Source organism: Bubalus bubalis, chromosome 11, assembly GCF_019923935.1.
Source record: "Bubalus bubalis isolate 160015118507 breed Murrah chromosome 11, NDDB_SH_1, whole genome shotgun sequence".
Lineage (NCBI taxonomy): Eukaryota > Metazoa > Chordata > Mammalia > Artiodactyla > Bovidae > Bubalus > Bubalus bubalis.
The window spans coordinates 90,746,645-90,816,985 of NC_059167.1; the positions used below are offsets into that span (position 1 = coordinate 90,746,645).

The following is a 70,341-nucleotide window of genomic DNA, read 5'->3' on the forward strand; positions in this document are numbered from 1 at the left end:
AGCTCCCTAGTTTCACATTTCAGAGATTTTAATTTTGATATTCCTTTCTGGAAAATCTGGAAAAACAAGTAGGAATTTGCCAGAAAGGAATCATGAAAATTAAGGTCTCAGAAATGTGAAACAACCAGGGAGCTTTAGGAGTTGAGAAATAGCCGTATGACTACATGTTACTCCTCTGAGATGACCATTTGATATATTCTCTCCCCTCTCCATCTTACTTGGCCTTTCATTGAGGAACCATCACAGGATGGAACTCATCTTTCCACCGTCAAATCTATAAATCTATCTGCTTTAACACCCAACCTTTCTCTCCAGTTACAGCTGAAGAATCTCTTTTATCAAAACTCAGTTGCTCCACATTATTATGAACGGAGCCCATCACCTGCTCCAAACATTTTTTAAAAATACAGAATATGCCAGGTCAAGTTGTAATTTTATGCAGAACGTAATGGAGAGCTATTAAAAGGATTTTAAACATGAGAATTGAACATCACTAGATACATGTTTCAGATTGTTGGGAAGGTTCTGTGGTAAATTGGAGGAGACATAACTAGAGATCTACTCGGAAACATTTCTCCAGCGCTTGCCCTGTATCTCCTACCTCATTGCTTTCCTTCCGTCTGATAAATTTTTTTTTTAATTGGAGTATAGTTGATTTACAGTGTAGTTTCAGGTGTACAGCAAGGTGAATCAGTTATACAGTAAGTCCTCAACATATGAACCTTCAAGTTGCAAACTTTCAAAAATGTAAACATGCCTTCACATGTCCAGTTACAAAAGTTAGTTCATGTGTTTGGCGTACCTTGACGTGTGTGCATCTTGTACAAGTGGTGCTTTTGTGTACTGCACAGCACTGTGTATAGTACAGTAGTATAGTGTCTTTATTTCAAGCCCAGGATGTGCAGAAGCAAGCATAAAAGTAGTAAAAAGTAACTGGTACTTCTGTGAAGCGCCAAACGATAATGATGGAAAGAAAGAAAAGTGAAAATCATCGGGAGAGCAGAGGGAGGCAAAAAGATGGTAGACGTCGCTCATTCTTACAACATAAACTGTTCAACCACTGGCACAATTCTAAAGAACAAGGATGAGATCATGAAACATGAAGTCTGTGCTGATAATGTCAAAGAAATGTGGGGAAGTGATGGAGGAGATGGAGAAACAGGATCAGCATCAGTGTCAAGTCCTGCTCAGGTTAATGCTGATTCAAGAGAAAGCTAAAAGCCCTTATGAAGACTTGAAGAAGAAACAGAATTGGACTGTTGCCAGAATCAAGACTGGAGCCGACCTTCACAATGTAAAAGCAAGTGATGAGGCAGCAACTACAGGTATGGTAGCTGCCTGGAAATTTCCTGAAACACTTTGGGAAGTTATGGCTGAAGGTGCACACTTACCCAAGCAGATTTTTCATGTGGATGAGGCAGGACTGTACTGGAAGAGGGTGGCAGACCTAAGTTACATCAGTAAAGAGGGAAAGTTGCTGCCTGGCAATAAAGTAGGAAAGGATAGGCTCACTCTGGTGACAGTGCTTCCGGGCATATGAAGCTGAAGTCTGCCTTAGTTTATTACTCAGAGAACCCAAGAGCCGTTAAAACCGTAGCCAAGGGCCCTCTTCCTGTTACGTGGAAGAGTAATGCCAAAGCCTGGATCACATAGGCCATTTTCCAGGTGGCTTTAACACCATTTTATCCCCGACGTAGAGAAATGTTGCTTGGAGAAGGATGTCCCACTCATTCTTTTGCTACTCATCAGTGCTCCAGGCCACCTGCCATTTGTGGGTGACTTTCACCCCAATGTCAAAGTTGTGCATCTGCTACCGAACACGACATTGCTTATCCAGTCTATGGGCCAGGGGGTTACAGCAACTTTGAAGAAATATTTATGTCACATTTGTCATCAGGCAGTGAATCAGGAACAACTTTGAGACAGTTTTGGAAGGACTGTCACTTCTACAAGACATAAAAAACTGACTTCTTGGTGTGAGGTTACAGCTCTCACCATGAATGGTTTGAAAGTACCTTTGCTGGCTGTGTGTTCATGATTTCCATGGGTTTGAGAAGGTGGATGAGGAGTCCAAATATGTCTTCAGCAACTTGGTGGTCCCTCAGCAAGAGATTGGATCTAGATCTGCAAGGGGGCATCTTCATTGAACTTGCTGTGAAACACACGCTTGCTAATGAAGACCCATTAGTAATTGGGGTCCAGAGAAAAGAAGTAACTGAAGAACCCAAGAGATTGATGACACGGGAAATGGCAAGGAGATTTTCTTTATTTGAGGAGGTACTGTTTTTGAGGCATGGAACCTGAACGTAGAACGTAGAATGGTACCCAAAGTTCGCAGCAGCTGTTCAGAAATTAATCCATGCTACCGTGTCATCTATGGCGAGAGAAAAAGAGCTACTACCCAGACATCACTGGATTGTTTTTCCAGAGGGTGGATAGAATTGAATCCATCAAGGAACCAGGACCTGTGCCATCAGAGTCGGGCATGAGTGCGATTGCAGCTTGCCTTCTGACTCCAGTTGCTGACAATCCTTCAGCTCTACCATCTCCCACCTCCTCTCCCTCTGCCAGTCAGTAACTCTTCTTGCCTGTTCACTGATGCCAGCCCCTGTGTGCCAGCTGTTGTATTTTCAAAGTACTGCACTGTAAGATTAAAAATGTTTTCTTTATTTTTTGTGTTTGTTTTTAATGTATTTGTGTGAAAAGTAACATAAACCTATTCAGTACAGTACTGTATAGCTGATTTTGTTAGTTGGGTACTTAGACTAGATTGTTGGACTTACGAATGCATTCTCAGAATGGAACTCATTCATATGTAGGGGACATACTATACATATATCCACTCTGTTTTAGATCCTTTTCTTATATAGGCTATTATAGCTCATTGAATAGAGTTCCCTGTCCTATGCAGTAGGTTCTTATTATCAATTTTATATGCAGTAGGGTGTATAGGTCAATTGGATCGATGTTTTTTATAAACACACCTCAAATATTTTAATAGAATTCAGCTTTTCCTTAAATTGTCTTTCCATAGTCAAAACAACAAAAAAAGACCCAATGTTAAAATCACTTAATAAACTTACAAACTTGAAAAATTGACACTTCAGATAGGCAATAAACTTTGTATTATGAAAGCAATATATTCCAAGTTTCAAAGATCTGACAAATTCTGTACAATGTCTTTCATCAGTAGATGGAAACTTTCAAACTCCACAGTCTTCTGTCAGGTAGGACTGGGTGTCATTCACTGGTCTGAGGTCGAATCCATTTCAAGGCATGTCATGGTGGTACAGTAATGGTCGGATGATAAAACCTACAGTCAGGTCTGGTACACTGAGTGTTCAATCTACAGTGTTTCGGATGATAAAAGGGACATTCCATTTTCTTAAAAGCTGGGAAGTAATGGTGGAGCTGACTCCTGGAAGGTGGTGCTGGTGTTCTAACTGGTTTTGGAGGCAGTCCTGGGGTTACTTGGCTCATGTGAGTGAAGGGACTGTCTGGTTTAGTACGTTTTGTATCATATTTACAATTTGGATGAACAGACACTTCTCAGCAAATTTACAATCAGGAAAGGCTTTGCAAGGTGACCCAGTGATGGTAAGCATGCTTGTCCCCGTTTTTGCAGGCAGGCCAGTACTTGCAGTGCTCCAACAGCTTTTCTGGTTTCTCTGCCAGGCCCAGTTCACTCATCTCAGCGTTTGAAAAGCTACCATCTGGGTCCTCAAGCCTGCTCAGCAAGTGTAACTGCTGTGGGTGGAGGAGACCTGCAAGTGCCTCATATGAAGCTGCAGGGTGGTGTGTGGGTCTCATTCCTTAAAAGCACATGCCAACTTCTTGATCTGACATGTATCCTGGGGAGCGGGGGGGGGGGGGGGCGGTTAGGGTTAGGGTTGCTGGGAACACCATCCAGTGTCACTATAAACTCGGGACTTGAAGGTTTATCTGGTTGTACAAGATCTCATGTTTGCATAAGGTGTCCATACCCAAAGGGTATCTGCAGTCTTCATCCCCAACTCCTGCTTTGGTGCACTACTAGTTCCTCAGATAGCTTTGACTTCTTCAGAATAAATGGTCTTGCGTCTGCTTGTACCATGGATTCCAAGTCATAGTAATCTTGACTGATCTGCAGAGTCTCTGCCATCATGGGCTTAATTTGCAATAGGGATAACAACTGCCTCTGTTGTTCCTTGACTTTTGTATATATTATCTCCTTTTGCTTCCTCTTCTTTAATGGGAGAGCTTATTCTGGGGACTCTGCCTTGTCCCTGGACCATTTCTGCTAGCAATTCTTCTTGAGTTCAAGTTCTGGGAGCAACTCAAAGTGTCCGTTTCTGCAAGACTGTAGGATAGTTAGTTGTTTTTGTTACAGATTCTTGAGCTTCGGATAGAGCCTTCAAAATTAGATTCTTGTTAGCTTGTTTAGAAGGTGGAAGTGAAGGTCTCCGTTCAGGTTTTGCTGGCACTGACACATTGCTGGAGATGCTTCCAGTAGGGGACCCACAATCCTCATCTTCCTCCTCCTCTTCTCCATCGTGACTGAAATTTTTTACTTTAACAACTGAACTTACCCAGGCAACTTTCTCTTCTGAAAGTTTTCTTCCTCAATACTCATCTTTTCTGATTTGTTCCTGAGGAAGGGTCCGTAAGTCTCTTCTAAGCTGTTAAGCACTTCTGGTTCACACAAACGTCCTGTTTCATACACCTGGCTATTCTGACTATCAAGTTGCTTGGCAGCATGAATACTGTTTTTCTGCTGTTCAAATTGCAGCCTGTTTAAATGAGCACCACTATCTGCGTTCGACTTGCAGGTGGTCGATAAATTTCAATAGAAGGGCAAGAAGAACCGTATATAAGTGTTACTGTAGTTTTTTTTTCTGAGATAAGGGTTTCTCCTGCACAAAATTGAGGTCTTCATCAATGAGATCATCTGGTTCTGGTTTAATATCAATCACATCTTCAGAGGGTGCTAGCTCCCTCAAAGGTTTCACTGTTGACATTGGTCAGGTTGCAGCTCCGTTATCATAAATCTGTCTGACATTAGTGGCTTTCTGCTCCTGTGAACTTGTAGAAACTCTAGATTCTCTTTTTTCAGGTCTAGTGCTAGAAACTGCAAGAGGTGGCACTGCAGCTTCGTGCCTTCTCTCATCTCCTCGATTGAAACTGCTCTTGTTTGAAGGTATGTTACCATCAAAGAGGTTGGTATCAGAAGACTTCAGACTAGACCCCATGAAGCCATACGGTGAATCAAATTGTGTTGTTCCCTTGAAACAGGGACAGGTCTTCTGTCATTTGGTCCTCACTTTTCTTGTTGGTCACCATCACCATAATGTAATCAGGAAGTTCTTCATCTTAACTATTCATAACATTTCTATATAGGCAGGAAGTTTCATTTCAGAAGTACTATCAGACATTTGTTTCAAAAATAAAAAAATATTTAAAAATCCAGTTCAAGAAAAGCACAAATATAAGGTGAAAATCAATCAATGTAAGCTCCTAATTCTTGCAATTTCCCTTTAACGGCACTTGGGATCTTACGGCTGATCTCTGTGCTGATCTCCATGATTCCAGGGAGAGTGGCAGGCACTGTGCGGTGTCCCGCTTACTAGGAGCCAGATGCCAGCTCCCAGCCTGCAGCCAGACTGCTACCGCTGCTCCCGGCCTGGGTCAATTCTTATCAACATATAAATCACAACTCCCTCGAACCCCCATCTCCTCCGCAACAAACTACAAGGTGATCCTGCTGTTTCCAGTTCCCTTCCAGGTTTTGATTCTGAGTTTTAAAAGACCACTCTGGCTGTAGTATAAGAGACCAGACTATACAGCAGTGGTCTCCAAACTTTTTTTGCACCAGGGACCAGTTTCTTCAATATTTTCATGGACCAGGGAAAGGGGGATGGTTTGGGGATGATTCAAGTGTATTACATTTATTTATTGTGCCACTGCTGATCTGACAGGAGGCAGCACTCAGGTGGTAATGTGAACAATGGGGAGTGGCTGTAAATATAGATGAAGCTTTGCTGGCTAGCCTGCCGCTCACCTGCTGTGTGGCTGGTTCCTAACAGGCTGCAGACCAGTACTGGTCCATGGCCCTGGGGTCCCAAACCCTTGATCCCAAAAGGATCAGTGGTTAAATCAGGGTCACTCAGGGCTATTACTAGTTGATGATGGATTGGACTCAGATGATAGCAATGTAAGTGGTGTGGATGGGTAGGTATTTTTGCAAATCTAATAAAAAGTGGAGAAGTAAATGGCAGCCCACTCCAGTACTCTTGCCTGGAAAATCCCCTGGAAAGAGGAGCCTGGTGGGCTAGATGAGCCCAGAGTAGTTAGATAGCTTTACCAACGTCACACAACTACTAAGTAACAGCTAGGATTAACCCCAGGCAGACTGATTCTGAAGCCTCTTGACCTAACCAACAAATGAAAGAAGAGTGAGGAGGGATTGCACCTTCTATTTTAAAAATATTATAAACCTTTAAATATCTAAGTCTACCAGTGCACAAATGGACAGACCAATGGAACAGAAGGTAAAAGTACAGAAAAAAGTCCTAAATATATATGGGGATTTAGTGTTGAAAAGGGCTTCTCTTGTAGCTTAGTTGGTAAAGAGTCTGCCTACAGTGCAGGAGAACCGGGTTCGATTCCTAGTTGGGAAGATCCCCTGGAGAAGGAAATGGCAACCCACTCCAGTATCCTTGCCTGGAAAAACTCATGGACAGAGGAGCCTGGTGGGCTGCAGTCCATGGGGTCCCAAAGAGTCGGGCATGACTGAGCGACTAACACTTACTTAGTGTTGAAAAAGGTGATATTTCAAATTAGAAAAAGAAGATTCAATAAATGGTATTGACAACTGAGTTACCATTGGTGGCAAAGGATGAGTTAGTTAGCATCACAGACTCTCAAGGGCATGAATTTGAGCAAGCTCTGGCAGTGGAGGAAAGAGGAGCATGGGCTGCTACACTCTGTGGGATTGTAGAGTCGGACACGATTTAGCGACTGAACAACATCCATCTAGAAAATATAAAGGTATATCCATACTTTACCTAATAAATTTTAAGATGAAAAGTGAAGACTTCAAATATCATGTACAATATTACATATTATTGAATACATAAGATACAAGTAAATATGTAGAATGTTACATTGCAAAGTTTCTGAGAAATATTAGAGGTCCCTTGGAAAGTGAAGTCAGGTTCATATTGGTTCTTCTCATGGTACAGAGCTGGAGTCTTACCCAAGGGATCATCCATCACTTTACAACTGCGAAGTTCTAATCATGTGACACTGGAGCAATTGGATACCCAAAGGGGTGAGGTGAGGGGCCTCAAACTAAGTTTTGATACCTGACACAAAAGTCAACCCCAAATGGATCACAGACTTAAATGTAAACCTAGAGAACTTTCAGAAAAAGCACAAGAGAGAAGATTTCAGGATCTAGGGCTAAGAGTTCTTAGACTTGACTCCAAAAGCCTAAGAGGAAAAACCGGTAAGTTGGACTTCATCAAAATTAAGAATGTTTGCTCTGAAAAAACAAAACAAACATGTTAGGATGAAAGGACAAGCTATAAACTGGGGGAAAAAATATTTGCAAGCCCCATATAAAGGAATAGTATCTAGAATATATAAAGAATTCTCAAATTTCACCAGTAAAAAATCCAATTAGGAAATGGGCAAAAGACATGACCAGACATTTCAATGAAGAGGGTATACAGATGACAAATGAGCATATGAAAAGATACTTGACATAAAGTAGCCATTAAAGGAGTGGAAATTAAAACCACAATGAAATATCTACCTATCAGGTTGTCTAAAATAAAAAAATAGTAACTACACAAAATGCTGATGAGAGTGCAGAGAAACTGGATGATTCATATATTGCTAGTGGGAATGTAAAATGGTGCAGCTACTCTGGAAAACAATGTGGCAGTGTCTTTAAAAACAAAACATGTAACTGGCTTATGACCCTGCAATTACACTCCTAGGCACTTTTTCCAGAGATATGATAGTTTGTGTTCACACAAAAACGTGTATAGATATGTTTATAGTAGCTTTATTCGTGGTAGTCCCCAAATGGAAACAACTCAAATATCCTTCAGTAGGTAACTGACTACACAAAGTATGGTTTCATTTTATCCACAACTTTTTATTTTGCACAACTTTATTGAAATAAAAAGGAACATGGACACAAGAACTTGGATGTATCTCTAAAGGATTATGCTAAACGAAAACAGTAAAAAGATTAGGTACGGTATGATTCCATTTATACAACATTCTCAAAAGGAAAAAAAGTTACAGAAATGGAGGATTAGTAGTTGCCAAGGGAAGTGGGTGTAGCTATAAAAGGGCAAATGAGGGCTCCTGGAAGCATGGAAATGTTCTGTATCTTGACCATCAAGATCAACATTTCGGTTGTGATATTGTAATACAGTTCTACAAGATGTTACCACTGGAAGAAGCTGGGTAAAGAGTACACAGGACTTTGCTGTACTATTACAACGTACGAATCTACAGTTCATATGGGCTTCCCTGCCCCTCCTGCTTAACACCCTCCAGTGGTTTTCCACTGTTCTTAAAATATCAGATCCTGGATCCTATGATCTAGTCCGCCTCCCAGGATCACTAGGTTTCCTTCAGGCTTTCTGTGGTCCATCAACACTGGCATTCTTTCAGTTCCCACATCAGACCTACTCCTGTAATCCACTAGAGGGCTTTTGTAAACACTGTTCCCATCCGTACCGGGCGTCCCCCTCATTTTCTCTCCGATTTCCACTATTTAACTCATAATTACCCTTCAGACCTCAGATGAAGTCTCAGATCCTTAGGACGACCTTCCCCAACCTCTTTAAATCAAATTTTCCTGTAAGTTCTTGCCTTTTCCTCCATATCCACGGCCGCACTTTTGCATTTGATTGAATGATTACTTGATTAAATAGGTAGTTCTACAAGGAGAGGAACTGTATCTGTTAATCTCACTGCAAAGCTGCTAACTCCGCACCTAGAATGCTCAGTAAGAACAGTGGTTTTGAAGGATTGAATGAAAACGCCCAGCCTTGCGCGGAGGTCCCTGGGCCGCAGCGTCACACTAGTGCCGCGCGTGGTATGCGTCACTTCCTCCCGGAAGACACTTTCTCCGGGAACCACTCAGATTCCTGTCACTTCTCAGAATCCCTCTGTGGTGGCCATGGCTCTGCCACCCTTCTTCACCCCGGGTCGCCCCGGCCCGCCGCCCCCGCAGCCGCCGCCTCCCGCTCCCTTCGGCTGTCCGCCACCGCCACTACCCTCCCCGGCCTTCCCGCCGCCTCTTCCCCAGCGGCCTGGCTCCTTTCCGGGGGCCTCCGCCCCCTTCCTCCAGCCTCCGCTGGCTCTGCAGCCCCGGGCCCCTGGGGAAGTCTCCCGCGGGGGCGGTGGAGGTGGCGGCGGCGGCTCCTTCTACCCGGTGCCGCCACCGCCGCTGCCTCCGCCGCCGCCCCAGTGCCGGCCCTTCCTAGGGAACGACGCCGGTGAGCGCCCGCGGCCGCCGCCTCCAGGCCCGGGGCCGCCCTGGAGCCCGCGCTGGCCTGAGGCACCGCCGCCGTCCGACACGCTCGGGGACGCGGCCCTGCAGCGCCTGCGCGACCGGCAGTGGCTAGAGGCGGTGTTCGGAACCCCGCGGCGGGCCGGCGGCTCGGTGCCCCCGCGCGCGCCCGCCGGGCCCAGCCTGGGCGAGGTGCGCGCCCGGTTACGGGGGGCACTGCGCCTGTTGCGGCGGCTGCGCGACTTGGGCCAGGCCCTGCGCGAGGCCGAGGCCGACGGCGCGGCCTGGGCACAGCTGCATGCGCAGGCACAGCCGCTGCGCGCCGAGCTGGCTGAGCGACTAGAGCTGTTGACCCAGGCCGCCTACGTGGGCGAGGCGCGGCGTAGGCTGGAGAGGGTCCGGCGCCGCCGGCTGCGGCTTCGCGAGAGGGTCCGGGAACGCGAGGCCGAGCAGGAGGCGGAGGCCGCGCGGGCAGCAGAGCGCGAGCAGGAGATTGACCGCTGGAGGGTCCAGTGCGTGCAGGAGGTGGAGGAGAAGAAGCGGGTAAGAGCAGCGGACGCTCGCGGGGGCCGGGATAGTGGTGTTTGACACCTGAAGGGGCGTGAGGCTTTGCACTGTCATTTCCCAGCTTTAAGCCTCTTTTTCCTACTCCGTAAAATAAAAAGATAGTTTGCCTTTCCTACCACATATCTCCATTCTGGTTGCGTGTTAATGGTGTATAGTGTACACAATACAAATGCTCTAGGTGCGCTGCAAAGTCTCATGAATACCAAGTATAGGATTACGCAATGATCGTACGGGGATGACAGATCTGTTTCTTGCTCCATCCTTCTTTCCACTTAGTAACATTCAAGACGAACAAGCGTCTGGGCCTTGCGTCTTGTATTGCTCTAGGTGATTTCAAAAATAACAAAATAAAAAGAACTTGGGGCCGTTTCTCCAGGAACATATATACCCTGATTGGCTGATGGGCCAATAGTGATGATTTTCCCAGATTCCTTTGTTTACAAGTTCAACTGTATTCTCAAGTTCAACAATGGTATTTTTGAGCGCTTACTGTATACTAGACACTATGCTGCCTACTGGAGAAGGAAATGGCAACCCACTCCAGTGTTCTTGCCTGGAGAATCCCAGGGACAGGGGAGCCTCGTAGGCTACCGTCTATGGGGTCGCACAGAGTCCGACATGACTGAAACGACTTAGCAGCAGCAGCAGCATGCTGCCTAGAGTCCTTACTTGCAAATGCCAGATCTTGTAACAACCCTGAGAGGTAGGCAGTATTACCCTAATTTTGCAGATTAGGTAATTGAGGCATAGAGAGATTAACTTGCCAACAATCACACAACTGATTTGGGGGCAGTTTCACTCCAAAGCCTACTGACCTCAAGTTCTTAAGTAGAGGGCAAGGGTGAAACTGGAAATTGGTCAGATATTATAATTAAGGCATCCTCATTACTTTTGAGTCTTAAAGAGACTTCCCCTTTCTCTCCGCTCTCCACAACCAGCTAGTATTTCCTGCCTCCTCCTAGCTGCCACAGTCCTGAGTCTGATCCACCTCCCCTGTGAAGTGTACTGATGGCAAGCTTTGTCTTCCCACCTCCAGGAACATATCAGTGCTTTAAAGGAGAGGCAGTGCCTTAATCTAAGGGAATTTGAGCCAGTTCAACAGACATTTAATGAGGACCTACTGGGGCTACCCCACTACTCGGTGCTGGAGATATAGATGAATAGGACATAGAGCTTATCCTTGAGGGGCTTAGAGGACTATGGGGGATCGTGTCTGTATAGCATGGTGTGTGTTAGGATTTCACCTGGAGGTTGGGGGAAAGTATCAAGGAAGGCGTCCCAGATGATCCGGTGACATCTCAGCTGAGTCTTGTAGGAAATGTTTAAGCTAAGTCAAAGCAACATGTACAGTTCCAGAAACAAAAGAGTGAAACAGCATTGTGTATCTGTAATGGTGAAATTATAGTGCTCATTTGACAGATGGGAAAGAGAGCTTTAGTCAAAAGGATCCTCCCTACCACCCACTGCAAGGGTACTAGAGAGGGAGTCCTGTGAGTAGTGACTTGAGGAACCAGGGTTAGTCTACATGTGAACCAGTTTAAGAAGAGTAAGAGTGGATTTTCAGATATTGGAAAGGCTGTCCTATCAAAGACTTTAGAGCAGTGGGGCACAGGCTGTGCTTAGGTGAGAACACCATGGAGTCTGGGCCTTTCCAACCCCATTCCTTATCCTCTTGCTAGTCTGAATCTTTGCATCTAGGAGTCTGCATTTTTAATGATCGAGCCCCAGCTTTACAAGGTAAGTTGGATGCACATATTCATTGAACCGCACTTGAGAAACTCTGAGGAAGAAACAAAGACAAGGGCCCACGTGGACGCTGCGGAGGACATAATCCCTGGGCTGGAGCAGTGTAGAGGGGAGTTGTGCTCCGCTCAGGAAACTGGGATGTCGATCCAGTGGAGTCTTTCTTAACCCTGGGACTGCCCGATCCTCTGAGATCTCAAGCCCAGGCAGCTTTCCTCTGTTGTAAGGTTGTTCCTCTTTAGGTTCCATACTAGGTCTCATGGCTTCTCTTTCTCCTTCAGGAGCAGGAACTTAAAGCTGCTGCTGATGGTGTCTTATCTGAAGTGAGGAAAAAACAAGCAGACACCAAAAGAATGGTGGATATTCTTCGGGCCTTGGAGAAACTGAGGAAGCTTAGGAAAGAGGCTGCGGCAAGGAAAGGTAAGCATGAAGTTGCATTTCTTCTTTTTCTTTTCCTTGGCACCTCCCCCTCCCCAAAGCGTTTGATGGACAAAAAATGCTTGATACTTCATTATTTTCACCCACGAGGGTAACCTAAGCTTATCAACAGTACCTCAGAACTTTTGAAGCAGGAAGCCTGAGATGTTTAGCCCTGGGTATCCAAAATTGAAAAGGATGTGGAAACCCACTGCTATATGTTCCTCTTGACTCATCATTCCCACCCCAGGCATTCCTGGCTACACTTTTCTGACTGAGGTTGTCATGGCTGGTCAACTTTGCCCATATACCAAGGTGAAAGCTACTCTGTCTTTACTTGGTGCTTCAAAAGGTGTCAAAACTTATCATGCTCCTTCAAATACATTTCAAACCTGAAACATTGCTGTTTGAAAACGTATGAATGGTTAGACGGGGCAGGGAGTGCCCTGCAGATTGCATGGGTGTCCCTGACTCACCTGCAAGCCACTTTTGGACTTAGAAAACCTCAATAGTCTCCTCTGGACTCTAGAGGGAGCATTGGTTTTCTAGAAGTTCTCCAGTTTGTTTTCCGTTTGCTTGCCTGGATCTTTGCTCTTGCCAGTCTGCTTGTCTGGAGGGCCCTCAATTCCATCTTTCCCATTTAAGCTCTCACTGTCCTTCAGAAGTAAATACAGATGCAGCAGCATCTGTCCTTCCCTGATCTGGGCTGAGGTGACCTGCTGCTCCTTGTCATTTGCACCTGGCTGGGACAACACGCTGCCTTATTTAGTAGGCCATTGTCATTCACCAGGGATATTTGCACAAATTAGCAAGTACCACAGTAGCAAAAGATTTGTCCTGTGTGGTTTAAAAATATGATTGAAAACTACAACTCAGACCCTTAATAAAATTTCTCTGGGACACATGCATTCTGCCCACTCATTCACTAGTTAAGTGATTAGCTTCTGCATGCTGGCCTCCAGACTGGCTGATTCCGATTCAGGTCTCAGAATCAGATGACCCCATTCAAGAGTCAGAGTGGAGTTTGCATCTACTGTGTCTACCTCTTTCTTTTCCTGACAAAAATGTCTTCCATGAGGTATGTTTAATAAACTTTCATCAAGTGAATTCACCAGCATAATTTCTCACTGTTAGCCTTTCTCACTTTCCAAAAGAAGGGAGAAATTTTAGGAGAAATTATGATATAAAATAAGCAGATTCTTTGGAATTAATTGCCTTGAGTATGCGGAGAAGGCAATGGCAACCCACTCCAGTTACTTTTGCCTGGAAAATCCCATGGACGGAGGAGCCTGGTAGGCTGCAGTCCATGAGGTCGCTAGGAGTTGGACACGACTGAGCAACTTCACTTTCACTTTTCACTTTCGTGCATTGGAGAAGGAAATGGCACCCCACTCCAGTGTTCTTGCCTGGAGAATCCCAGGGACAGGGGAGCCTGGTGGGCTGCCATCTATGGGGTCGCACAGAGTCTGACACGACTGAAGCTACTTAGCAGCAGCAGCAGCAGCCTTGAGTATAAAACAAGTTCAGTTCAGTTCAGTCGCTCAGTCGTGTCTGACTCTGCAACCCCATGAATTGCAGCACGCCAGGCCTGCCATAAAACAAGTTAGTGTCTAGTAACTGGTTTTGTTGGATACTTTGAAAGAAGAAGTGCAACTTTCTAACTCCTCTCTTTAAGGCATGTGCTTCTCCAATTACGTACTGAGAAAACAAAGCTGGTTATGTAAGCAGGGGCAAGTTGTAAAGAGTCTTATGGACTAGGACTGGATATCGCACCTATGCTTAAATCTGAGTGGAACCACTGAAAAACTTTTAGCAGAGAGTAAAATGATGACAAAGATTAGTGCTGGCAAAGTAGAGGGAGGTTTGGGGCTTCTAGGAGGGAGGAGAAAAGAGAGACTGATAGGCTACTGTTGTCTGGGCATGGATAATATGGGAGTGTAAAATAAGGGTCAGATGGTGAGTTGGAGAAAAATATATGGATTTAAGAGATGTGAGTAGTGTGTGTGAAGTGCGTATATATACACGTAAGTAAATAACTTGAGGAGCTCATGTGGGAGCTGAAGGAAAAAATGACTTTCAGGTTCTAGCTTGATCTCTTAAATGAATGGTGGTACCATTCTAAATGAGCAGGAAAACAGGAGCAGGAACAGGCTCAGGGCTGATGAGTTTGGTTTAGGACCTGTTGAGTTTGAGGCTCCCTTGGGGCATTCTGGATAAGAGTTTATCAGCATGTAGCCATAAATTGGAATGACCTTAAGGAGATTGTGTGGTATGAGATGAGAGACAAAAACACAAAATCCTAGGAAATGTCAAAATCAAGCTGGGTAAGGAGGAGACTACAAAAGAGATCAAGAGAGATAGGAGGAAAGTGTAGACCTCCTGGGGCTTCCCAGGTGGTACTAGTAAAGAATCTGCCTGCCAGTGCAGGAGATGTAAGAGACACAGGTTCAATCCCTGGGTCAGGAAGACTCTCTGGAGGAGGGCATGGTAATTCACTCCAGTATCCTTGCCTGGAGAATCCCTTGGACAGAGGAGCCTGGCTACAGTCCATAGGGTCACAAAGAGTCAGACACAGCTGAAGCGACTTGGCATGCGCCCATGTAGACTCCCTACTTTCTTCTGAAAAGTTGCAAATGCTGAAAGAGATTGTGTAATAATGGGTAGGTTACTTGAACTTCTCTGTGCCTTGATTTTTCCTCACCTGTACGAAGGAAATAGTGATAGTACCTATCCTTGGAGTGTTGCAATGATTGAACTAGTAAACATACATAAAGCGTTTAAAACCATCCTGGCAAATGTTTAAGTGTTTCTTCCTATTATTATTACCATCACCATCAAGTAATATGAAAATTAAGGACCATCCCTAACAGATCATTAGTGACCTGTGTGGGGTGCATTTCAGTGGGGTGGTATGAGTAGAAGACAGACTAGCCAAGATCAGAGAGGAAATAGGAAATCAAAAACGCAAACAGTGACTCCAGCTCACTAAAAGTTTGCCTGTGAAGGGAAGCAGGAGGGATAGTTGATGGCTTGAGGTCCTATAGGAAGTAGGGAGATTCAGATCCCGGATGGAGGCATTCACATCAGTGGAGAAGGAGCCATTTTCCACTGGAATGAAAATGAAGAGGGCAAGGATGGGTAGTAAGGCAAATGAGCAAAGTCAGGGGAAAAAATGTTAAGGAATTTCCTTCCTGATGGCCTCTTTTTCTCTAGGGAAAATGCTAGATGGGTTGCTTAGAGTAGAGAAGGAAGGCTTTAGGAGAGCAGTTGCAGGTTTGAAATACTTGCTATGAGGAACGAATGGGAGCCAACCAGAGATGCATGGGAATCTGGCTATGGAGAGGTGCTGTTGTGGGCAGAGCTGACAAGCGTGCACACTGGCACCAGGTCACACAGTCACGGGAGTGCATTTGGCAGGTGAGCACAGAACACAGGGCTATTGGTACTTTGCTTTGTGGGTGACCACACATTTTGGAGAAATCTGATAGACTGGAGGGGTGTTTTTGTTTGTTTGGGTTTTGTTTTGTTTTGTCTGTTTTTAATTTCTTTTGGCTGCACTGCATGGCATGCAGGATCTTGGTTCCCCAACCAGGGATTAAACCCATGTCCCCTGCAGTGGAAATGTAGAGTCTTAACCACTGGACCACCAAGGAATTCTCAGATTGGAGGTTTTAGTGAAACTGATGGAGTCTCAGGTAAAAAGCCAGAGAAGAGAATAACTGGATTTAAGACTTCAGGGGTGGAATCTTTTTTCTAATTATGCCAAGGTCCGAAGAGTGGGTGAGGCCCTGAGACGTGGGTGGCCTCAAGGGAAATAAAGGGGAATAAAGGAGAAGGCATTGGTATCTGGGAGCTGCCCGAACTAGAGAAGTAATGGTAGACAGTGGAAGGATCTCATCTAACCCAGATCATGTCAGTGCAGGGGGTCTGGAAGAGGGTTGGTGGGGAGTGCCGTTTCAGAGGGTACGTGTCTGGGTAGTGAGAAGTGATCCATGAAAGGCTGAGGAATGTGAGTGTGGGTGGTGTGGCCCAGCAAACTAAGATGGGAGCAGGCCACACCTTCTCATGGGTCTGGAGGCACTTTGGAGCTGATGGATTAGCTGTATATTTTTGCTGTACTGGCAGATTTTAGTTTTTGTAGCAGAGATTGTATGATCCACAAGCCTAAAATATTCAGTGTCTGGCCCTTTATAGAAAAAGTTTGTCAATCCTTGGTCTAGGTAAAGAAATGAAACAAAACCATAAACTCATTACAGAGCAACAAAATGACAGTTTAAATTTCTCAGTACATATGAATTTTATGTGTATTTGGAAAATAATTATCAACTTAGTAGAAGATGGATTTGAGTTGTAGAGTTTCCATAGGTGGGAGTGAGTGGATGAAAACTTGTTCAAGCAAAGAAATCCTAACAAAATGATCTGAAGAACCGTTAGCCTTGGAGATGGAGATAGGAGAGCAAATTCCACAGCCATTTAGTTGCAGTAGTTGAGGGAGAAAAGAATCAGACCTCCAAATCAGGGTGACCAGCCATCCGCAGGACACAGTGCTAAAACTGGGCAAATGGAATAGTTGGTCGTGCTGCTCTCATTAACAGCCTGTGAGGTTATTGCGGTTGGTTAAGTGTATTTCTTTCTCACTGCTCAAGTGTGCACTCTCAGAAGTTCAGACTCAATCAGAGGGAAAATTATTTATTAATTGGGTCTAGGTGTCTGTGCTGTTTTTACTGTGAAGAAATAAAAGACAGTTCCTCCCTTTAGTAAAGGAACTGTCCAGCTGAAGGGTCAAAAACATTATAAGTAAACAAAATCAAAGGTTAAGTGGTGTGATACAGAAAGAGGAGTTAGTGAAACTCAGGGTAGGCTCAAATTAATTGAAGACTCAGAAAGGTCAAATTGAGCCTCGAAGATTGGTTGGAATTTGTAAACTCTAACCAAACTCATACTGGAAGTAGCACTTTGAGTCTGCTCCTTAGAACATGGATTTGGGGATAAGAAGAGGTTGTATCTAAACACCATTTGGATCTCGTTGCCCAGGGGTCTGTCCTCCAGCCTCAGCAGATGAGACTTTTGAGCATCACCTTCAGCGACTGAGAAAACTCATTAAAAAGCGCTCTGAACTCTATGAAGCTGAAGAGAGAGCCCTCCAAGTTATGTTAGAAGGAGAACAAGAGGAAGAGAGAAAAAGAGAATTAGAAAAGAAACAAAGGAAAGAAAAAGAGAAGTTTTTACTTCAGAAGCATGAAATTGAGTCCAAGTTATTTGGGGATCCAGGTAAGTTCCTCTGTAGCCAGTAGAGAAAAGAAAAATACTAGATTGACAGCTCTTTTGCTCATGGATGATCTCCACCTAAGCTAAGAGGTGTCGATGACAAGTGACACCTTTAGGATTTGAATTCTAAACTATATCCTGGAAATCAGGGATGAATGCGAGACACATTTGATCATATTGTATAATCATAGACTAAGTCGGTTTGCCTTGGGAAATACGCTCTGCACAGTAAGCATGACGTGGCATGGTGCCTTTTCTTTTTCAGATGAGTTCCCGCTCGCCCATCTCTTGCAGCCTTTCCGGCAGTATTACCTCCAAGCTGAGCACTCCCTGCCAGCACTCATCCAGATAAGGTCAGAGGGGCATTGTCCACATCTTCTTTCCCTTAGGTAGCAACAGGCAGTGCTTATGTTGTTGGGGTCTATTACTATATCTTTTTTTTTTTTAGTTCTTATGAATTTATGTAATGTTTCCAAGTTTGAAGGATGCCCCGTACATCTTGTTTAGTCCTCATCAACTCTTGAGAAGTACATGTCCCTGTTTTAACAGGTGAAGACACTGAAATTCAGGTTGTGACTTGCCCTCTGTGTTATCCCATGCTATAGCTGTTATGTTGACTTAAAACATTGACTTCCTTTTCCTAATTCTCTCTGAGGCTACACAGGCCAAGGAAAAGAAACCCTCCCTGTGTACTTACTTACCTGTGGAGACTGTTTAAGACCCAGACTGACTTGTGAGTTCAAAGCCAAGAGAGCTAGGAACAAGGAGTCTCACCTTAATCTGCAGTTACTAATGAGCTGGGTAGAGTTTTTAGCTCTGAGCCTTACTTTCCTTACCTGCAAGATGCAAATGGAGGCTTAGACTGTGGCCTTCAAATGTGAACAGCAGTACCCTCCCAGATGCAGTCTTTTGAGAACTCAGTTTGTATAACAGAATGAATGGATGGATGGGTTCCACAGGCAGCTTAAATCTGTTAGTGACTAAAAGCGCCTTGTTCTTTCTAGACTCCCCAAAGCATCTCCTTGGATCTAAGGGTCTTCAAAGCCCAGTATGAAAAACTGCTGAATCAAGTGATCTTTGAGGATCCTTCCAAAGGTCCAACAGTGCTGTTCAGCAGTGTTCTGGGAAAAGTGTATTTCTGGCTAATATACAAGTTTTAGCCTTTACATATATTACAGTTGATTCTCATTATTCATAGGAGCTGTATTCTATAAAGCTGCAAATGCTGAGTTAGAGAATGTTGAACTCCTGCTCCTAAAGGAAAAATAGAATTAGATTCCTGTGAGCCTCTGGCCATAACATTTCATCAACCAATCAATATATAAATTTTTTCTTTTTTAAAAGACACCTTATTTAATATATATTTTTGATCCATTAACACTGAACTCATTAACATATAACTCATGCCTGAAGGTAGCTTATCTAACATACGTATATTCTCCATAAGGCATATCACAGCCTTCTCATGCTAGCTTTAGCACTCCAGCACTATACTTGGGAGCGATTTTAAACAACAAAATGCCAATAAAAGGCACAAAAATGTGAAGAATGTTGCACTAAATAGACTACAAAAAGGACACTTGTTTACAGCAGGGGAGCTGAAAACAAGAAGGCAGAGCGTCACCGTGTCCCACTGCAGGTGGGAACATGCCCTTTGGTGACTCAGGCTTTTCACTGCTCTGTGCGTGTCAGCAGGTAACCATGGAAGCACCAGGAGTAATGATTTGGGAGGTTACACATAAATTTTAGTAAGTAGGCAAATTTGCAAATACAGAATCTGTAAATAGTGAGGATCGACTCTATATTCATTATTTGGTTATCCATAAAACACAAGTTCTTTGGAGGTTTTTTCCCCCCATATATATGTACATTAAGAAGTCTTTTGCATAATTTTTAGAAATTAAGTTCTTTAGTAGATTCATATCAGTCATTTGAGAGCAGAGTCCTGAAATAGAATACTTAGTTGCTAGCATCTTGCTTGGAATAAAACAGAAATAAACAGTTGTTCTACATTGTTCTTATTAAGGCATGATTGGGATCAGTACCTGGTGCCATCTGATCACCCCAAAGGCAGCTCCATTCCTCAAGGATGGGTCCTTCCCCCGCTCCCCAGCAACGACATCTGGGCAACGGCTGTTAAGCTGCATTAGTAAAGACGCTGCAGGAGTGTCATCCAGCCAAGGCTCCTTCCAGCTCTGAGTATCAGCGATGCTGCCGTCTTGTACAGTAGACCAAACTCCGTGTGGCATTGCCCTGCCCAGAAGGTACATTTTCCTTCCGTCCTCTGTCTCAGCCAGAGGTGCCTCTTGAATCGGGAGATTAATACGATTCTTCAAGAAAAGACCCAGGTGGACTGAGGTTATCATGACAGGCACTGGCCTTGGTTCACCGAATTTGCCTCTGTGTTGAGGGGCTTCGTCCAGAGTGACTCGCAAGTTTACTCGTACTTTCTTGCGTGGTAATGGGTAAGTACACTATACACGCATATCCTCGACACAGGTGTCTCTGGGTAGATTAGCAGTCCTTCCCCCCAGTACTGCTTGTTAAGGCAAGCCTGATGCAAAATCTCCTTACCTTTCTTACCCAAAGACCCCCCTAACTTCCAGGAAGAAAAGTCAGGAAGGCTTTATCTTCAGTTTTGTGAATTCTACTTTTGGTGCAGCTGGAGAAGCTAGGCTGCCAGAAAAGCTGGTGGGCTCACTGCTAGTCATGTGGAGAACTTGGAAGCCTGCAGAGTACTTGTATCCAAACTGGACTGTGTTTTAATGGAAGCTGGCTGCATGTCCCCCATGTTAGAAGGATCCTAATGAAAGCACCTGCTTTTTAAGTTCCTAAAGGTCTGGTTGTTCAGAATCCCCAACAATAAAAATTAATTTCCTTATAGGATTGGGACCATGATCAACTTCACTCAGTCACCCTGTGGGAGCCAGTCTAGTGGAAATTGTGGAATTTTCTTAGGAACTCAAGCTTCCAAAAATATACACGTAATTGAAGTGGGAACAGGGGAAGTGGATTGAAATAATAAAATTTATTTTTTATATTCATTAATAAATGCTGTTGTGCCTGGAGATGATCAATCATATAACATTGTCAGGTTTTTTTGTTTGGTTTGGTTTTCCTTTTTTGTCATTTATTGTGTTATTTCCAAAAAGCTAAATAAATAATATTTTTATTTTTTAGTTTGAGCCTTTGTCCTCAATTTGTTGCCTCCCAAATCACTGCACACTCTTTCTCACTGCTGAAACACACACACTATAAAGCTCACATTTAGTAACTAGGCATTTGCTCCAGGAAAGCAAACCTCAAGCACTAGACTTTGTATGTGGAATCCAGCTCTGGATAAGCAGGAAAGGACACCTCAGCTTTGGAAGTGATTTCATGTAATTGGAAGCACTTGGGTACAAGATACTAACTAACATATTGGTCCCTTTTTTGTTTCATTCGCACTGTTGAGTTTCTATATTATGCATTACAGAGTTAACAGATAGGGTGTGAGTGCCACCACTCCTCCAAAGTGTGTCTAAGCCCATAAACCTCAGAATCTGACATGGTCAGGCTCCCATAACCCCACAGGCCTGTGTGCCCTTTTGTTATAAATCTCCACCATTTTCTGGTGAGCTGCAGGACAAGTAGAAATAAAAGATGAATTGTACAATATATATTTGGTTCCAGAGAGCCTTGCTTTGAAGATACCTGCATTGATGAGCTTAGGGAGTGTGGAGCAGGGACTCAGGAAAACTCAGGCAGTGGAACCCAGGGAAAAGAAGACACAGTCTCAGGTGGAAAAAACAATTCCCTCTTTCCTGTCATTCGGCTTCTGCGAAGTTTTAATAAAGTGAGCATTATTTTTGTTATTTGCTTGGTTTTTTGTTTTGTTAAGTTTTTCCTAGTTTATTGCCCTGTGTCGTCGTGGCGGCAGCCACTGGTAGGTCATGAGTTCAGAAAGAAGACTTACAGTAGTGTCTTTCACGAACTGTACTTCTGACAATATGGACAGTGTCTCTGTAATCTTATCCCAGGTCTTCTTTTCTTTCTTTTTTTTTCAATTGTGGAAAATTTAAAACATTGAAAGGTAGAATGGTATAATTTTTTTCATCATCTGGCTTCAAATAATGGTCAACTCCTGGCCAATCTTGTTTTATCTGTACCCCTACCAATCACACTGGATTATTTTGAAGCAAATCTCAGGTGCCATATTACTTCATAAGTGTTTCAGTATATAGCTCTAAGACATTAAAAAAATTTAACCATAGTGCTATTATTGCACCTAAAGAAATGAATAACTCCTTAGTATCATCAAATATCCAGTCAGTGTTCAAATGATCTCAGAAATGTGTGTTTTACATTTTGTTCCAAATCAAGATCTGGATGCAATCTATGCGTTGTTGTTAGCTGATGTGTCTCTTAAGTTTCTCACAACCCGTAGGTCTTCTTCCTATGTACTGTTGCACTTTCACTCTTTCGCTCCCTTGCAACTTATTACTTGAGGAAATCAGATCATCTTTTTTTCTAAAGAGTTCCCAGTCTGGATTTAGCTAACTGCATCATTGTGATTACATATTGCTCTGTTCCTGTATTTCTTATAATTTAATGATTAGAACTGTACCATAGCCATCTATGGCTGTTGGGCACTTGAAATTGAACTGAAACTGAGTTTGACTTGAGATGTACAGTTACACATGTGGCTCGTATGTTTCTCTTGGACCACGCTAGAGGCTTGATCACATTAAGATCAGGATCTTCTGGCGCAAGTATATCATAGACCTGGTACTAAATACAGGAGGACTAATCGGTTGTCTCCTTTTGTGATTCTAGCAGCCATTGTTATTCAAGACTCTCGTATTTGGATTTGCAAAAGACTTGACAGTTTAATTGTGCCCTTCTTTCTTTACTTCAGCTGGGATATTAAAAGGAGAAGCATCACCTCATCAACTATTTGATTACACAGGACCAGAATTTGTATAGGAAAGGCAAAAAATAAACACATGATTTTATTTACTAGTATTCAAAATAATGAGTTGCATCCTCTAAAAGTTACTAGTAAATTTTGTTTTTAAGTGTCATTATGAATTCGGATCTAAATGGGTTTTTCTTTCAACCCATTGTTATTATTTCTTATTGATTGCTTCATGTTTGGCCAGTGGGAGCCTCTTTAACTCCGATCCTGAGTTCCCACTCAATCCCAGTATCCTGTTCCAAGTTTACCTTATAGGTGTAGCCTATACTGGGCTTCCCAGGTGGTGATAGTGGTAAAGAAGCTGCTTGCCAATGAAAGAGACATAAGAGATGTGGGTTTGATCACTTGATTGGGAAGATCTGGAGGAGGAATGGCAACCCACTCCAGTATTCTTGCCTGGAGAATCCCGTGGACAGAGGAGCCTGGTGGGCTACAGTCCAGTCCATAGTGTTGCAAAGAGCCGGACACAACAAGCAACTTGCCACACAGCACAACTTAGCATGCAGCATATAGCCTATATTCTCTATGTATTCAACATATATAAATGAAAATAGAGAATTAAAATCCTTCAAAGACTAACCAGAAATGTGTTAATTCATCATGTCCTATATACAAGAAATTTATCTTGACAAATTAACAGGAGACACTAGATGTGTGAGAAACTCTTTTTTTTTTTCTTTTTTTTTTGAGAAACTCTTAATAAGAGCATTTAAGAAATTAGATAAGTACAGGGAAGATTGAAAAATAAAAGAGATTAGTTGTATGTTAAATACTAAGCGTGTTCAGTGGGAGTGTCTGAGTTTATGACGTCAAAGAATTTGCTTTAGCCAACCAATTTAATCACTCTAAAGCCATTCATGCTCCTATGTCCACGTGATTTTTGTGCAAGGATTATTGAGAAGCTTAGCTGGGATTATACCATCTGTTGTAGCAATTTACTTCTATAAATTTTGTCCTCAGAGAAGCTATCTTGGGAATTACAAGGTAAGTGCAAAGTATGTCTTATTCCATTCAAATAAGAATAATATATAGAAAGAGTGTGAATGCTGTGAAGTATTAGCTGTGACATAATTTACAGAGTAGAGATTACATGAAGCATTTCCAACTAAATTAAAAAAAAAATTACTTATAACCAGCTATTCCCACATAATTAACTGGTTACTTTTGGGTGTACGCATTAGTAGTTTCTGATTTGCCACACCTGACTATCCATGAAGAATTTGTTTCCAATGAAGGTTCCATTTTCCTTTTGGAATAAGCTGGGTTTTTCTTAGTCTCTGAAGCAAAGATTGAAGTCTTGGAGACAACTGGACTTAGAATGGATAACTATGAAGAGCAGCAGACACTTTTCAACTTCATTAACTTATTCTTGTCAGAAGCTGGTTACCAGGATTTGAATGGTGTTCTTGGGGAATTATTATTTACCATTTTCCAGGTACAGTGTTAAATGCTGGAGACATAAAAAGGGGGCAAACAGATAGGATTCCTGCCTTCCTGCAGTTAGTCTAGAGTAGTCAGTTGTAATTGTGATATGCACTACAAAGAAACAGTATTAAGTCACAAATTTATATTTTTCATTGTTCAAATTTTTTTAAGTGCCTGTTGAGGCTCAGATAATTTGCTAAGTACAGGGGCTGTAATGGTGAGCAAAATACCAAATACTCCCGAACGAGTACAGGCTTTAAAGGAGATAGATAATCATCCAACAATCAAAAAGTGGACCGAGTGCTGTGAAGGAGAGCTATGGTTCCCCCCTCTTTTTTTTCCCCCCCAAACCGAGTGTTCTGTAATGCTTTTAGGTGAAATAATACAAAATATCTATGTGTCACATAGTAAGTATAAGAATTATCATTCAGTTTATGTATGTATTTACTAGGTTACAAAGTCAAATGTATTTCATTCTATGGGTCACAGTAGGAAAAAAACCTTGAAAGCCACTGTACTAGTGGGACCAATTCAAGTTTGGGGGTTAGGGAAAGCTTTTTTGGGGACATGATGTTCCAGTAGAGCTCTGAAGAATTAACTAGTGGGAAGAGACAAAGAGGAACACTGCAGGTATCTGGAATAGTGTATGTAAGGACTCTTTGTGGGGCTGAGAGGGCAATGCAGTTGAAGGTGGGCATGGTGAGAATAAAACGGCAAGTGAGGGAGTAGGGGCCAGACACCGCAGGGCATTGGAATTCCTTGTCAGGAGTCTGATTTTATTCTGAGAGTAGGGGGGAACCATTGGAGGCTTTTAAACATCAGAATGGCTTGAAATGATCAATTTCATCCCAGTGTATGTAACAGAATGATAAGGCATGAGAAGATACATGGACACCAGTTGTCCAAGTGAGGGAGGAAGGGGGCTCGGATTCCAACGGCAGCAGTGGAGGTAGCATGAAATGGCTAGATTCCAGAGATTTAGGAGAGAAAATCCGGTGGGAATTTGAGATGGGTGGCGGTGAAGGGGAAGAAAGTGTTGGGGATGAGTCCCAAGCTTTTGTGTGTATCTTAGACATTCCTTGAGATAAGGAATCCTGGAGGAAGAGGAGCAGTTTGGGGGAGGGAACTGTCAGAGTTTATCTTGGGTATGTTGAGTTTGAGGCACCCTTGAGACATTATGGAGGAAAGGCCTTGTAGGCAGTTGCATTTATAAGTTTGATCTTGCTGCTGCTGCTAAGTCGCTTCAGTCGTGTCCGACTCTGTGCGACCCCATAGACGGCAGCCCACCAGGCTCCCCCATCCCTGGGATTCTCCAGGCAAGAACACTGGAGTGGGTTGCCATTTCCTCCTCCAATGCATGAAAGTGAAAAGTGAAAGTGAAGTCGCTCAGTCGTGTCCGACTCTTAGCGACCCCATGGACTGCAGCCTACCAGGCTCCTCCGTCCATGGGATTTTCCAGGCAAGAGTACTGGAGTGGGGTGCCATTGCCTTTTCCAAAGTTTGATCTTAGAAGGGCCTAATTGGAGAATTTCATGTGTGAGTACTGGCACATAGATTATTGAAACTGTGGGCAAGGATGAAGTCATTTTGAGAGTATAGTGGAGACCTATACTACTAGTATCATTGCTGGGGCTCCATGTAGATCAATTACTACCATCCCTATCACCCAGCCCCTAGCCCCAGGCTCAGAAACAGCCACGTGGGCACAGACCGATGAACTGATGTTAGAAAGGTCCTGGGTTATGCAGTTTGTCGGAGCATTCATAGACTGGCTTTCCTATTATCCCCCTTTCCCCACCCTCACCCCACCTCTTCAGATCTCTTCAGGGCTTTCTCCACTGCTTACTGAATGGTGTTGGCACTCAGTTCAAGTTCAGCACCCTCCCCATCTCCACCTCTGCACCCCTTCAGTCTTACTGCAGACTGCTTCTCAACACAAACCATATACTTGACTCAAGCAGCTTGTCTCACTCTGCCCTGCCCCTGCTCCCTGGCTTAAGCTATTTTCTCCCTGGAGTTATGTTCTCTCTCTACCTCACCTTCTCCCTGCTCCGCAGGCTTTTCTCCCACCCTCCAGGGTCCAGATCAAGTCCTATCTTCCTGAAGTTTCCCCAACCCCCATAAGGACTGGAATACTCCCCTTCCTCTGAAGAATGTCATCACTTAATGATCTGTGCCTCTTATTTTGTATTTAGCAGAGTGACTGTCATTTTAGAATATGGTCTAACTAGATCATGTCTTACACTATAGTCCTGGCTGCTCTTAAAATGTGCTTCCAGAATCCTCAAACTCTTAAAGAACTTCAGAAGCAGGTATAGTGCTGAGAATATCATTAGGATACAGATGTTGGAGTGGAGGAAAGGAAGCAGGAGAGGGGCTCTATATTTGCTCATTGGATGCGCAGTTCACACTTGTGTCTAAATCAACTGTGGCCCTTCCCCATAGCTAAAAATTCTAATGATGGCCAAAAATGTAAACAACAAATCTGAGACTGCCAAAGCTTCCTCACTCTCATGTGTTCCCTACAACTCCTTATATCTCAAAGGTCCCCTGTAGGAAGGGTTGATTGGGTAGGTTACTTAGTGATCACACTGGAAGCTGTCTGATCCTATAGTTGAAGATTCACTCCCAATATGCTGGGAGACTGTTTCCCAACGTGGGGTGGAGAAGCCTTCGAGCCTTCTGTACAGTAAGACAATGACAAGAGAGGGCAGACAGCAGAAATGAGGGAATTAAAGGATTTGCCCATCTGGCCTCCTTTGACCTCTATGCCCTCAGATTATCCACTCTTCCTCTTCACGGGATGTTCTCCTATGTGTGTGGGGATGACCCCAGCGACCCGGCACAGCAGGACTTCGAAACCATCCTGATAGGGATGATGTATTGAGCCAGAGGTACTCCCTGGTAAACCCTGATTGTAAAATTCCTGTGGTCAAGAGTCTAGATTTAAGTGTATATTACAGGCAGTCATGAAATTGAATTCTGTATGAATGAATTTTGCTTTTTTTAAATGCAATTGCATTTAATGTGGTCCAAAATATGTAAAAAAGCAAATCCCTGGCTGTTGTATTAATAAACTGATACTGCACTTGGTTAACTGATCTTAACCAAACGGTTCAGTGGCTATGTGTGAATTTTTAATTTTTAGATTTCAGCTTAGCAGATATTGTTGACTAATATTAATTGACTTTCTCATCAACAGTGCCTGAGAGTTCCAGATGTACCACAACATCATCAACACTTGATATTGTCAGGCTTTTTAAAATTTTAGCCCTTCCTCTGTGTGTGTGTAGTGATATCTCATTGTTTCATTTTGGAGTTCCCTGAGGGCTAATGAGGTTAAACAACATCATGTTTATTGGCTATTTTTATGTCCTCTTTTGTGATGTACCTGTTAAAAATCTTGCCCACTTTGGGATCTTTTTCTTATTGATTTGTAGAAACTTTTTGCATATTTTGGATATGAGTCCTTTGTCAGATATGTGTACTACAAATATCTTCTTCCTCTATGTGATTTGCTTTTTCACTGTCTTAACAGAATGCTGTGATGAGCGGAAGTTCTTAACTTTAACGTAACCCAATTGATCAGTATTTCCTTTGTGGTTAGTCTTTTTTGTAACATTTTACAAAATGTTTGCCTTTTCTAAGGTCATAAATATATTCTCCTGTTTTATCTTCAAGTTTTTTTCTTAACCTTTCACATGTAGGTTTACAGCCTACCTGAAACTGATTTTTGTTTATGAGGTAGAGGTCAAGATTGTTTTTTGGAGAATATCCAGTTGATCCAGAACCATTTCTTAAAAAGACCTTCATTTTCCTACTGCTCTGCAGGGCCAGTTTTGTCATAAATCACGGATCTGTATATGTGTGGATCTGCTTCTAAACTATCTTTTCTATTCTGTTGGTCTCTTTGTAAACTCTCAATATCACACTGTATTAATTGCTTTACAACATAACATACTCTTCCTCTGGATTTTCTACATATAAATATGTCATCTTGAAATAGTTTTCTATTTCTAGAAGTAGTTTTCTTTCTTTCCAATCCTAATACTTTTTTTCCCCCTCTCTTTTTGCACAGCCTAGTACCTCCAAGGCAGTGTTGAACAGAAGAGATGAAGGGGACATCTTTATTTCATTTCCAATATTGGGGAAATCTTTTACTATTTCACCATTAAGTGGGATGTTTGTTTTAGATGTTTTAGAGACATTCTTTGTTAGGTTAATGAAATTCCCTTCTATTCTTAAGTTGCCAAATAGAGTTTGTTTATTGTTTCTTAAAATCATGAATGGATATTGATTTTATCAAGTGCTTTTTCTGCATCATGATTACACACTTTAAAATTTTTATTCTATTGATATTTATCTTTATTTCCACTGAATGAGAGGTCTCTCATTCCTGAAATTAAACTCAACCTGGAAGTGTTGTATTTTTTCTATCCATAATTATTTTGGGTAAGATTATTGCATTTATGTTCATGAAATATCTGCCTCTCCTTTTCTTGTCAGGTTTGGTTTTAAGGTGATGCTGAAATCAAAACAAGTTAGGACATATTCCTTTTTTTCCCTTCTTTTTCGGAAGAGTTTGTGTAATTTGATAGCTCTTTCTTCACCATTGGGGTGAATACTCTTGATGAAACCCTTTAGAATTAGTGTTATAGACCACATTTTGGGAAACAGTGGTCTAGAGAGCAAGACTTAAACATGAAAATATCAGTTGCTGTCAGTTTGAAGGCTCTTGATTTTATTCATTTTTCCTCCCTTATGCAGCTCAAGTCACTTCACCGTTCCCTTCCTGGCTGTGTGGGGCTCTGCCAAGTCACCACACAGGAGAGCAGTGAGCCATCTGAGGCCTGGGCCTGGTCCTCAGGGACTTGCTCTTTCCAGCCCTGCTCAGCCATCTCCACACTCCTCTGACAGAATGAATGCCCTGGATGATGTCCCCTTCAAGGTGCCCAAGGGCTTTGTGATAGACACAGAGCCCCTCCCTGGGCCAGATCTCAGTATTCCAGACTGCAGGGAACTTCTGCTGGGTTCTATGGTAAGTGCCTCTCTCTGTTTGTCTTCTCATCCTTTGGTCTGTGGGTCTGATGCTGAGCCTGATGAGGCCCCTTGTTCCTTGATTTTAAATGGCAGCCACTCCTGTTCTCATATATTCTAGGAAGTGTGAAAATAACCCAAGAGGAAAAGATATTCCATGAAGAAGTCTAGAGACTTGAACATGGGGCTATTTAGTGCATCTTACGTTTAGAATAACCAGAAAGAATAACATGCCTGTATGGAGTTACTGAGAGTCCTTGCAAGGATACTCCAATTCCAATTCCTCTCTTCTCTATCAGCCTACTGCCAAGTCTAAAATTCCACTGTTAGAATCCCTCCACTGGGCTAAGATGCTATCTTGAGATTACAATGCAGACAGTTACACAGGACACATCAGAATGGATTACTATTCCACAGACCCAAAGTACACCTATCCATGGGGCACCTATGAAGCACCCCTTGCCCCATGGCTCACACACTGGGGTATGCCCTCAGTGTATACGGTGAGATCACATACCCTCAGGATAAACATGATTATTTAACTTCCAAGTGAGTCAAATTTATTTGAAGATTTAGGAGGAAACCTATTGCATTTGTATTATAACACAGATATATAATGAGGTAGAAGGCAAAATCCACATGAATTTTAACAAATGAAAGAGAAGGATTGCAAACAGCTGTGGAGCTGGTGGTGGATCTCTCGGGACTGAGTCCTTGGGATCTTGTGTGTTCATTCAGCACTGTCTGTGGGCCACTTGGTAGGAAAATTTGAGGATCTAGTTCAGCTCTCACTCACTTTTCACATGAGGAGCCTGAGGCTCACAGAAGGGAAGTGATCTGTCCAAAGATAGTGGCAATGATGGGACTAATTCCCAGGTCCTGGGCTTCCCTGGGGTTAAGAATCTGCCTTGCAATGCAAGGGAAATGGTTGGATCCCTGGTCCAGGAAGAGCCCATATGCCACGGGGCAACTAAGCCTGCGATCCACAATTACTGAGCGCATGTGCAGCAACTACTGAAGTGTGTGCACCTGAGAGCCTGTGCTCCGCAGCAAAAGAAGCCACCGCAATGAGCAGCCTGCACACCGCAACTAGAGAGTAGCCCCACTTGCTGCCACTAGAGAAACCCTGCTCATAGCAACGAAGACCCAGCACGGCCAAAAATAAATAAATGTATTAATTTTAAAAATTACGTAAAAAATAAAACCTAGATCTTGATTGCAGATCATTTCATGATAGCTCAGAGAAGGATTGGAAAGTGAGAGACATCAGACACATAATGTTCAAGGGCAAAAAAATACAGGGTTATGGGAAGTTAGGTGCAGAGAAACCAGTCTAGGAAGGAGAGGCCTGGAGAGGGTCAGGTAGAGAGGCTTGAGTAGCTTGGAGGCATAGAAGCAGGAGACTTCATCTGCAGCCCCTGGAGTTGCACTTAAGTTCCTCAGGACCCAGAAGTGAAATAAGCTTCGTAAAGCTCTGAGTACAGTGTTCAGCGGCCTCCTCTTGGTGCGGCAGGAGCTCTTGCTTTCCCCAGAGAACCTGTGCTGTGGGCCCTCACTCTGGCAGTAGGGCCTGTATTGCTGGAAAAGGAAGTTGCTTTACTAAGCTCCAGTGGAGGTAGACAGACTAGCATAACTATTCCCTCTCTGCTAAGCTGGGAGGAGGCTATTCTGAAAGTTACTCCTCCTAGAAGCAGGAATAGGTACCCTTCTGCTGAGTCTACATCTTGTGTCCCAGCCCACGTGTTGGCCCTGGCCCTGCCTCCTGTTCTCAGGGTGGGCACTCCACACCCACTCATCTCCCTTGAGCCTATTTCCCGTCCTGAGTCTCCATTTCTTTTACTGCTGTGGCCAGCTATCAAATAGAGAAGCATGGGACTCCACGTATGATTTATAGCCTCTCCTGGTCAGTCTTCCAAGTTTACTGGGCTTTATTCCCAGTGTTTGGAACTTGAAACACATTTTCCCATAGCAACAATGTTATAGATAGTGGTTAGATTACCCAATGAATCTGTAGCAGCCTGAAAAAGAAAAAAAAATACCTTCCATTCATAGAGCACCTGCTATGGACCAGGGCCAGGCCACGTGCGCTTCATAGGTTCACTCTTCTCTCTCATTCTTATGACCCTTGTAGCAGGTGGGTGTTCCCTCTCCAGGGCACAGGAAACCAAAGTTCCACCCACGTGACCAACAGGGCCTTGTGGCTGTGAGTGGCACAGCCAGGATTCCAACATGAGCGTCAGTCCCTAAAGCCCACGTCCACCTCCTGCACCTACTGCTTTCCTGCGGAGCCTCGGCAAGTCTGTGTTTTGTTGTTTCATCATAGTTTTCCTTTAATTAGAGTTGATTTCCTTTTCGTCCATTAAATTTTTAAGAAAGAATACATATATATATATATATATATATATATATATATATATATATATATGTATAGATCGAGGGTCAACAAACATTTTCTGTAAAGGGCCAGATAGTAAAAAGTAGCAATCACTCCACACTATTATTGTAGGGAGAAAGGGCCGTAGACATTACATAAAGGAGTGAGTGAGTACGGCTGTGTTCCAATAACACTTTTTTTAAAAAAACAAGGTTCGAGGTCAGTTTGACTCCCAGGCATTTTGCCTGTCTTAAGAGAGTAAAAAGCCTTCCATTGACACTTCCTTATCTGTCCTGTCCCCACCTGCCCTGGTAACTTCTGTTACTTGTATTTTAAAATGTATTCTTCTATAGATTCTTATATGTGTACATACAAGCAAATACAGCTATTTCCTCCTTTTTCACACCCAAGGTAGCATTTTCTATACATTATTCTTCTGGATTTTTTTCACTTAACATATTTGAAGACTTTCCATATCAATACACAGAATGCTTCTTCAGTTTGTTTTTCACTGCATGGTATTGTGTTATATGGATATACTGTACTTTACTGAATGAATCCCCTCTTGATGGACACTTAGGTTCTTCCCAGTCTTTTGCCATTACAAGCAATGCCGCAGGGAAAGACTATATGAATTAAATCATATTGCCAAATTGCTCTCCATAAGGGTTATACTGTTTAACATCCAACCAGCACCCTACAAGGGCTTCCCGGGTGGCACTGCAAGTGGTTAAGAACCCACCTACCAATGCAGGAGACATAAGAGATGCAGGTTCGACCCCTGGGTCGGGAAGATCCCCTGGAGATCTTGCATGGCAACCTACTCCAGTGTTCTTGCCTGGAGGATCCCATCGACAGAGGAGCCTGGTGGGCTGTGGCCCAGAGGGTCAGAAAGAGTTAGACACAACTGAAGTGACTTCAGCATGCACAGCACTCTACAAATGGGCTTATACCTTAGCTGCAATCCTCAACAAAGGAGTCATCAGATGTTGCATCTTTGCTGAGGGATAGGCAAATGGTATCTCAGTATAGTTTTATTTTCCTTTCTCTTATTGTGAGTGAGATTGAGCAGCTTTTCATGTGTTTAAGAGCCATCTGTAGTTCCTTTTCTGTGGACTGTTCATATCTTTTTGTTTGTTTCCCTGTTGGGCTGTCGGTTGTTCTTACCTATTTCTAGGCACTCCTGTCTGTGCTATCAGTCCTGTTTTCCCGCTAGTTTGTTATTTGCCTTTGACCTTGCTTGTGGGGTGTATTTGCCATGCAGATTTTCACTTGTGCATGTGTGTACTTTCACAGCTTCTCAGTTTCAATTCAGAGTGAGCAATGTTTTCCCTACTTGAGATTATAAAGGATTTCTCTCCTCTTTTCTGCTAGTACTTTTATAGTTTCATTTCAAATAACTGAATCTTTGATCCTTTTGGAATTTCCCCTTGTGTAGGATGCAAGAATGGATCCAATTTTATTTTCTTTCCACTAACATCATTTATTGACCAGTCCCTCTTTTTTCCCATTGCTTGAGATGCCACCTTATTATCTACTAAAGTCCCACAGATAACGTCCATTCCTGGACCTTCTGTTCTTTACCTTTAGGCTCTCTGTGCAGTACCTTAGCTTCAATTATTGAGGTTTTATAATATATATTAGCAGCTGGTAGAGCCAGTCCCCTTTATTTCTCTTTTTGTCCCCAGAGGTTTTTAGGCTATTCTTTTTTTTTGGTGTGCATTGGCGGGGAGGTGGGGGTGGTGCTGTACTGGGTCTTCGTTGCTGTACAGGTTTTCCTCTAGTTGCCGTGGCAGCTTCTCATTGCAGCGGCTTCTCTTGTTGCAGAGCACAGGCTCTAGGGTGTGCAAGCTTCAGTACTTGCGGCCTGTGGGCTCGGTAGTTGTGGTGCACACGCTTCGTTGTTCCATGGCACGTGGGATCTTCCTGGACCAGGAATCGAACCTGTGTCTGCTGCACTGGCAGGTGGATTCTTTACCACTGAGTCACCACGGAAGCCCTTGGCTATTATTTGTTTATTTTTCATATGAACTTTAGAATCATCTTGCTTAGGTTCCACAAATTGCAAGTGCTTGTATTTTTATTGGGTTTTTGGATCCTTTTATCCCCTAAGTTCCACTGTCTGTTTCATTATCTCTCAGTCTCTTTCCCTCCATGACGGTCTCCTCAGCTCTGAAGTGGTCTTTTTACCTTCTCTGTCCTTCCCAACCCACACATTTTGCTTCAGTCTCTTTTTCTAATCATTTATTCTGTACACTCTTACAAATATCCGCTTGGAGCCAGAAGTGCCCTGGGCCTCAAGAACAGAGAGAAATAAGATACACTCCCTGACCTCAGTCAGGGAACCACACTTAGAACAGCTAAGTTCTGTTCCTCTCCCCAACTTAGGGTCATGTCAGGAGTGGGGTGAGGGGAGAGGCAGTGAGGCAGTTCCTGTCTGCCTTTCTGCCTCCCACATCCGCCCCGCCCCCCACTCCCCCAGGCTTACCTGGCCATCACAGAGCACTGAAGTTGCCTTTTAAGAATATTTATATTTTTTAATGGAGTTTTATATTTCCAGTTCTTAATTTTAATAGTAGTTAATGGGAATATTTTATTTTTGCTTCACATAAACTCTTAATTTAAATTATTTATGTGGGCTCCACATTTAGTTTTTTAGGTGGCTTGATCAGTCAGATGGACAGGAATCCCAGCTCATCTACTCACCACTGATCTGACCTCGAGCAAACTAAATTTCCTGAGCCTCCTTTTGATAATCTGGAATTGGGAATAACATTAGGACCAACTACATAGAGTTCAGGGGAAAAAAAAAAAGAAGAAGAAGATTTTTACATTTCCTGGGCCCCCAAGAGCTGGAAGGCAGCACATGGGATGGGGGCAAGTACTACTCCATGCAGAGGTTTGTGTGTCTGGGGCACCCTCCAAGGCCAGCTGCTCAGTGACAAATGGTGCTGAGCTCAAGTGAAAGCTTCTTGGTGAAGGAAAAGTTTTGTTGAAATTAAAAAAAAATTTTTTTTGGCTGCACTGGGTCTTTGTTGGGTGTGTGGGCTCTCTGTCTGCTGCATGCATGGGCTCTCTAGTGGTGCAGGCTCTGCAGCCTGCGGGCTCAGTAGTTGTGGGTGACCTGGCTTCTCGAGTTGTGGTGAAGAGGCTGAGTTGCCCCCACTGGCATGTGGGATCCTACTTCTCCCACCAGGGATCTAACCCTCATCCCCTGCATTGGAAGGCAGATTCTCAATCTCGACCGCCAGAGAAGTCCCCTGGAGAAATTGTTTAGGGCACTGTTATTCAATTATATGCTGAGTGGCAAAGGGACTTAGACTTTCATTCTGTTAACCTGTTCCTCACGTTGTCCTGTCTACAGAGTCTGCTATTAAATTGTTATTGACAGCCATCCACTCCAATGCTAGCTAAAACCGAGGGTGAGGGTGGCCTGCGATGAAGGCCTGGGGCTTAGAATCAGAAGCTGTCTAGGCCTGGAGAGTCTGTGGCTGAATAGGTTCCCCGGGGGCCAGGAGGTAGGGGTGTGCCCTCAGACCCTGGTTTGCCTGGCAGAGCCTCCCCTGGCCTTGTCTCCGCAGCACGACTTCAGCCTGGAGAGGAGGACACTCTTCTGGGTGGAGGCTGTCATCCGGGGACCCTGCCCAGTCCAATGCGATGCTCCGGGGGCAGCTTCCGCCCCTCCGGCCTGGCTCTTGCTGGCCAGCCCCGAGCAAGGGCTGGAACCTGTGCCTGCCGCAGTTGAAGATCCGGGGGCCGGATCCCAGGAGCAGCCTGAGGAGGAGGAGGAGGAGGAGGAAGAGGAGGACCAGAATGAGGAAGCAGCCTCGTCTGCCGCGGAGGAAGAGCCGGAGCCCTGCAGGCCCCAGCCCAGCTCCGCGGCGAGCCCCCGCCTGGGCCAACAGCGGTGCTCGCTGGACGTGCTGCGCGGCGTGAGGTCGGAGCTGGCTGGGGCCAGCCGGCGGCTCTCCGAGGGCAGGCTCGCCTCCCACCCCCGCAGCCTCCTTCACCGCCTCCGCCACCGAGCTCTGAGCCTCTGCCCTGGCCCCGCGCCGCCCCTGGGCCCGGCGCCTCCACCCCGCAGTGCTCCCACGCAGAACCCGCCTTCCCCTGTCTCCGAGGCCTCTCTCCCCAGCACCCGCACGCCACCCTTGGGCCCCAAGCCATCGCCCTCCAGCACCCTCAAGCTGCCCCCGCGGCCTTCCACGGCCGGCGCCATGCCCCCGCTGCGGAGCCACAAGCCCACAGTTGCGGTAAGGAACCTGTCCCCTTGGCCAAGGCCACAGCTTAGCAGCGAGGCCCCCACATCTGGGTCCCCTGCCTGGTTGGACACTCCTCCCTACCAGCTCTCACCTGGCCCTGTACCATGCTGTCCTTCCTGCAGCCCTGTGCCTAGAGTATTCCCTGCTTCGAGGTCCCCTTCCTTGTTTCTCGCTGTGTCTCCTTCTTTGCTTCTATTAGGGCACCTGTTAGGATAATTGTAATTACCCAGTATGCGTCTCTTCCAATGGAATATGACTTCTCTTAGGGCAGTGATTGGATTGCATTTGTTTCCAGAGCACCCAGAGCACACTTGGCCCACAGGGGGAGCTCAGTGAATGTCTGTTGAATCAATGAATGTGGCTCAGATCTAGGGCTTCCCACTGTTCAAGGATTGGGTGAGTTCAATCAAGGAATATTCACAGCGCAGTTACTTCTTGCAAGAGACTGGATTGGAAGAGACAAAGTCAAAAGCGTGCGATGAGGAGATTGGCAAGGAAGAGTGAGACACGGCAGCACTGCCGGGTTGGGAGGGATCAGGTCCTGAGGGGGAGGTGAAGGCTGCTGCAGGCTGGGGCGGCTTCAGGACAAAGGATGTGCACCAAGAACTGGGAGCAGATGTGAACGCACAGTGAAACCAGCAAAGCTTAAGCTTCCGGCTTAGCTCCTCCCAAAGCTTTGAGCAAGTGTGCTCAGTTGCTCAGTCGAGTCTTTCTTTGGGACCCCCCTGGACTGTAGCCCGGGGCCTCCCAGGTGGCGCTAGTGGTAAAGAACACGCCTGAGATGTAAGAGACATGGGTTCTATCCCTGGTTCCGGACGGTCCCCTGGAGGAGGGCATAGCAACTTGTTCCAGTATTCTTGCCTGGAGAATCCCATGGACAGAGGAGCCTGGCGGGCTACAGTTCATAGGGTCGCAAAGAGTTGGACACCACTTAGCATGCATGCGTGCACGGACTGTAGCCTGCCAATCTCCTCTGTCCGTGGGTTTAATCCCAACAGGAATATTGGAGTGGGTTGCCATTTCCTCCTCCAGGGGCTCTTCCTGACCCAAGGATCAAACCTGAGTCTCCTGCGGCTCCTCAATTGGCAGGAGCATTCTTCACCACTGAGCCTGGAAGCCCTTCCAAGGATTTGTGCACAGTTTTACGCATATGTTTATGCTCCTGTGTCTTTTTCCTTTTAAGTAGTCTACATTGTTTAAGTGTCAGACTCCATACAATCTAGGTCTGGAACAGATGTGTTAGGTTAGATTAGTAGCAGGAGGTGACATTTAGACACAGCTTTCTACCCCTGAGCAACTCCACAGTCAGGCCAGGAGATGCAACAGAATAAGGCCAAGGTGAAAGTAAGTCCAAAAGACAGACTCAAAGTCTGGCTTTCCCACTCAATGCTGTGGGAGCTTAGGCAAGTCACTGAACTGCTCTGAGCCATCTCTTCTCAACCTGTAAAACAACCCTGCACACAGTTATTTACAGCAAACAGAGAAGAGGTTATATAAACAGTACAGGCCACACTCACATCACGGGCTAGATGCTGATGCTAGGAGGCTCTTCCCTGATCCCAATTAAATTTAACTCTAGCAACAACCCTGTAGCGGGGTGGGGGAGAGATGGGGGCAGATGGGACGCATATTCTGTAGAGGAGGAAACTGAGGCAGAGAGCACCTAAGAATCTTTTTCAAGGTCACAAGCATAGACTCAAATCCTAAGACTTGCATGGTTTTCACTCTAGGAGTAAAGAGTAGATCCTAAGGTGAGGCCATGGCAGGGAAACCTCTGAGAAGATAAGGACGTGTAGGGAATTCACATGTCACAGGCACTCTGCTCCTGGAGCCAGGACAGCACCTAGGCTTTCCTGCTGGAGGAGGGGACAGGGTTAGCAGTTGGATGCTTCTTCATGGGGAACAGGCTAGGGATGATGCCAGCCAAACCTATTGAAATGCCTTCAAGCCACTCTCCTTAGTCCAGGGTCTCTGTGGGTTTCCCCAGTACCACAGCTGTACCCAGTTCCTATCCTGCTCCTTGCCTAGCCAAGCCCCAGTCCAGCCAGACTCAAGAAGGAAGTTCTGGCTAGGAAGCTCAGTCCTGCTCCCGCGCTCCCTAAGCTATGGGGTCGAGAACCCTGCGTTGATTCTGAGTAGGGTACAGGTCCCAAAAGTGTGTTGTTTGCCAGGTCATTTGCCAGCTTCTCTGAACCTTGACTTCAGTAGCTATAAAATAGAATGAGCCTATCGTATTTCTCTTGCAGGCTTGTTCTAAGCAATAAATATTATCATCTACTGGCAGTTTCTGTATGCTGAACCCTTTGCTAGTCACTTTTCTCACCTCATCTTATTTAAGCCTTGTAACAACCCTGTGAGCTATCTGGTATGATTGCATCCATTTTACACATGAATAATCTGGCTTCCCTGGTGGCTTAGTGGTAAAGAATCCACCTGCAATGCAGGAGACTCAGGTTCAATCCCTGGGTTGGGAAGATCCCTTAGAGAAGTAAATGGCAACCCGCTCCAGTACTCTTGCCTGGGAAATTGCATGGACAGAGGAGCCTAGTCGGCTACAGTCTATGGGGTCGCAAAGAGTTGGACACGACCGAGCAACTAAACAACAAACTGAGTAAATAGTAGAAAGCTGGGATTTGAACCCAGGTCTGCAGGGCTCCAAGATCCTCACAATACTAACCCCTGTGCTCTGTAGCGAAGGCACCTTTAAAAATGTCTTGCCCAGCCAGGTGTCACCTCCAGTGGTAACTGTCACTTGCAGCTTGTCTTTGTTTCAGTCCCTCAGCCCATACACCTGCCTGCCACCTCCTGGACGGGTGCCCCAGCCTTGTGCTGCCCACAGATCGCACCCTGATTCTGCTGACTTGCTGTCTGCCCTGAGCCAGGAGGAGCAAGACCTCATCGGGCCGGTGGTTGCCCTGGGGTACCCTCTGCACAGGGCCATCGTGGCTCTGCAGAAGACGGGGCGGCAGAGCCTGAGCCAGGTGAGTGGGGGACCCAGAGCTGGGGGGCTGTGGAACTGGAGTCGGGTCAGCGGCCACATTGTTTTTATCTTCAACTTGAAGTTATTTTGTGTTTTTCTTCGGAGGCAGAATTTCAGCTTTGATTTAATTATTGGGGGTTGTGATTAAGTTTCTTGATCCTAAGGCTACCATCTCCATGAGAGTTTAGTAAGACCCTCCATGCCTACTTGGGGAGTCTCAATATTCTACTCCTGTCCAAATCTCTGCCCCGAAAGTAGGACTGAAGCTTTGGGCAGTCACAAATCTTTCCAGAGCTGCCCAATAGCACTTTCTGCAACAGGAGAGATGTTTTATTCCTGTGTTGTCGAATATAGTAAACACTAGCTATATGTGGTTACTTGAATGTGGCTAGTATGACTGAAAATTGTTATTAATGATAATGAAATGAAATTAAAAATTAAATAGCCACATACAGCTACCATATTGGATGGCACAGCTCTGACCACTTCCCTCAACAGTTAATCCACACCCATATCCATCGCTCTCTCTTTCCATCTACCCATCCATGAATCTAGTCCTAAGTATTTGCTGGATGCTTCCTTGGTGTTTGGATGCAGCTAGGAGCTATGGGGAAACCAGTGTTGTGGGTTGGGTTTCCAGGAAGCAGACTCCACTGGGGTTTGGCATATGGAGATTTATTAAGGAGACCCTTGGGAACAACTTCTAGGGAAGGGAAAGGACAGAAGCAGGGATGAGTAGAGGGAGAGGTTGAACTTTATAGACCCAGTGACAGCCAACCCCATAGCTCTGAAGCATATATGGCCCTTTGGAGTTGTCCTAATTGGGGATGAGATGGTCAGGCCTTCATACCTCTGCCTCAATGAGTCACCAGAGGTAGAAAGAGGGTGACTTGAGAGAAGTGATCTCTGCAGCTAAGGCAGCCCCTGAAGGGACAGATAGCTGATGGTTTCTACCACCGCTACCACCATCTGCAATAAGACCTTCAAGGAAGGTGTATCTGGAAGGGGTATCTCAGAGTCTACCACACCAGGTTCCATTTTTAAGGACTCCACTCCTATTGGAAGAAGAGTGGACACCAGTAATAACAAGGGTAGGTAGCACCCCAAGCTGCTTTAATATTTGGGAGCAAGTCTTGACGCCCCCCATTCAAGCTAAGAATATGAGAACACCTGCAGGAGAGTGAGAACCCTGAATTGCCAAAAGAGAGGTGTGGTGAGAAGATGCCTGGGAGCAGAAGGAACAGGAATGATTTGGTGGTGTTTCAGTTATCTATTGCCATGTGACAGTCACCCCAACAGTGGCGTAATACTGCAACCATGTGTTCGCTCATGAGTCTCTGGGTTGGCAGTGTGGGTGGAGTCAGCAAGGAAGTTCTTTTGCAGGTCTCACCTCCGGTCTCTCGTGTGGCTACAGTTTGGTGACCCAGCTACAGCTGAATAGTCTAGGATGACCTTGATCACAATCCAGTGGTTGGTGAAACTTGTCAACTGGACCACAGGTCTCCAGCAAGCTAGCCCACTTGTTCCCAAAAGTACAGGAGTGGAAGATGCAAAGTCTCTTGAGGTTGAAATTATAGTCACTTCTGCCTTATACTGTTGGCCAAAGCATGTCATAGACCAGATCAGATTAAAAGGGTAGAAAAATAGACTCTACCTCTTGATGGGAAAAGCTGCAAAGAGTATATGACTGTTCTTAATCTACCATGGGGAGGTTTCAGTAATTGAGAAGGCTTCATGAAGGTATAAAGCCTTGAGCGGGACTTTAAGGATGGATAAGACCTAAATTTGAAGAAAAGAGAAGGATGATCTTCCAGGCAGGAGGAACAGTATCAGCTGAGAGGTATAGGCAGGAAGGACTTGGGAGGCCCTGATCCAACAGTCTCACTGAATATATGATGTGGGCTGGTGGGAGATAGGACAGGAACGGGAATAGAGGGAAGATTAAGGGTGCCTTGAAGGCTGGCCTGAGAGTTTTCTCAAAGACCCCACAGCAGAAGGGAGGCATGAAAGGACTATGAGCAGGAGCAAGAGGTGGGCATTGAATATTATCATCTGAACCCCTTCCCCCAGCTGAATGTTGCATCCCATTTTGCATTTTTTCTACGCACCAGGGTTATTTGTGGTGGGAAAGCTGAGCCACGGGTATTGAATGGCACATATTTCTTTCTACTGTCTCTGTCCCACCATCATCAGAGGACTCGGAGACCCTCTCCCTAGTCACTGATGGTGGCCGTATGTTGAGTCCCTGAGGTCTGGAGCTGCCTGCTCCTGGGTGAGGGAGTGACGGAGGGAGAGTGGCTCAAACAGGAGCCAGATCAGGATGTGCTGCTGCAGGTTGAGGAGGTGGGAAGGCACTGGGTCCTCTTTCCCACCCACTCCTGCTCCCGCTCTACTCGGTTCATCAGTCCTAGAGGGAAGCTTTCAACGTGGTGAGCCCCACATATGGTGGCTAACATGATGGAGGAGATGGCAGGGGTGCTGCTAATATTTACCGAGCAACTTTGTGCCAGTCCCTCAATCTGAGAGTATTCATTTAGGTCTTCTAATTTCTGCAAGGTTGCTTTTACTGTTCCCACTTTGCAGATGAGGAAACTGAGGTCAGGGAGGTTCACATAATTAGTCAGTGGTGGCAGCAGAGTGGATGCCAGGCTGGTGTGGTTCTGAATTTTGTTACACTGTGCTTTTCTCTCATTTTCTGTGTGAAAATCTTCCAGGGCAGCACCGTAGGTTGATCTGAGATTTAAGAGTAGATTTAAAGTTGCCTCCACTTTCAGCTGCTGCTGAAAAGCCAGGACCTTGGCCAAGAAGCAGTCCAGAAGCACTGTGAGGGGCCAGGCCCATGGTGGGGACTCTGACATGCCTCCCCAACCCCTCCAGACCCTGTGACAAGGCTGAGGTCTCAGGTCATCACTGTGGGGATCTGAAGATTAGCTGGGGGCAGCGCAGGGCATTGGCCTCCGTTTGGGTTGGCTGGAAGAATCTCACTGCATCAGGAACGCTGTGTTTCTAGACACAGACTGACCACCTTCCTGGTGGGCCTTCTCCCAGTGAGCATTCAGGGGCCAGGCTCTAAGGTGTGGGCCCGAGGGCCATTGGATGACTTTATCTTGATCTCCCCGACCACATTAGTGTTCCTCTCTGTTCTATAAAGTTTCACCATTAACTGAACATCTCTTTTGGGTTCACAGCCATTCTCCCCACGAAAGACAAATACTACAGTAAATCGTCTTTAGTCAGAGATGAACAGCGGATGGTCTAGGAGGGTGGGCATCAGGTGATGGAGACAGGGCACTTGGAAAAACCAGGGAGAGAGGAAGAAATACAAACCCTAAGCTTTGTCCTGGCAAATAGATGGGGAAACAGTGGAAACAATGTCAGACTTTATATTTTTGGGCTCCGAAATCACTGCAGATGGTGACTGCAGCCATGAAATTAAAAGATGCTTACTCTTTGGAAGGAAAGTTATGACCAACCTAGATAGCATATTCAAAAGCAGAGACATTACTTTGCCAACAGAGGTCTGTCTAGTCAAGGCTATGGTTTTTCCAGTGGTCATGTATGGATGTGAGAGTTGGACTGTGAAGAAGGCTGAGTGCTGAAGAATTGATGCTTTTGAACTGTGGTGTTGGAGAAGACTCTTGAGAGTCCCTTGGACTGCAAGGAGATCCAACCAGTCCATTCTGAAGGAGATCAACCCTGGGATTTCTTTGGAGGGAATGATGCTGAAGCTGAAACTCCAGTGCTTTGGCCACCTCATGCGAAGAGTTGACTCATTGGAAAAGACTCTGATGCTGGGGGGGATTGGGGGCAAGAGGAGAAGGGGACGACAGAGGATGAGATGGCTGGATGGCGTCACTGGCTTGATGGATGTGAGTCTGAGTGAACTCCGGGAGTTGGTGATAGACAGGGAGGCCTGGCGTGCTGTGATTCATGGGGTCGCAAAGAGACGGACACGACTGAGGTACTGAACTGAACTGAACTGAAGCTTTGTCCATTACTCCTTCCTTCCTGCCCCAGGATCAACGTGCCCACTGACTGCCTGCAGGACAGGCATGGGTGGCACTTTTGAGGGTCCATTGGCCAGACCCAGGCTTACCCTTAGATTCTAGACACATCATGGCCCCTCTCTGAGCCTCATTTTCCCCATTCACAGAATGGAGGAGAATATGTTTATGACCAGTGACTGCTGGGGGTCCCATCCTGGGGTCTGAAGGTGACATCCTCATCCACCTGGAGCCTGAGCTAGGCCTAGTTACTGACCAAGCAGCAGAATCCTTACAAATGCAGATTCTCGGAATCTACTCTGCAGGATCAGTAGATCTGGAGTGGGCCCAGGGGCCTATCACCTATCATTTTAAAAGATCTGCAGATGGTTCTGATACACAGTCTGGCTTGGGTCTACTGGGTTTGACTGAGTCAGAGACCCTTAATCTTGGCTGCACACAAGAATCACCTGGAGAGCTGTAAAAATCCCAGTGCCGGGCTTCCCCCTACCAGTCATGTCAGGGCCTCTGGACGTTACCATCATCAGCAGGGTGTGGGCAGTGATACTGAGACACCAGTGTTTTGTGGCTATTGTTTTGTTAACTTTTTATTTTGTATTGGAGTATAGCTGATTATCAATGTTATGACAGTTTCAGGTGGATAGCAAAGGGACTCAGTCATACATACACATGTATCCATTCTCCCACCTAATCCCCGCCCATCCAGGCTGCCACCTAACATTGAGCAGAATTCCATGTGCTATACAGTAGGTTTTTGTTGGTTATCTGTTTTAAATATATCAGTATGACCATCCCCAAACTCCCTAACTATTCCTTCCTGCATGCTTCTGCCCCTCTAGTAATCGTAAGTTCATACTCTAAGACTGTGAGTCTGTTTTGTGAGTAAGTTCATTTGTTATCATCTTTTTTTAGATTTCACATATAAGGGATGTCGTAGGATGTTTTACCTTCTCTCTCTAACTTACTTCACTGTATGACAATCTCTAGTTCCATCCATGGTGCTGCAAATGGCATTACTTCATTCTTTTTAATGGCTGAGTAATATTCTAGTGTATAGATGTACCACATCTTTTTTATCCATTCCTCTGTCAATGGACATTTAGGTTGCTTTCATGTCTTGGCTACTGTAAACAGTGCTGCAATGAACATCGGAGGGCATGTATCCTTTTGGACCACGTTTTTCTCTGGATATATGCCCAAGAATGGGATTGCAGGGTCATATGGTAGCTCTCTTTTTAGTTTTTTAAGGAATCTCCATACTGTTCTCCATAGTGTCTCTACCAATTTACATTCCCACCAACAATGTAGGAGGGTTACCTTCTCCACACCCTCTCCAGAATTTATTGTTGAGGCACCGCAGTTTTAAAGCTCCCAGGTAGCTACAGTCGGCACTGAGGCTGAGAACTTTTGCTATAGACGAACAGACCTTCGGAAACTCTGTCTACTTGCAAGCCAGCTCAAAGTTCCTCCTCTAGCGGCGGGACCCATGGACAAGGCACTGGCCAAGAAGTCAGGTGATCTGGGCCCTAGTCCTGGGACCCTGGTCCACCCTGCCTGGACCTCAGTTCCCTCAACTATGCCAGGAGAGCTGAGTTGGTTGGTTTTCAGAATGTGCCCAGAGCAAGGTTCCTGGGGTGAGGGCCCCGCTCTGGGCTCCCTCTACCTCTTGCCCCCAGTTCTCTCAGAGTAACAGCAACCTCCCCCTGTTACTGTTGAAGCCCCCTGGTGCTTGGGCAGTTCACAGGCTAGAACAGTCTGAAAGCCAGTAGTCTATGTGGTCTGTTTTCTGCTCCATTCCGAAGGTCTGCAGAAATCCGACTTGCTTCTCCTCCACTCGTACCTGTACTTTAATCGTCTGGAGCCTTCATTTGGCACCAATTCCCTGTAAATCCTGCTTTGATTTGCCTGGCACTCGTGTTTTCCTGTATCTGGTTTATCTCCCCCAAGGAGCTGTGAGCTCCCGGAAGGTAGTTCTTAATTTAGTTTATAAACACAGCTTACATTTATTGAGCTCCTTCTGCCTGCCTGCCGTGCTGGAGGCTGAGACATAGTGGTGTCCTCCTGTGGGACAGAAACTTGGTGGATGAGAAAGCTGAGGAAGATAGTAGGCAGTTACAGAGCTGTTGGTGCAGGAAGCCTTGAGTGCTGTGGGGACACCTGGTGGAGACGGAGGTGGGAGTGGGGGTAGGGAGAGCCTGCCCAGGGCAGAGGAGTGAGGCTGGCCTTGGCCTTGGAGCCGGATGGGCAGGAGTCTGGGGGTGCCGAGGGAAGCAGCCAAGGCTGCTGACAGAGCGAGCAGGTCTTTGAACGTGGGGCTGGAAGGCAGAACTTTATCCTGAGGGCAAAAGCAGCCCCTGGTGAATAAGCAGGGAGTGGCTGGAAGAGGTGCTCGGCCCTGTGGGCGCTTGGCTGTCCCCTCCCCTTCCAGCTTTGGTGCAACATTGCTGTAGGGTGGGGCCCATGGAGTCCTGGATCGCAAAGATATTATGTGTCTGGAGGGGGGGTGGGGGTGCACAGGGTGGGTGGAAAAGGAGGCACCCTCACACAGGTGGGTGCTCACCAGGGAGGGTGAGCAGGCTGGGTGGATGGTGGGTAGACACCTGTGTTTGAGGCCTGGCCTGTTCCCCATTTAGGTTCTGGGAACACCTTGACCCACCCCGGCAGCTCTCTTCCTGGACTCCAGCCCCCAGCTTGGACAGTTGGTGAGGCTTTGCTGTCCACCTGTCCCCAGGGAGGCCTCTGAACCTCTTTGCTGGCTCATGGATCTCTGGGGCCATGCTGTATATGGCTGGTTGCCCAGTCAGCCTGGCCCTGAGCTCAGCCCTCCTGAGGCCCTTGCGTGCCTCCTCCACCGCACCTGCTGTCCTGGGCATTGCTCTAACTGTCCTTCCCTCTGTGGCCCTTCCTGCCCAGTTTCTCAGCTACCTTAGCGCCTGTGACCGGCTGCTGCGACAGGGCTACGAGGAGGGGCTGGTGGATGAGGCCATGGAGATGTTCCAGTTCTCCGAGAGCCAGGTCAGTGGGGCTCCTGCCCGGGCCCCAGTGAAGGGTGGGTGGGGTGCCCGTGCAGGCCTGGCGTGCAGGGGCCAACCAGCACCAGAGACAGTCTGGGGGCCTCAGGAGACAGCCCGCTTGCTGAGCCCTGGGGAGAAGGAGACAGCCTAGGGAGCTGAGACATGGAGAAGGCAAGAGGACCCAAGGGGAAGGGGTGGGGAGGAAACAGGGAGCAGAGCTTTGTGCCAAGTTGCTTCAGTCGTGTCCGACTCTGTGCAACCCCGTGGACTGCAGCCTGCCAGGCTCCTCTGTCCATGGGATTCTCCAGGCAAGAACATTGTAGTGGATTGCCTTGCACTCCTCCAGGGGATCTTCCCAACCCAGGGATTGAACCTGCATCTCTTACATCTCTTGCATTGGCAAGGCGGGTTCTTTACCACTAACACCACCTGGGCAGAGCTTTATGGCTGAATCAACACAGCAAATATTGACTGGCTCCTCTTTGTCGGACACCCAGACAGGATCCAGGCAGGTAGCATGATGATGCTTGAACTCTCTTCAGGGAGTTTGCCACTTACCTGGAAACCCAGAAGGCCTGAGGTTGTGGCCCCAGTTAGGGGGACATCCTGCGTGCCCAGTGAATGTGACCTGTCCAGAGGCAGAGCAGACTTCCCGGAGGCTGTGGGAGGGATGGTGGGGTGGGAGGGAAGCCGAGGGGTTGGGGGAGAGGCAGGGAAGTTTTGAGCAGTGGGGTCAGAGGAGGCAGGCAGAGGCTGTGCTGTGTGAGGGTTTGGGCCCTGGACAGAGACCCTGTGCTGTGCATCCTCTGGGCACCAGTGTGCAGCCTTCTCTTCCTGCCCCAGTGCGGGGCACGAGCACAGGGAGTCAGGAGGGAGTGGGAGAGGGGAAGTAAAGCCAAGACAGAGAGGGCCAGCAGCCAGGCTGGGGCGTCCTTCCTTGGCACAGGAAGTGAGGTTTGAGCCCATGTCACCTCATGTCATTGAGATACAGGAAAACCATAGATGCTGGCCAGGATCAGGCTCACCTGGCCTGTGGGGTCATGGCTTTCTGGGGGTATGTAGAGTGGATACTTGGGAGGGGACTGCCCAGGCCAGAGGCCCAGCCTCCCAGAGCCCCCCATGCCCTCTCTGCCTCCTCTTCCTCAGGCAGGGGAGTTCCTGCGCCTCTCGGAGCAGTTCAGCGACATGGGCTTCCAGCAGGACCGCATCAAGGAAGTGCTACTGGTCCATGGCAACCGCCGCGAGCAAGCCCTGGAGGAGCTGGTGGCCTGTGCCCAGTGACCCCCAGGGCACCCTGGTCTGTGCACCCTGGTCCTGCCCCAGACCTGGCAATCCCTCCTGACTGTATCATGAAGACTATGTGAGAATAGCAAAGCAGTGCATGCTTATTGTAAAAATGCACACGATGCCAAGAGTGGGAGTAAATACTGTAGAGGAGGCAAAACTGTACCTCTGAGAACTTCATAGGGGCTCTTTAACAAAAAGACAGATTAACAAGAGAAAAACCAAAATGTATTAATGCAGGTGGCATGCATCGTGCCCAAGAAACTTCAATGAAAATAACTCAAGATAGCAGTTTAGAACTCTGGCTGGGGAAGATCCCCTGGAGAAGGGGAAGATCCCCTGGAGAAGGGAAAAGCTACCTACTCCAGTATTCTGGCCTGGAGAATTCCATGGACTGTATAGTCCATGGGGTTGCAAAGAGCTGGACACGATTAAGTGACTTTCACTTTATATAGCATTTTCAACAAACAACAATACATTTGTAGAGAAATGACAGGACAAAGGAAAACAGTTTCAGGCTTCCAAGGACAGCAAACTGTAGGGAGGTAAATATATGAAGGGACCGAATGGAGTAAGATTTCTTTGCAGGTTCCCTGGTGCACTGCTGGGCTGACAAGAATCTGCCTCCAGAAAAGAATGTATATCCTGCCTCAAGGCAGAAAAGCGGGGAAGGAAGACAGAACTTTTCTTGCATCTTCTGCTTAATTGCCTTCAGCTCAGTTATGTCAACGGTTTCCCAGATGGCTCAGTGGTAAAGAATCCACCTGACAATGCAGGAGACGCAGGAGACACAGGTTCAACCCCTGGGTTGGAAAGACCCCTGGAAAAGGAAATGGCAACCTGCTCCAGAATTCTTATCTGGAGAATTCCTGTGGACAGAGGAGACTGGTGGGCTACAGTCTGTGGGGCCACAAAGAGTTGGATGCAACTGAGCAGAATTATGTCAAAGAGGCATATTTTGGGATGACATTCCAGTTTCCTTCAATATCAGAGGAAGCAGCTTAAAGAGGTGAAAGTGGTTCCTTGTGAGGACGGCCAGATGGGGTGCATAGGCGATGAACTGCGTGTTTTCATATAACCCTTGTAAAATGATCTGCATTTGATTCTTTAAACTATGGGCATTAGTAACTTTAAGAAAATTAAAACAAATAAATATTGTATAGTTCTTTGGGTCCTGGTTTCTGGTCTTGGTGTGGAAAGGATATCTAACTGTGGGTGAGAGGACCTAATTCTGATTTTGGTTCTGTTGATGACTGGCTCAAGGCCTGTTTGGGCGTAAGTTTCCCCAGGGAAAGTGGAGTGACTGGACCTGACTGCTATCCATAAGAGTACCCTGGGGAGTTTGTTAAAATGTCCAAAGCTCCACTCCTGGATAATCTGATTCAGAAAGTCCATCTTGGCAGCCCGCAGGAATCTGTTTTGTTTTTCTAAGAAGCTCTCTGGAGATTCTTTCATTTTCCTTTCTATTTTTTAAATCGCTGTTTTGGTTCTATTGTTGACCCTCTTCATTCATTTCCCCTTCTCCCATCCCCCACCTCTGGCAACCACTATCTGTTCCTTTTATCTGTGAGCTTGTTTTTGTTTAGTAGTCCACTTATGAGAAAGATCATACAGTATTTGTCTTTCTGTGTCTGATTCATTCCACTTAGCATAATGCCCTCAAGGCCCATCCATGTTGTCACAAATGGCAAGATCTCATTCTTCCTTCGGAGAAGGCGATGGCACCCTACTCCAGTACTCTTGCCTGGAAAATCCCATGGACAGAGGAGCCTGGTAGGCTTCAGTCCATGGGGTCGCTAAGAGTCGGACATGACTGAGCGACTTCACTTTCCCTTTTCACTTTGATGCATTGGAGAAGGAAATGGCAACCCGCTCCAGTGTTCTTGCCTGGAGAATCCCAGGGATGGGGGAGCCTGGTGGGCTGCCGTCTATGGGGTCGCACAGAGTCGGACACGACTCAAGTGACTTAGCAGCAACAGCAGCAGCCCATTCATTGAAGAGCTGTTGTTGTTCAGTCGCTCAGTCATGTGTGACTTTTTGTGATCCCATGGACTGAAGCACACCAGGCTTCCCTGTCTATCACCAACTCCTGGAGTTTGCTCAAACTCATGTTCATTGAGTAGATGATGCCATCCAACCGTCTTGTCCTCTGTTGTTCCCTTCTCCTCCTGCCCTCAATCTTTCCCAGCATCAGGGTCTTTTCCAGTGAGTCAGTTCTTTGCATCAGGTGGCCAAAGTATTGGAGCTTCAGCTTCAGCATCAGTCCTTCCAATGAATATTCAGGACTGATTTCCTTTAGGATTGACTTGTTGGATCTCCTTGCAGTCCAAGGGACTCTCATGAATCTTATCCAACACCACAGATCAAAAGCATCAATTCTTCAGTGCTCAGCCTTCTTTATGGTCCAACTCTTACATCCTTACATGACTATTGGAAAAACCATAGCTTTGACTAGACGGACCTTTGTTGACAAAGAAATGTCTCTGCTTTTTAATATGCTGTCTAGGTTGGTTATAGCTTTTCTTGCAAGGAGCAAGCATCTTTTAATTTCATGGCTGCAGTCACCATCTGTAGTAATTTTGAAGCCCAAGAAAGTAAAGTTTGTCACTGTTTCCATTGTTTCCCCATCTGTTTGCCATGAAGGGATGGGACCAGATGCCATGATCTTCATTTTTTGAATGTTCAACTTTAAGCCAGCTTTTCACTCTTCTCTTTCACCTACATCAACAGGCTCTTAGTTCCTCTTTGCTTTCTGCTATTAGAGTGGTATCATAAGGGTGTCATTGAAGAAACTTACTGTCTTTTCCTCATTGTATATTCTTGGTTCCTTGATTGTAAATTAATTGACTACATATATGTGTGGGCTTATTTCCCGGCTCTCTAGTGTGTTCCACTGATCTGTGTGTCTGTTTTTATGCCAATATCTTGGGGGATTTTTAGTCAATGTAATGGGCCCGTGGCCAGTGTGTCTGGCTTCTGCTTTCGCAGTCTGTGACCCTATGTCAGTTTTCCCTGACTTGGGGATTGGGACCAGAGTTGTCTTCAGTCATCCCAGGCCTAGCTTCTGGAGGTCCCCAGGGACTGATGGGACAAATTGCTGGGGCTGCCCATGACAGGCAAGTAGAGGTCAGAGGACAGGACGCTGATGCCTCTGTCCTTTCCAGTTGCCCTGAGCACTGACCTGGAGCAATTAGTACAGAACTGAAATCTCTCAGCCCCCTCTACCCAACAAACAGGGCTGGACTTGGGGCTGAGGCCTGTGAAAAGACAAATAAAATCTTGTTTGAACATGCAGTGAGGACCTAGCAGGGCTACACAGGCCTAAACAGAACCCGGGTCTTCTGAGGTCCATCCAGTCCCTGAGTACTTTCCACTAAGCCTCAAGGCCTGCCAACTTGAAATTACATTAAAAATATTCTTTGCCCTTAAAATTTTGCTTTAAATAACTTGCAGGCAATATAAAACTATTTGAGAAATCCGTGAGATGGCATAAAGTTAGTAAAAAAAAAAAAGTATAACTGCACTTGGAAAAGACGGGAAAATTAAAATTCAATTCTAAGATGCAATGTTACATCCAAAGTTATTTCTGTTTTGATTAAGGTAATCTGGCCTTAGTCTGTTGCTTTATTCAATCCCCTGATTAGAGGCGACCAGTTGGCTGGCCCCTCCCCACATTGCAGTGCCTTCCCCTGTGTTACTCCCCCATCCTTCTCCCATCTGCCCCAAACCTTCCCATCCCTAGAAACTATGGTTTGATTACAAATGAAACGTCAATGGGCACATTGTTAGTTTACATTATGTTTTAGGAGGTAGAATAGTGTCATAGTTAAAGGCATGGGCTCTGAAGTCAAATTTGGGCTGAAACTGCAGCCCTGTCACTAACTAGCTGTGTGACCTTTTGAAAGTCTTAACCTCTCTGTGCCTCAGTTCCTTACCCATAAAATATGGATACTAAAACTTCCCAATTAGAACGATTAAACAGGAGAATGCACAGGAAGCTTATGACATGGTATCTAGTAGCTATTTACTTATTTATTCATATTTATGCCCTACTTTGTTCTATAATCACTACTACCTTTATTCTGTCATCCTTCCCATTATTGTTATGGTTAAAAAATCTCCAGCATTTATAATCAAACTCAGAAAACCTGGGAGAACTTCTCCCCCAGTGACTTAGCCTCTTGGTCAGCAGGATTTAAGAAGGTGGCCAGAGCAGAGGATTGTGGGAGAGAATCAATCTCTACAACTAATAGGAAGGGTCGTTGGTGGCCCCTTGAAACAGCAGCAGATGGCATGTTCAGCCATCTTAAGCCAGAGTCTAGACAACATGACCCTTGGAGAGGAAGCTAGGCGATGGTGGAGTCCCCCGAGGGGACCATTCTGACCCAAAGATGCAGAATGAAGTAAGCTCTCCCTGCGGCTTTGCTTCTACTTCTGTCCCCACATACTCTGTCTCCTATTCTGTGTCCCCACCATGTTCCCTCAGAGACCCCGTGCTAGCAGTTTGAAGAACCTGACTGATGGGGAGGGTGTGGTGCGGGGTGGGGAGGCCCTCAGAAACTATTTCAGGCTGAAACCCCAAGTTCTTTGTGTGTTCTCTTCCCAGGGAGACATGTGCCCTCTAACTAGCTGACCCTTCCACCTCCTTCTCATAAGGACCTTTGTGATTATGTTGGGCCTACCTGGAAATCCAGGGTAATCTCCCACCTCAGAATCCGTAATCACATCTGCAAAGTCTCTTGCACCATGTAAGGTGGTTAACTCCAAGGATTAGAACATGGACACCTTTGGGGGACCATTATTCAGTCCCACACAGGGGGCAGTGATTAACCCCAAATAATAAGTGACTACTGGTGGAATTTCAGGCAGTCACGTAAGGGGGTTTTGTTATGGTTTGCATTACACTTTACACAAAGAGCATTTCTATTTTGGAACAGAATGACAGTGAGGCAGGCCCTACCCAGGGGTCAGGGTCTCAGGTGAGGCCAGGCCCTCAGCAGGCTCAGGCCCACACAGCGGGCTCTGCTGCCCTCTCGCCTCTAACAGGAGCATCTGGGGCTCTAGCTTCAACTTGAGTCCGCCTTCTACAGCTGACAATATTCTCCTGGTACCCGGAGCAGTGCCAGCTGAGAGGCTGCCAGAGGCTCCTCTTGGCCCTGACCCTTCCCCTCAGGGGCAGTGGAGGAGGACACGCCCTGTGGGCACAGGTGGCCTCTGGGGATCCCTGGAGGACTCAGGAGCTTCCTCTTCCCTGGGCCCTCCTCCCCTCTGGGCTCCTTCCTTCCCACTTCCTCCCTGCCTCTGCCCCCATCTGACCCCTCACTGCCCTGTTCTCCTGTCTTATCTAGTGATTAGACAGGTGATTGTCGGCCCCTGCAGAGAAATACTCTTTGCCTTTTATAAGAGGATTTAGAGCCAGAGCAATGCTTCCCTTGTGAATAGTGGCTCATAAATGATAAGCTTTAGGCCAAGTAAGAGCCGGCTGAGGGATGGGGTGGCTCTCCCAGTTTTCACCTTATTTGACCATCCATTCTGTCTCTTTTAAGACTCACTTAGAGGAGGATTTGGGTCTTTTGGGGGTGCTGGAAAGAGTCTTTACTAATGAGAACTGGGGGAGGCTTCCAGAGCTCCTTCCTCAGGACAGGGTCGCCTGGCACACACCTTCCCCACCTTCCCACACCAAGGGTGAGGGCTTGAGTTCAGACGAACACTTAGACAATCAGGAATCTCCTAGAAAGACCTCCCTACTTCCCCCTACCCCCAACCCTCTCTCTTCCTCTCTATCACTTGTTTATTTTTAGTTGCACTGGGTCTTAGTTGTGGCATATGGAATCTAGTTCCCTAACGAGGGATCAAACCCAGGCCCTCTGCATTGAGAACACAGAGTCTTAACCACCAGGGAGTCTCTCTCTTATAGTTGCCCCACCTCACTGTCCTGGAGTTGGGGTGGGGGGCGGGGGTGGGGGCGGCATTGGGAAATGAAGCCCCATCCCAGGCATTCTCTGGAACAGTTGTGGAGCATGCGTGCCTTCCTGCTTGGGACAAGGTAACCCTGAGTGAGGTAAGAACGGATGGCTCAGCTTGACTCAAAGGCAGAGGCCACCCAAGCACCGACTTCTTTCGTAAGCACCCCCTTAGCTGTGTGCTGGTCTTCCTAAGAAGGCCCTACCTGTGTTCCAGGGGCTACAGCCTAGCTGATGAGCCCAAACTACCGTTAAACAACCATTCACTTAACAGTTCTACCCGACAAAGCTTTACTTCATGCCAGCTGGGAGCCAGGACCTGCTGGCTCACGAGTGTGGGGGGTTGGGAAGGAAAATGAGCCATGGCCCATCCTGGGGTGGGAGGGTTCTGGGTGCCAGGCCGGTGGTGTGGGTCAGTGTGGCAGCTGGCTGTGAGCGGTCAATGTCTGTGCTGCTGCTGGTGGCAGGGCAGGAGGAAGGACAGGCGGGCTTTGGCCCAAGCAGGGCCTCTGGAGATGGTACGTGTCCAGCTCTTCCTGCGGAGCTGGGTCCTCGCCAGCACCCCTGCTGGCCCCACGCCTGGCCCAGCGATGGGGCACCCACCCCTACCCCCACCTCCCTGCCTCCTGGCGGGTCGCTCTGCCTCCTGCCCATTCTCCTCCTGAACCTGCCCTTATAAGGCCACCCACTCAGGAGACGTGTGTTCTGTGTCCTCTGGGAAGTTGCCCACACAACGTCATCTGCTGTTTTATTGCTTGAGACTGTTAACCTATGATTTTATTTATTTATTTATTTTTTGTCTTTAAGAAAATGTTTCCAGGCTGAATGGAGACATTAACTGGGTGAGGGTGGAAGGAGGGAAGCCAGGGGACCCAGGACAGGCCAGCCCCAGGGCAAGGCTTAATCACAGACTCTGAGAGCCTCAGCAGCCAGGCAATTTCACGAATCTCAGCCGGCCCTCTCAGCCGATACAGGGAGGACATGGGGGTGGTGGGGAGGGCATCAGAGGCTGCCGAGGCTGGTGCAGCGAGGGTAGCCTCCAGGCAGAGGTGAGCCCCACCTGCAGGAGCTCCCGCCAGGCTGAGGGAGGAGCCTCAGGCTGGCAAGAGGCATCTTCCAGGAGGGGGCACAACTGAACTGGGTCTTGCAGGGTAGGTAGGAGTTCTTCATGTGGAGAAGGAGAGGAAGGGTGTTCCAGGCTGCTGTCACCCAAGCAGGAGACAACCTGGGGTGGGAAGGGAGAGGCGAGGGCCCCAGTGTGCCTGGAAGGTCATGGCTGGGCCCTGAGGGGTTTCCACTTAATGCTGCAGCTAGGGAGCTGCGGAGTCGACACAGTGGTGCCAGCGAGTGGGGATAGAAGGGAGACTGGAGTGATCACTGCTGCTTTTAGGCCACCCAGCTGGCAGCCCTTCCCCCTTCTTCTTCTTCTTTTTTAAATAACGTACCTTTTAAAAATATTTATCTATTTGGCTGCAGCAGGTCTTCGTTGTAGCACACAGGATCCTCGATCTTCATTGCAGCATTCAGGATCTTTAGTTGCAGCATGTGGGATCTAGTTCCCTGGCCAGGGATTGAACCTGGGCACCCCCACAATGGGACCATAGAGTCTTAGCCACTGAAACAGCAGGGAGGTCCTCCCCTACCCTACCCCACTGCCGCTGCCGCCTTATTCTTAACTGACACCCAGTGATCTTGGAGGAATTACCTCCCCTAGCTGTGGGTCATCTTGTTGTCAAAGTGCCCTGTCCTTCCCTGACCAGGCAGATGGGCACATGTCACCCGCACTGGGCCTGGCTGACTCTGGCTGTGTCACCTTGGAACCTTGAGCGCACTCATTCTGTCCTTTCTCAGCCAGTGCTCTGACCTTCCCTGGGAGCCTGGAGCTACTCAACGTCTTTCCACTAGAAGCCTGCTGTCCTTAATTTAGCTAAAAGTGGGTTCTCTGTCAGAACCCAAAGCATCCTGCTGATGCAATGAGAGAACGTGAGTAAAGGCAGCCCCAAATGGGGCGGAGAAAGGCCTAAGAGTGTAAAGCAGGCTGAGGGAAACATGGGCCAAAGTGTGGGCTGTCTCCATCAGGGACGCCCTGCGGTCTTGTAACTGCGGACAGGTGCCCCCGTCATGCCTTGTGAAGCCCTGGTGGGGGGCGGGCAGGGACCGAACCTGCTTTGTCTCTCTGCCCCCATGCTTGACACAGCTTGTGATTAGAGGAGGTGCTCCGAGTATTTGCTGAATGAAGAAGGAGGAAGGAAGGGAAGGAGGGAAATGATGAAAATTAGCCCTCTAGGGAGGGTCTATGCTGAAGGTAGCTGGCTTCCAAGGAAGTGTCACTGATTTGCCAGATGAACGACTCACCAGAAGGTGTTAGGGAAGCTCTGGGTACTTGGGATGACACTCTTAGCACGGTGGTCTCGGGGGACAAAGGCAGCCAGCCCCCATTCCCTCGTGCCCAGCCCCTCAGAGCCTGGAGGGACCACGTGGCTGGCACCGGAGTGAGTAAGCCATCCCGGTGGCTGCTAGGAGGGTCCCATGGAAGGGACAGAGGCCCAAGCTGGCTCACGACCCCTGTGGTGGGCTCCCATGGGGACTGCATGGCCCCTTTTGGATGGCAGCAGGGCTGGATAGAAACAAGAGAGGGTCAGTGTCCCTGAGCAGGCCAGAAGAAGTGACCACACTGTGGTGGATCACGCTGAGCTCTGAGGAGAGGGGTGGGTGCTGCTGGTCAAGGAGGTGACCAGCCCTGACTCTGTGATGAGCTTTCTTCTGTCTACCCCAGTGCCAGGCGATGTGGGGGCAGGTGGCCAAGGAGATGGCTGAGCAATACTTGTCTCAGGGTTCAAGGTAGGTCACTGCTGCTGAAGCTAAATGTTTTGAGCTCCCCAGGGGAGCAGGGCTTTCAGTACAGGGGCTGGGACCCTAGGATCATAGGGATGACACCGTCTCAGCATCTGGAGAGAGAACTCCTATGCCTGCCCTACCACCCTACCAGCTCTACGACCCTAAGATGCTGCAGGGTCCAGGGGTTACACTCTGGAGATAATGGCCAGCTGGGAGGACTGGTGGGAGAGGCTTTCAGGGTTCCCATCCACACCATGTAGTCATTATCTTCTCCATCGGAAGCCAGTCTGACTGCTACTGACCAGATAACCCACTGCCCTCGCCTGAGGGTGGAGAGTTTTCTGGGGTTTACTGATACTTGCTGTGGGCCTGGTACTGACTTTGGCTCCTTCTGTGTACTATTTTGCTCATGTCGCAACAGTCTTTATTGACTCATACCACCTGAGGCTCAGAGAGGCTAGGAGCTGCCCAGGGTCCCCTGGTCAGAAAGTGTTAAAATTGAGTTACAATTCAGAAAGTCTGAGTTAGAAGCTGGAGCACCAGGCTCCCCTCATCATGGGCCTGCACACTCCTCCCCTCACCTGACCATACAGCAAACATGTGCTCCAGACTGGGGCTATGTCTTCAGTGACGGATGCAAAGTGGGGCTCAGAGAGGTGGTGCATTGGGCCCAAACATCACGCAGCACATGGGTGGCAGGGCAGGCTTGGAATGAATGTCTCAGGACCCCTTGGTTGAACCTGGTAAAAGTCAGGTCTGACCAGGACAGTGGAGAGCTAGGCCCTACCTGGAGGCCAGGGTTGCAGACCTGCCTGGTCCCTCACTTGGGAAGGGGCGGCAAAAGCTGTGCTCCCTGGAGCTCATGCACTTGGTTCTGTTTTCATTCCCAGCCACTCCACTGAGAGCTTCTAAAGGTCACTTTTTTCCCCTCAAATTCAAGTGGTTTGGGAAGCAAGTCCCTAGCTTCCGGTCACTGAGGCACCACCCATTCTGGTAAGACGTTTCTCTGGTTCCCATCACTGTGTAATCAGACCAAGATAGTGAGATGGGCACTTTCCAGTCCAGGCGTATCTTGGAGATATTGCAGGTTCTGTTCCAGGGCACTACAATAAAGCAAATATCACACTAAAGCGAGTCACATGAATTTTTTGGTTCCCAGTGTAAAAGTTATGTTTACGTTTATTCTATACTCTATAAAGGGCTTCCTGGGTGGCGCTAATGGTAAAAAATCCCCTGCAAGGCAGGAGCCACAGGTTCAATCCCTAGGTCAGGAAGATGCCCTGGAGGAAGGCATGGCAACCCACTCCAGTATTCTTTTTTTTTTAATTAGTTAATTTATTTTATTTATTTCTAAATTGAAGGATAATTGCTTTACAGAATTTTGTTTTCTGTCAAACCTCAACATGTATCAGCCATATGTTCCTTCCCTCTTGAACCTCCCTCCCATCTCCCTCCCCATCCCACCCCTCCAGGTTGATACAGAGCCCCTGTTTGAGTTCCTTGAGACACACAGCAAATTCCCATTGGCTATCTATTTTACATATGGTAGTGTAAGCTTCCATGTTACTCTCTCCACACATATCACCCTCTCTTCCCCTCTTCCTGTGTGCCTAAGTCCGTTCGTTCTCCATGTCTGTTTCTCCATTGTTGCCCTGCAAATAACTTCTTCAGTACCATATTTCTAGATTCCATATATATGCTTTAGTATATGATATTTATCTTTCTCTTTCTGACTTACTTCACTCTGTATAATAGGCTCTAGGTTCATCCACCTCATTAGAATGGACTCAAAGACATTCCTTTTTATGGCTGAGTTAAATTCCATTGTGCACATGTACCACAACTTCTCTATCCATTCACCTGTCAATGGACATCTAGGTTGCTTCCATGTTCTAGCTATTGTAAATAGTGCTGCAATGAACATTGGGATACACGTGTCTTTTTCAATTTTGGTTTTCTCAGGGTATATGCCTAGGAGTGGGATTGCTGGGTCATATGGTGGTTTTATTCCTAGTTTTTTTTAAAGGAATCTCCATACCATCTTCCATAGTGGCTGTATCAATTCACATTCCCACCAACAGTGCAAGAGTATTCCCTTTTCTCCACACCCTCTCTAGCATTTATTTGTAGACTCTTTGATGATGGTCATTCTGATGGTGTGAGGTGATATCTCATTGTAGTTTTGATTTGCATTTCTCTAACAATGAGTGATGTTGAGCATCTTTTCATGTGTTTGTTAGCCATCTGTATGTCTTCTTTGGAGAATTGTCTGTTTAGATATTTTTCCCACTTTTTGATTGGGTGGTTTGTTTTTCTGGCATTGAGTTGTATGAGCTGCTTGTATATTTTGGAAATTAATCCTTTGTCAGTTGTTTCATTTGCTATTATTTTCTCCCATTATGAGGGTTGTCTTTTCATCTTGCTTATAGTTTCCTTTGCTGTGCAAAAGCTTTTAAGTTTAATTAGGTCCCACTTGTTTACTTTTGTTTTATTTCCATTACTGTAGGAGGTGGGTCATAGAGGATCTTGTTTTGATTTATGTCATTGAGCATTCTATGTTCTCCTCTTAGAACTTTTATAGTTTCTGGCCTTACATTTAGGTCTTTAATCCATTTTGAGTTTATCTTTGTGTATGGTGTTAGGAAGTGTTCTAATTTCGTTCTTTTACATGTAGCTGTCCAGTTTTCCCAACACCACTTATTGAAGAAGCTGTCTTTTCCCCATTGTATATTCTTGCCTCCTTTGTCAAAAATAAGATATGAATACGTGTGTGGGTTTATCTGTGGGCATTCTATCTTGTTCCATTGGTCTATATTTCTGTTTTTGTGCCAGTACCATACTGTCTTGATGACTGTAGCTTTGTAGTATAATCTGAAGTCAGGAAGGTTGATTCCTCCAGCTCCATTCTTCTTTCTCAAGACTCCTTTAACTATTTAGGGTCTTTTGTTTTTCCATATGAATTGTGAAATTTTTGTTCTAGTTCTATGAAAAATGCCATTGGTAATTTGATAGGAATCACATTGAATCTGTAGATTGCATTTGGAAGTATAGTCATTTTCACAATATTGATTCTTCCTACCCAGGAACATGTAATATCTCTCCATCTGTTTATGTCATCTTTGAGTTCTTTCATCAGTGTCTTATAATTTTCTGTATATAGTTTTTTGTCTCCTTAGGTAGGTTTATTCCTATATATTTTATTCTTTTTGTTGAAGTGCTGAATGGGATTGATTCCTTAATTATCTTTCCTGATTTTTCATTGTTAGTAGATAGGAATGCAAGTGATTTCTGTGTATTGATTTTGTATCATGTAATTTTGCTAAATTCACTGATTAGCTCTAGTAATTTTCTGATAGTATCTTTAGGGTTTTCTATACATATTATCTGGAGAAGGCAATGGCACCCCACTCCAGTACTCTTGCCTGGAAAATCCCATAGATGGAGGAGCCTGGTAGGCTGTAGTCCATGGGGTTGCTAAGAGTCGGACACGACTGAGCGACTTCACTTTGACTTTTCACTTTCATGCATCGGAGAAAGAAATGGCAACCCACTCCAGTGTTCTTGCCTGGAGAATCCCAGGGACAGGGGAGCCTGGTGGGCTTCCGTCTATGGGGTCACACAGAGTCAGACACGACTGAAGCGACTTAGCAGCAGTAGCAGCAGCATACATATTATCATGTCATCTGCAAACAGTGAGAGCTTTTCTTCTTCTTTTCTGATCTGGATTCCTTTTATTTCTTTTTCTTCTCTGATTGCTGTAGCTAGGACTTCCAAAACTATGTTGAATAATAGTGGTGAGCCCACTCCAGTATTCTTGTCTGGAAAAATCTCATAGACAGAGGAGGCTGGTGGGCTACTATTGATAGGGTCACAGAGTTGGACATGATTGAGCGACTAAGCAAGCACACATACACTATGAAGTGTGCATTAGTGTAATATCTTGAAAACAGTATCAGTTCAGTTCAGTCTCTCAATCATGTCTGACCCTTTGCAACCCCATGGACTGTAGCACACCAGGCCTCCCTGTCCATCACCAATTCCCAGAGCTTACTCAAACTCATGTCTGTTGAGTCAGTGATGCCATCCATCCATCTCATCCTCTGTCGTCCCCTTCTCCTCCCACCTTCAATCTTTCCCAATATCAGGATCTTTTCTAGTGAGTCAGTTCTTTGCATCAGGTGGCCAAAGTATTGGAGTTTCAGCTTCAGCATCAGTTCCTTCCAATGAATGTTCAGGACTGATCTCCTTTAGAATGGACTGGTTGGATCTCCTTGCAGTCCAAGGGACTCTCAAGAGTCTTCTCCAACACCACAGTTCAAAAGCATCAATTCTTCGGTGCTCAGCTTTCTTTATAGTCCAACTCTCACGTTCATACATGACTACTGGAAGAACCATAGCTTTGACTAGATGGACCTTTGTTGGCAAAGTAATGTCTCTCCTTTTTAATATGCTGTCTAAGTGATCATAGCTTTCCTTCCAAGGAGCAAGTGTCTTTTAATTTCATGGCTACACTGACCATCTACAGTGATTTTGGAGCCCCCCAAAATAAAGTCTCTCACTATTTCCATTGTTTCTCATCTATTTGCCATGAAGTAATGGTAGAGCAGATGCCATGATCTTCGTTTTTTGAATGTTGAGTTTTAAGACAGCTTTTCCACTCTCCTCTTTCACTTTCATCAAGAGGCTCTTTAGTTCTTCTTCACTTTCTGCCAAAAGGGTGGTGTCATCTGCATATCTGAGGTTATTAATATTTCTCTTGGCAATCTTGATTCCAGCTGTGCTTTATCCAGCCCAGCATTTTGCATGATGTACTCTGCATATAAGTTAAATAAGCAGGGTGACAATATACAGCCTTGATGTACTCCTTTCCCTATTTTGAACCAGTCTGTTGTTCCCTGTCCAGTTCTAACTGTTGCTTCTTGACCTGCATACAGATTTCTCAGGAGGCAGGTCAGGTGGTCTGGTATTCCCATCTCTTGAAGAATTTTCCACAGTTTGTTGTGACCCACACAGTCAAAGGCTTTGGTATAGTCAATAAAGCAGGAGTTTTAAATAAATAAATAAAGCAGAATAAAGGTAAAGGCAAAGGAGAAAAGGAAAGATATACCCATTTGAATGCAGAGTTCCAAAGAATAGCAAGGAGAAATAAGAAAGCCTTCCTCAGTGATCAATGCAAAGAAATAGAAGAAAACAGTAGAATGGGAAAGACTAGAGATCTCTTCAAGAAAATTAGAGATACCAAGGGAACATTTCAGGCAAAGATGGGCACAATAAATGACAGAAATGGTATGGACCTAACAGAAGCAGAAGATATTAAGAAGAGGTGGCAAGACTACACAGAAGATCTATACAAAAAAGATCTTCATGACCCAGATAATCATGATGGTGTGATCACTCACCTAGAGCCAGACATTCTGAAATGCAAAGTCAAGTGGGCCTTAGGAAGCATCACTATGAGCAAAGCTAGTGGAGGTGATGGAATTCCATTTGAGCTTTTTCAAACCCTAAAAGATGATGCCGTGAAAGTGCTGCACTCAATATGCCAGCAAATTTGGAAAGCTCAGCAGTGGCCACAGGACTGGAAAAGGTCAGTTTTCATCCCAATTCCAAAGAAAAGCAATGCCAAAGAATGTTCAAACTACTACACAATTGCACTCATCTGACACGCTAGTAAAGAATGCTCAAAATTCTCCAAGGCAGGCTTCAACAGTACATGAGCCATGAACTTCCGGATGTTCAAGCTGAATTTAGAAAAGGCAGAGGAACCAGAGACCAAATTGCCAACATCTGTTGGATCACTGAAAAAAAAACAAACAGTATAGCGTCCTTAATTTCAAAAGATTTTGTTGCTGAAAAATGCTAACCATCTTCTAAGCCTTCAGCGAGTCATAATCTTTTTTTCTGGGGTGGTAGGGGCCTTGCCTCATGTTTATGGCTGCTGATTGATCAGGGTGGTGGTGGCTGAATGTTAGGGAGGCTGGGCAAATTTCTTAAAATAATGCAACAATGAAATTTGCCACATTGGTTGACTTCCTTTTATGAATGATTTGCCTGCTGTATGCAGAGCTCTTTGACAGCATTTCACCCACAATAGAAGATCTTTCAAAACTGGAGTCAGTCCTCTCAAACCCTGCCATTGCTTTACCAACTAAGTTTATGTAACAGTCTAAATATTTTCTTGTCATTTCAACAATTTATTAAGTTCACCATCTCTTATGGGTGCAGCTCAAGGCGCCCCCAAACAATTACAACAGTAACATCTGATCACCATAACAAATAAAGTAACAGTGAAAATGTTTGAAATACTGCATGATTACCAAACAGACAAAGGGAGCAAGTGCTTGTTGGAAAAATTGTGCCAGGGCTTCCCTGGTGGTCCAGTGGTTGAGAATCTGCCTTGCAGTGCAGGGGACAGTGGCTCGATCCCTGGTCCAGGCCTGGTCCCACATGCCTCTAAGCCCATGTACCACAGCTCCTGAGCCATCGCTCTAGAGCCTGCAAGCTGCGACTCCTGATTCTGAGTGCTGCGACTACTGACGCCTGTGCCTAGAGCCTGTGCTCCGCAACAGAAGCCACCGCAACCAGAAGCCAATGCACCGCAACTAGAGAGAGCCTGGGCGCAGCAACAAAGACCCACCACAGCCAAAACAGAAGTCAGTAAACCCAATTAAAGAAAATAAAAATGGCAGCAACACTTGCTCAGTGCAGGGTTGCCACAGACCTTCAATTTGTAAAAAAATGCAACATTGGCAAAGCACGATAAAGCAAAGCACAACAGCACGAGGTAAGCCTGTATCCTTTGCTGTTGCAAACCAAGGCCCTTGATGACCAATGCCCAGAGAGACCAGTGCCAGAGGGGACAGGGCATGTATCTTGGCAGGAAAGAGATGGCAAGTCAAATCAGGTCACTAGAGGAGACTTGAGTGAAGAGGCTGTTTACCAAGGACAGAGGTTACTGCTATGGGGCTGGTGCAGGGCTAGTGCCAGTGGGGCTCTCGCCATTCCCAGGCCTGCAGGGGGAGGGGAGAGGTGGCCACCACAACCAAGAGACTGACAGGGCTGCAAGGGACGGGCCAGCTGACAGGAGCTGTGACTCTGGTCAGTGGAGGAAAGAAGTAGGTGCAAGGCAGCTGGGCAGGGAGGGAGCTGGCAATGAAGTCCCCAGAGTCCTGCTCCCCTCTGCCCCTCACCTTCTGCTGCTGTCCCCACTGGAGTCAGAGTCAAGGGAGCCAATAATACAACACAAAGGGCACCCTCCCAGGGCAAGAGACAGGAGAGGGGAGAGTGGCTCTGAAGGGCAGGTGGGGCAGCTGAGGGGCTTGCTCTTGGAATTAGAGAAGCATGGCATCCATTTTCCATATTCATCACCCCAAACACATGCTGTGGCTCCCTCTTCCTACCGAATGAGACCCACAATCTCAGCCTGGCGTTCAAGGCTCTTCGCACCCAGACTCCAACCTCTGTCCCTCCTGGGAGAGATACAGGTGCTTCACAGGATCTACTTGCGCAACAACTCTGGGTACAATGAGCCTCATTATCCTCGACATTTTATGGACAGATGGAGTTTGCACTGGATGACACAGCTGGCAAGCAGTGGAGCTGGAATGTGAAGCCAGGTCCACCGATGCTGCAGCCGACGCTTACCCACGCTGCCATGCAGCCTCCTCGCTGATGGATACATGCCTGGACCACAGGACTATGTTCATCCCACCCTGGCCTGCCTCATAGAAAGGGTCTCAGTGGAGAAGGGGAGGGAGGAGAAAGGAACACGGATGGTGAGCATAACCTGTGCTGGCTTCTAGGTCCTCATTCCACTCTCATAAGCACCCTCCAGGGAAGGAATTATCCTCCCAGTTTAGAGTTGAGACATCTTAATATCAGAAAGGTTAAGGAACTTTACCGTGGTCAGAAAGCAGAGCTGGGCCTTGACCTTGAAACCAGCTGCCTGCTCCGGGCAGAGCTGGCCCTCTGCAGAGCCTCAGCCTCTTGTCTCCACTCCAGGCCAATGCTCACTCCCTCTTTGAGCCCCTGAAGTTTCCTCTGCTAATCAGGACTATGGAGCTAGGACTATCCACAGAAAGCCCCAGTTAGAATGAAAATATGTTACTTGAGAGAAAAAGCATAGTGGGCCAGTGTCATAAGGCCACCCTTAGAGTTGTCAAAATCATGTGTGTGTGTGCGTGTAATGTGAAGGGCCCAGGTGCTCAGATACCACCATCACAGACCAAGCCCTTTGTCTCTATCTGCTATAGAGCTATCTGCCATAATAAAGCAGAGTGCTAAAATAATGTGATGCAAGAGGGTTATATTTCCTGGAAAAGTGAGGATGGAGGTCTGGAATCAGGGAGGGCAGACCGGATGGGTCATTTTGGAGACCTCCCTCATGGGTGTCCTGGCAGGCAACACAAGAGATGCAGCATGGTGTGACAGGAAGAAGATTCTAGAGATGTGGGTCAGAGTGGTCTACTGCATTGCTGTGTGTCTCCACACAAGCTATGTGCCCTGCCTTTGCCAACTTCCCTTTCCTCTCTGTTCTAAGACCCTGCGACCTGACAGAAAGACCTCTTTACCTTTTGCTAATTGCTAAGATGCCAGAGAGAGAATCCCCATTCCAGCCGGGGCAGAATCTTGAGGGTTGCAGGGACATTGCTGGGAAGAGACCCAGGAGAACCCCTCCAAGGGGGTCCTGCATCCCACGCCCACAATGAGCCTGCTCAGACACAGCCTGTCTGCCTGCAGCTGTGTCTCCCACCAGCACAGTTAACTTGCCACCGTTCCTGGGAAGTGACAGCAACTTGAAACAAAGCAATTAGGATGAAAAAGAGGTCCAGCTGCTTGGGGCCAAAGGAAAATAAACAGACCAGCCCTGTGTGTATTCCACCGCCAAGAGGAGCAATTCTTCATGGTATGATTAGCACTTTAATTCCCGTCACCTCCCCTCCACGAGCCTCTGGGCTGCTGCTGTTTTCAGATCCCACTCTTCCCATGGTGTACTGTGCACCCACAGCACATCACCTCATCATGAAGGTCTCCCCTAGTCACCTGCCCACGCTGCTGCTGCTGCTAAGTCGCTTCAGTCGTGTCCGAAACCCCACAGAGAGAGGCTGTCAGATTTCAGAGGAGAGGGGTATCATTTCTGGCCCACGCTACCCCCTGCCAGAAATGATACCCCTCTCCTCTGAAATCTGACAGCCTCTCTCTGTGGGGTTTCCCTTTGATTGATCATGTGATGGATTCATTTATTCTTTTGATATCCATTGAGCACCATTCATTCATTCAATATCAATATTTATTAAGCCCTTACTGTGTTCTCTTCACTGTCCTGGTGATACAGCAGTGAACAAACAGACACGAATCTCTGTCCTCATGGAGCTCAGCTTCAGTAGATGAAGGATGAAATTGGGAGGAAATGGGACAGGGGATTAGGAACGGACTTGGCTTTCACTCAAGAGAGATGAGACACACCCAAGGGTCTAAGCAGAGAAGCAACAGTTTATGGCTGTTGCTCATCAGGACAGCATGCCTGGAGAATCCCAGGGACAGAGGAGCCTAGAGGGCTGCCATCTATGGGGTCGCACAGAGTGGGACACAACTGAAACGACTTAGCAGCAGCAGCATCAGGACAGCTCTGCCCATGTGAGCACGCTGGAGTGGCCAGCAGAGAAGCAGGCCCTGGATGGAGTGTGGGAAGGGCTGGTGCTTCCTCCTGCCTCTGTCAGGCAGGCTATGTAAGCAAACCAGAAAAATTCCCAGGGAGAGGAACGCTTAGGGTGCAGGGCATCCACCGTCAGGGTCAAGGAGAAAGTTTACAAAAGACAGGAGAGAGCTCCAGGGAATGGGACTGCAGGGCTCTCATGGAGGTTCAGGGAAATGCACCTTACTGCATTAAGCTGTGTGTGTGTGTGTGTGTGTGTGTGTATGTAGATCTCTCTTAAAGGACAAAACTTCTTAGAGTGTCCCTCTGGGCGGGCACAGAGAGATTTCAAACTCAGCCTTCTGGGCTCAGTAACTCCTAATATCTCTGTAACTTGCCTTCCTGCACCTGGCCTGCTCCCCCAGGCACCTACATGCAGTTTGGATGCCAGGGCATGAGAGGTTGAGAATCCCAAATCCTGGTCACAGGTCCTTGCCCTTCCACTTTACTGACTGTGTGACTTTGTGTGAAAGCCAAAGTTCTTTCAGGATCCCCTACCCCATCTGCTCCCAGACTTCTGCTTTCTGCATACCACACGTGGTAACCTTCTTTGCCAAGGGTGGCAGACTGTAGGAAGAAATGATGGAGCCTGACCTGTGAGGCCAGAAGAGGAGGTGGGCTGGATTATTAAAACCGCCCCCACACTGAGGGAGTATCTGTCAATGTGTCGATGCCTGCCCCCGGGTCTTCATCAGTCATTAACATCCTTTCGTTAATTAATTAATTAACACCCTTTCGAAGGGGGCCATTCACCTCCCAGGTAGATCCTAAGGCAAGAGAACCCAGGACAGTTAATTTTCTTATCTCAGGAGTTAGAAAGGGCTGAGTCCAGGGGGGCAGATGAACCCCCAGAGAAGAGGTGCAGCGAGAAGGGTAACAGGGAGGGGAGTGTAATTGAGACTGGCAGAACAACTCTGTCCATTCCAGTATGTCAGCGGAACAGGGCTGGGGACGAAGCGACAGAAAACAGCACATGGCCCTGGGTTCAAAGCCAGGATCTGCTACTTCCTACTCAGGCCTCTTCTAGTCACTGTGACCTTTAGGTGTTTGGGTTTGTTTGGTTTGTTTTTTTCTAACTTTAAGAAGGGAGTGCGGATGTTGCCCAGCTGCCTACCACTTAAAATTCTTGCAAAGCTTAAATAAGTCTACTGTGGGAAAACTCTCTGTGAATACTGTGTTATTATTACACACAAAAGGCATCTCGGTAAGGGCTGCTCTGGACCAACGGACAACTGAACCCTGGAGCCAGCAGGCCGGGCTGGTTCATGTGGTCAGCTGCAGAAGCTGATGAAGGTCTGAGGGCTGAGACAGCCAAGGAGCTGGTGGGCCTGGAGACCGGAAGTGTGTTCAGCATCGGTCAGGAGGAGTGAGCAAGGAGGAGAGTGTTCTGCGCTTTAAGAAAAATCATCCGTAACTTGGAAATAGGCAAAAGGAGGACTGTGTGTCCTCGCAGTGTCACTCTGGGGCAGGGTTGAAGCACTCAGTTATTTAATTCTTGGGTTGGGAAGATCCTCTGGAGGAGGGCATGGCAATCCACTCCAGTATTCTTGCCCAAGGACAGAGGAGCCTGGTAGGCGACGTATGGTCCATAGGGTTGCAAAGAGTCGGACATGACTGAAGTGACTTGGCAAGGGACTGTACCTTTGTTCTACAATTTACTATTTTTAAAAACTATTTTTTGGCTGCATCAGGTCTTAGTTGTGTCACATGGGATTTTTCGTTGCAGTGCAGTTTTAGTTGCTCTGCAGCATGTGGGACCCTAGTTTCCTGACCAGGGATCAAACCTGTGTCCCCAGCATTGCAAGGCAGATTCTTAACCACTGGGCCACTGGAAAAGTCCCAACAATTTACTATTGATTAGGGTCCTGACTTTGTAGAGTTATATGCTAACTTGTAGCTGCACATACAAGTATGTATGTGCATGTATGTGAATATGAAAAGGAATTTAGCCCAGTAGAGAACCACAAAATTTATGGTATTATTCCCTATAAGATATTAACCAGCTTCACCTCTACCTTAGCAAACTTATTTCGGTGTATCTTTTCCAACAAAATATACAGACCTTTTGCCTCTCAAGTGGACCATTGAACCAGCCTTACTATTTTTTGATCCCCTTATTAATGAGTTAGATAAATCTTTGACATGTGAATAAAATTACACTTTGATAGAACAAAAAAGTGAGGGGCTCTGTGGCATGGGCCAGCCACTTGGTCACTGAACCTCACATATCTCATCAGTTGGGAGAAGGTACCCAACTCTCAGGCTGAGGCAGGGCTAGAATGGGAAGACAGATGAGAAAGTACTCTGCACATCATTCACAGGATATAAAAGTCAGGATTTATTATTGTGACTCATCAGATTAGATTAATCCAGGCCTGAAAGGTCCCACGCTTCTAGGTCCACATTCTCCAGGGTTTGGGACATAGTTCAAGGGAAAGGGAGCAAGGGGCAACCCAGACACTAGGTTCCATGCCCAGGAGGTGTCCGGCTGATGCCATACTCGCCATTTGTGACGAGGCCAGGATTTCCCACAGGCCTTGCATCTTGGAGGATGGAGACCATTTAGGACCACTCAAAGACGTCTGCCCAGGGGCATGGAGCAGGTGGATGACTGAGCTGGGCATCTGACCAGAGACCAGCGTATGGGTATGCTAAAGGAGAGATAAGAGTCCTAACACCAGAGGTCAGCACCAGATCCCTAACTAGTGGTTGCTATAGCCTGGGGTCTTTTAGGACCTCATGTTTTTCTTTTTTAAAAAAATTTTTATTGAAATATTTACAATTTGGTGTTAATTTCTGGTGTACAGCAAAGTGACTCATATATATATGTCTAGATATATATATATATTTTCTTATTCTTTTCCATTATGGTTTATCACAGGATATTGGATATAATTCTCTGTGCTATACATAAGTATGACCTTGTTGCTTATCCATTTTGTATGTAATAGTTTGTATCTACTAAACCCAGACTTTCAATCCTTCCCTTTCAAACCCTCCTCCTCCTTGGCAACCCCAAGCCTGTTCTCTATGTCTGTGAGCCTACTTCTGTTTCATAGATATGTTCATTTGTAGGACCTCATCATTTGATTCTGCAGGTAGGAAAGTGCCCCAGCTCAGCTGACAGCACAATAAATCTCTGTTCTTGCTATCTGCATATGTGCACAGCTGCATGAATGTGCACATACACACACAGACAATGACGTCAGCCAGGGGTCCAATGAGCAATGCAGGCAATCAAGGTTGGGAACAGCCAACCCTGCACAGAGGAGGTAGGTACAGAGGCAACAGAGAGACAGAAAGGCATTCCAGGTTCAGTGAATGGCAGCAATGGAGGCTGCTTATTTATTTACTAAGTCCTATCTGACTCTTTTGCAACCCTATGGACTGTAGCTCACCAGGCTCCTCTGTCCATGGGATTTCCCAAGCAAGAATACTGAAGTGGGTTGCCATTTCCTTCTCCAGGGAATCTTCCTGACCCAGGGATCGAACCCATGTCTCCTGCTTTGGCAGGCGGCTTCTTTACCAGCAGAGCCACCATCAGACCTGCTCTAAATTGGGCTCATACTTTGAGTAACCTGCAGTCATGAAAATTAACAGTCCACTGCCCCTGGGGTGATGACAGAAAAGGCAGTGGGTAAGAGACCTCTGACTGGGTTCTCTCCTGTGGGCCCACATCCCGTTAAACGGTGCGGGGAATCCCATTCTCCCTCACAGGTCTCACACCAGGTGCAGCTCAGTTTCTCTCTCCACAGGCCAGGCCAGCCTCGAAGCCTCCCCAGAGGCCTCCATCTACAGCTGCTCTGCCTCAAAGGCAGGGCTCACAGACTCTTCCCATCTGCCCAGCTTTCCCTGTCTCTCCTCTTCTGAATCTCCCCCTTCAGCAGCTAATTATCCTGTCCGTCTTAATACAGTTTGTTTACTACCCTCCTGCCTGGAATAACGTATTTTCCCTCTCCCTATTTTCCCTTTGTCCTGATTGCTTCAGTACTTTGTTTGATTATATTGCAGGGTTTGTTTCTTGTTTGTTTTTCTAAGTTGCCTTCAACCCTCTGTGGATCGAGACAAGTGCATGTAAACCCTTTGTTGTTCTGGGCTAGACTCGAAGCTTTTGAACCCCTGTCTGGTAACTACAATCACATTAGGCCCAGTGCTGTGCTGAGTACACAGTAGGTGCCTAATTCTTACTTGACTGGCAGTTTCATTAACATCACTTAACCCACTCCCAGCCAGTCCTCAATTACTGGCCCTTTCACACACAAGCCTGGATTATTGAAATCCTATCCCCCAACCCTTCCACTGACATTGTGACCCACCAGCTCTCAAGAGAGCCCAAGTAATTTGAGGGTTAAGATCCCGAGTGATGCTTCCTGAGATTCTTGGATACCTTCACACAACCAGAAGTCACAAGACCCTGGACATCTCAACCAGGGCCTGAAGTTCCCGGCAGCTCCTAAGGTCACTCTCATAGACTCAGCCATAGCTCACAGAAGACTCTGGGCATCTAGTCCGAAAGTCCAGCCTAAGGATCACAGTTCTGGTGTTGTCGAGGCCACAGGACCCTGGGCACCGGGAGGCAGCCTCAGGAGAAAGGTCTGCAAGGAACCGGGCCGTGGGAAGCCGGCCTTCTCCCTAAGCAGCCTCCAGGAGCCGCCCTCGATGGCATAGAGCAGGGTGAACACGCGGTTGACTGTATAGACGGTGTCGCCGCGCACCACGGCAGTGAAGAGCGCGCCTTTGCTGTTGACGAACTGGCCGGGCAGCGCTGTCCACTGGCCCGTGGCTAGGTTGAGGCAGTCGATGGCGCAGTGCAGGAAGTCATCCTTAGGTCCGTTACGCACCACGTAGAGGCTGTCGCGGTGGGCCACCATGCAGTGGCCATAGCTCTGTGGGCGCCGCAGCTCGGCCACGGGCAGCCACTCATCAGCCCGCACAGCGTACTCCACTACGGCCGTCGTGTCTGCCGGCTGCCACAGACACACGAAGAGGCGGCCGCGGGC

At 46.5% G+C, this 70,341-nt stretch overlaps 3 protein-coding genes and 1 pseudogene across 4 annotated transcripts in view; 2 read left to right on the forward strand and 2 right to left on the reverse strand.

The window, feature by feature from the left end:
- Window positions 1-3,240: 3,240 nt before the first annotated feature.
- On the reverse strand, window positions 3,241-5,560 carry LOC102414404 (annotated as a pseudogene).
- Window positions 5,561-9,108: 3,548 nt separating this feature from the next.
- PDCD7 (programmed cell death 7) lies at window positions 9,109-20,688 on the forward strand. Of its 2 annotated transcripts, XR_003112461.3 has the most exons (6): window positions 9,109-10,057; window positions 12,106-12,244; window positions 17,276-17,512; window positions 17,775-17,862; window positions 19,536-19,974; window positions 20,394-20,688. XR_003112461.3 is itself a non-coding variant. In XM_025296328.3 (5 exons), the coding sequence occupies exons 1-5, from the start codon at window positions 9,182-9,184 to the stop codon at window positions 19,657-19,659; spliced, it is 1,464 nt and encodes a 487-aa protein (XP_025152113.3). In that variant the 5' UTR covers window positions 9,109-9,181; the 3' UTR covers window positions 19,660-20,688. The 2 variants fall into 2 exon arrangements, 1 of the variants encoding a protein (XP_025152113.3); XM_025296328.3 differs by having other exon boundaries at window positions 19,536-20,688.
- Window positions 20,689-20,797: 109 nt separating this feature from the next.
- On the forward strand, window positions 20,798-48,390 carry UBAP1L (ubiquitin associated protein 1 like). The gene is made up of 6 exons (XM_025296330.3): window positions 20,798-23,450; window positions 28,659-28,929; window positions 34,884-35,555; window positions 38,339-38,545; window positions 45,462-45,563; window positions 46,709-48,390. Exons 2-6 carry the CDS (start codon window positions 28,810-28,812, stop codon window positions 46,841-46,843), a joined length of 1,236 nt encoding a protein of 411 aa, XP_025152115.3. The 5' UTR covers window positions 20,798-23,450; window positions 28,659-28,809; the 3' UTR covers window positions 46,844-48,390.
- Window positions 48,391-68,211: 19,821 nt separating this feature from the next.
- The window catches only part of KBTBD13 (kelch repeat and BTB domain containing 13), a 3,121-nt gene continuing 991 nt past the window's right edge, over window positions 68,212-70,341 (reverse strand). Inside the window, exon 1 of the mRNA XM_006050181.4 lies at window positions 68,212-70,341. This exon is cut by the window's right edge and continues 991 nt beyond it. Coding sequence (XP_006050243.1) covers window positions 69,871-70,341 — 471 coding nt within the window. The 3' untranslated portion in view covers window positions 68,212-69,870.

Excerpts from the sequence above, each read along its gene's own strand:
- PDCD7 (XM_025296328.3), top strand. The coding sequence starts at position 9,182 with ATGGCTCTGCCACCCTTCTTCACCCCGGGTCGCCCCGGCCCGCCGCCC. Across the intron at positions 10,058-12,105 it reads AGGTGGAGGAGAAGAAGCGG|GAGCAGGAACTTAAAGCTGC; the intron begins GTAAGAGCAGCG and ends TTTCTCCTTCAG. Across the intron at positions 17,513-17,774 it reads CAAGTTATTTGGGGATCCAG|ATGAGTTCCCGCTCGCCCAT; the intron begins GTAAGTTCCTCT and ends TTTCTTTTTCAG.
- UBAP1L (XM_025296330.3), top strand. The coding sequence starts at position 28,810 with ATGAATGCCCTGGATGATGTCCCCTTCAAGGTGCCCAAGGGCTTTGTG. Across the intron at positions 28,930-34,883 it reads AACTTCTGCTGGGTTCTATG|CACGACTTCAGCCTGGAGAG; the intron begins GTAAGTGCCTCT and ends TTGTCTCCGCAG. Across the intron at positions 35,556-38,338 it reads GCCACAAGCCCACAGTTGCG|TCCCTCAGCCCATACACCTG; the intron begins GTAAGGAACCTG and ends TCTTTGTTTCAG.